The 72,089-nt window shown below is 44.9% G+C and overlaps 1 long non-coding RNA gene and 1 other non-coding gene across 2 annotated transcripts; one reads left to right on the forward strand and one right to left on the reverse strand.

Annotated features, from left to right (window-relative positions):
* Nucleotides 1-10,127: 10,127 nt before the first annotated feature.
* On the forward strand, nt 10,128-10,256 carry LOC127683933 (small nucleolar RNA SNORA17). Its single transcript, XR_007977707.1, has one exon. It is a non-coding gene; the product is annotated as a small nucleolar RNA SNORA17 (small nucleolar RNA).
* A 15,215-nt stretch (nt 10,257-25,471) lies between these two features.
* On the reverse strand, nt 25,472-55,489 carry LOC127683395 (uncharacterized). Its single transcript, XR_007977535.1, has 3 exons — nt 55,260-55,489; nt 28,635-28,799; nt 25,472-25,857 (listed from the first exon to the last, which is right to left on the reverse strand). It is a non-coding gene; the product is annotated as an uncharacterized LOC127683395 (long non-coding RNA).
* Nucleotides 55,490-72,089: the final 16,600 nt, after the last annotated feature.

Raw genomic sequence — 72,089 nt, forward strand, 5'->3', positions numbered from 1 at the left:
CCTAAAATTTACTACAGAGCTGTAGAGAGAAGGACCTTAGCACTGATATAAAACACTCAGGAAAACCAGTGGAGTAGAACAGAGGATCTGAGAAGAAAATGACAATATTATGCCCACTTAATTTTTGAATAAATGAAAACCATACATGGGGCAGAGAGGACAGTTTATCCAACAAATGGTTCTGGAAAAACTTGATTTCTACCTGAGAAGAATAAAATGATAGTCTATAAACTAAGGGGTAGAATACCTTAATTTGAAATCTGAAACACTAAAACCACTAGAAGAAGAAAACACAGTGGATACTTTCAAAGATATCTGGGAAAAGCAAGAACTTTTTGAATAGAATACCAACAGCACAGAAACCAGTCCCAAATGTCCACAAATAGAATTTCGTGAAAATAAAAATTTTCTGTATAAGCTAATATCCAGGATTTACAAAGAATTATGGAAATTAGATACTAAAGAAAGAAAACTGCCAATCAACAAATGGGCAAATGAACTGAATGGACAATTTTCAGAGAAACACAAATGGCCAATAACTATTTTTAAAATGCCCTTTATGTTTTTGAGAAGCCTGAACTACTTAGAAGTCTCTCTGTCTTTGTTTCTCTGTCTCTGTCTCTGTCTGTCTGTCTGTCTCTCTCTCTTTCACACACACACACACACACTCACACACAAAATCATGAGGAAGAAGAGAGGAAAAGTAGGGGAGGAATTGGGGAGGAGTTCTCTTACTAGATTCCATCTTTTGAATGTTTCCACTAACTTAGCTGAAGTGATACACCATCAGAGGCTTACAGCCATAAAGACCTGAGTTCATTCCCCAGAATCCACATTAAAAATGTTTTTAATCAAGAACAAATAAATAAACAAGCATAGTGGAGCACACGTATGATCCCAGCAGCAGAGACAGCAGATCTCTGGAGCCCAACTAGACTACTTGGTAAGTTCCAGGCCAACGTGAGACCTTGTCACAAAAAAAAAAAAAAAAAAAAAAAAACCCGGTAGCTGACCCCTGATGATGGCAGATGAGATTGACCCATGTCTCCTACATGCAAGTGACATAGGACAACATGAACACTGACACCAGTCTCCATCATGTCCCCAAAGAACAATACTACAGACTAAGTCTTACTATTATTATTAGTTGATGCTTAGGCCTATGGAGAAGACTCAAGGTCCAACCCAGAGTACTTTTTCAATTGTGGTGCTATCCCAATCATCGCTGTAGACTGTAACAGCACATACCCCAGACAGAATATAGTCAGTAACAAAATGCAATTATAGTCTATATTCTTTTGACGGTTGCCATGGAAGTAAAATCCAGTGTTTTCCTCTCACAGCGAGTATCCCAGGGGAAGAGGCTGTGTTCTGCTAGAAAAGCATCTGGCAGCCATGTTCCCTATGAGAACAGAAAAACTACAGTTACTATAATGGAAATACGAGTAAAAGAGGAGAGTCAAATAGTTAATAAAACTGTGAGAAACGTTGGAGCTCTTTAATAAAGATAAATTTGGTTCTAATGAAAACAAGAGGCCTCTGGGAGCTATTTTGGTTGGCAAAACCTTTTAAAATGCTTGGGCATGGATTGGTAGACTGCTATCTCTCCCCCCTCCCTATGTTCCTTTGGACCAAAATGCAAATTAGCACAACATTTTGGTTGTATTAGAAGAAAACGTACTGCTATTATTCTGCTAAACGACAATCTCCAGAAGACAACTGCTAATGGCATATTGCAACTCCTGTAGATGAGAGAATTATTCAATCCTCAGAGAAACTGCTTCCTGCAGTAGGTGGACATTAACACACAGACCCACAACTGGACAATGCACAGAGTGTACATTTGGAGCACTCAGCCCTAAATGGGATGTCGTCATCACACTCTTCCTCCCAAGGCTCAGAGGTCTATGAGGAAGAGGAGGCAGAAAGATTGTATGAGCCGGAGCTGGTGGACGACTCCAGAGAGACAGTCTGCTCCAGATACGGCAGGAATGATGCACACATGAACTCATGAGACCTTGGGAGCATGTCCCAGACCTTCACAAGTTCAAGCCAGACAAAAATCTCAGTACAGAGGAAGGGACATAGACAAAAATTCCCACTCATAGCCAAGAAGCTATTGTACTTGATAGCTGCTGGGAGAAGAGGAAAATCAGTTTTCATCACTAGAGTAACACTGAGTGTGGCAAGCACACCCTAGGGCCAATACAACGCAGACTCCATGTCTCATTGTGCTGTTCGTTTGCTTCTTCTTAAGAGGGAAAGAACGTGAGTTTGAGAGGTGAAAGAGCATCGGAGAAGAGTTGGAAGAGGTAAAATAGTATGACACAAATATATTTTATGAAATTCTGAAAAAATAAATAAAAGTCATGGCCAGGCCATGGAGACAATTAAAGTGTTTGTCTCTCAAGAACCTGAGTTCAAGCTCCAAAACCCATGTAAAAAATAAATAAATAAATAAATACATAAATACATAAATAAATAAATAAATAAAATAAAATAAAATAAAAAAGCCAAGCATGCATGGTGGCACACAGTTGTCATCCAGCAATGGGGACCTGTAGAGACAGAAGGACCCTGGGGCTTCCAGGGCACCCAGCCAAGCTACCAGAAAAGCACCAAGGAAAGAGTCCCTGTTTTTTTCTTTTTGTTTGTTTTTTTTTTTTTTAAATCCCTGCTAGGTTCCGGGATTGCAAGTACCCCTGTGTTCATCGCTTTTTGTTGCTGGGATAAACACAATGGGCAAAGACAATGTATGGAAGAGAGGGTTTATCTTGACTCACAGGTTCACAGGGGCCATCCATAATTCAGGGCAGGAACCCAGAGCAGGAAACAGAGAGATCACGTCTCAACCACACAAGGGAAACAGAGAAAATGAACTGGAAGGAGAGCACAGCTATAAACTCTCAAAGCCTACCAAGAGTAGCACTTCCTCCAGGAAGCCTTCGTGTTCTGAAACAGTGGTTCTCAACCCTTGAATACAGTTCCTTGTGTTGTGGTGACTCCCCAGACATAAAATTATTTTGTTGCTCCTCCACAAAGGTAACTGTGCAACTGTTATGAACTGTAATGTAAATATCTGATATGCAGCATACGTATATGTGACCCCTGTGACAGGGTAGTTTTACCCTCCCATGGGGTCGTGACCCCAAGACTGAGAACCACTGTTCTAAAAGTTCCATAATCTCTCAAAGCAGTGCTGCCAACCGGAGACCAAATGTTCAAACACACGTGTAAGCTTACAGTTTTCAAAACCTACTTTAGTAAGTGTATTGAAAGGCTTTCTTCTAGCCCACCACCCACCAGAGGTAGTAGGAAGGAAAGGTTATTAGGGCAAAGGAGGCTGTGGACCTGTTTAGAAATAGTTCTTTGAGGCAACCCCAGTCTGCATTGTCAGGATATCAGAAGTCCAGTTCACACAAATCAGCAACAGTAGCTCAATCCACTCACAAAGGGCATTCACAAATCTACCTGGAAGGAACCATGTGGTTCTGCCAGTTGGCCCAGGTTTGCAGAAACAGCAAGAAACCACCAGAACATTCTTTGATGCGTTTCTCTCTACAAAGTCATGACAAACGATGACCAGCAAAGAATGACAAGGTGAACCGATACCACACGGCCCTGCCCACTGTCTGTTGGGTTATTTTTATAATCTTTCTAAACATCTCATGTCCTCTCAAGGAACTGCTGTAGCAAGATATCACATATGTCCTTTTTTTCCAGGCAGCTTCCAGAAAAACACATGTCTGTCCTCAGCAAAACAACCTCCCACCTGTCTGCTTTATCGAAAACATACTCTCACAAGACAGTTTCCAAAAAAAAAACACATCACACGACACAACCGATTCTCCAAAGAAACCAGAGATTTCCACTTCATATGAAAACCTGTAGAGGCCTCATTCAGACCTCCACAGTGCCTGTAGTGGCTTGTTTATATGGTGTGAGGTCACAGTCAATCTCAGTTGTCTGTGTTAATTACTTGTTTTATTATGGTTATGGAAAACAAATCCTTTCACAATTCACAGACTATGCATTGCTATCATAAGTCAAATACCCACACGTGGCATGCATCTCTCTGTCTTGCTCTCTTTTCTTCTTGCTATGATAAATATTCTGATTAGAGCAACTTAGGAGAGAAAGGGTTTCTTTTGACTTACAGGTCCATCTTGGTCCATCCCTGGAGGAAGCAACAGAAGAAGCTCAAGACGACAGTGATCACACTGCATCCAGTCAGGAAGCAGGACAACAGGGAGTGATGCACGCAGGTCCCTGCTCAGCCAGCTTCTGCTCCTACAGAGTTTAGGATCCCTGCCTGCCCAGGCAATAGTTCCACCCACATGGGTGGACTCTCACAGGCCTGCCCACAGGTCAACCTGACTCAGGCCATCTTTCACTGAGACTGCAGACTCAGGTGATTCTCCATTGTGAAGTGAAGTAGTAAAACTAACCACTACAACTTGTAAACCATTCTTCCTCTTCATCCCATTCTTCCATTTGCTATATTTCTATGACGATACTAGACTCACTCAACAATAATAGCTTTATAATAAGCTCGGTGTGTGGCAGAGCAAGTCACCATTGGCACTTCTATATAAATGTTAAGAACCAACTTGCCAAATTATAAGTAATCTCCTGGAGCCCATACAATGGCCCAGCATGTAAAGAAAGGTCCTTGTCACTTGATGATGCAAACGTCACAACCTGAGTAGGACCCCTGGAAGCCATATAAAAGAAGAAAGAGAAAACTGACTTCACAAGGTTATCGTCACCTCTGCAGGTAGACTGTAGCACATCCACGTGAATGCACAGGCAAACTCACGAGTGTGCGCATGCACACACATACACATGATAATGAACATTTTTAAATAACAAAAAACGAAATATTGCTGTTCACTCCTTTATTCCTTAAGTATTAACATCTCATTTCTTTAAGATATATGACCTATTTTTACATAATTCTATTTTCCTTACGGATCTTAGTGAAGTTTGTTAAGAAGTTTCCATGTATCTGATATTGTCGATGTCACTAAAGGACACTTTGACTCCATTTGATAAGTACTCACCCTTGGTTGATTTATCACATATTTTTATTTTGTGTGTAAATGTGTGTACGTGCACATATGGAGGTCAGGAGCCCACATCCGGCTTCTTCCTCACTCTTCCTTAATTGGTTTTTTGTTTGTTTTTGTTTTTGTTTTTGTTTTTTGAGACAGAGTCTCTCATCACACCTAATAGTTCCTAATTTAGGGAGAGAAAGCCCCAGCTGTCTCCCCAGGGCTGCGATTACAGGAGCACACACCACACTCAGCTTTTAGGACTGTTAGAAACGTGAACCTGGGTTCTCATGCCTATACATCAAGTTCTTTATCAAGTGAGCCATCTTCCAGGTCACCACCACCTCCAAACAATTTATTTCTTAAATGATTTTCTATCCAGCTACCTTTTTACGTGATACTTTATCAATACTTTGGCATTTCGTACACTCGTGCACCCTGTTTGGATCACATTCACCAGCATTCCTCCTCATAGCTCCTCCCAGCGCCACCTCCTCCCACACCCCGCCACCTTCCACGCCCTACCACTTGCCACGCCCTGCCACCTGCCCCGCCCCGCCACCTCCCACCCGCACCACCTCTTCCCACACCCCACCACCTGCCACACCCCACCACCTGCCACGCCCTGCCACCTGCCATGCCCTTCCACCTCCCACGCCCCGCCACCTCCTACCCGCGCCACCTCCGAATTTTGTGTCCTCTTTTTCTTTTTCCCTGTAACCCACAGAGTCCAGTTTGTGCTGCCAATACATTGCCCATAGACATACGCATATAAGGGCATCACTGGAGATCCACCTATCAGGAGCCACATCAAAAAGCAAACCAACCTGTCTCTAGGTGGGGCAGCAAACGCCTTTCCATCCACTGCCCACACGGCGCTCAGCTCGGGGTTCCCGGCCACCACCCCCACGCAGTATCGAGCAGTCTTGAAACGATTATCTGCGGACTCCTAGATTTTCCTAACTGACGCAAACAAATCACTTTCCAACCACAGCAGATTTTTACCTCCTTCCAACCTCCACAAATTGCAGTTCTTGGGTTAGGAAGCACAAGGCCCTGGGTTGGATCCGTTGTATTAGGATCATAACGCAATGTTAAAGTAATCATTTTCTTATTCTAAGTAGTTTTGGGGTTGTCCTCATTATTTCCCAACTTAATGTTATAGTTAGTGTATTTCTTCCTTAAATACCCTTTATCAATAATATGTCTTTAATTTATGTCACTTTATGTTCCTGCCATGACTGGATTCTGAAGTTCATCAGAGGCATTTCTTTCTGAATTGATCGCTCTTGGTTATGACCTGTAATCAGAAAAAAAAAAAATCAACCTGGTCACAATGTTTTTTTTTTTTAACTTTATTGTTGAATTTGATTTTATGATTAATTCTAAAGATGTGGCATCTGAATTTATGAATTTCAAATTTGTCCGTTTAGAAGGTTTTTTGTTTTGCTGCTCTTGTTCACTTTGTATATTTTAATTCTTTCTTTTGTTTGTTTGTTGTTTAGTTTAGTTTTGTTTTGTTTAATCAACATTATTTCAGAAGCACAAAGTAAGTAACTGATTTTCCTCTTTGTATGGTTTGGAGCAAAATGAGCCCGATCTGTATAATAACTTCAGTGTCTGGAAGATTCTTCGGTTAAAATAATCTAGTCCTTAAGTTTGCCTTGTAGGAAAATGTCTTAGCTACTGGCTCCATGTCTCTGATGGTTATGCTACTACTAAATTTAGATTTTAAAAAAAAAGTGGAACTTAAGAAGATTTGGCCACCAGTCCATCTGGGTCCATAATATGAGACACATGACCACAGTAGGATTTAAATTCTTTTATTCTCTCCTCTTGTGACACACTTAATAGCCATCTACGGCAGTCCCATGCCAGGACACCTGTGTCGTAAGGGGCTCTGGTTACAGAGAAAGGGAAGCAGGTGAGAACGGAGTGTTTTTCTTGGCTGGAGCAGCTGCCTCCTGTCACTGCCATGTGGCATGTCATCTTCCTGCATCTCCACGCCTGATGCCACAGTGGTTATGAGCAATGGATGTGGGTTTCCTTTCACAGTGACACCAGGATCTCCCCGGTGTAAGACACCGCTCACTAACTCCCACGATACAACCTCCTAAGGAATGTCCACCTGCAAACCCTCTGCAAGAACTGTTACGGTGGTGGCGGCAGCAGCAGTGGCAGCAGCGGTGGCAGCGGCGGGGGCGGCGGCGGGGGCGGCGGCGGAGAAGGAGGAGGACACACACTGCAGTGATGCAGACTCTCTGCTTACAAGTCATACAAACTACCCCATGTGTTGCATATCTCAGGAGGGGGAGACCTGGTCAGTTCACCCAGGCCTCTAAACCTCAGCTGTGTTCCTCTGCCAGAGCCCATAATTACTATAAAACAGGTTGATTTCAGCCTGGGTTGTGCTGGAAAATGACATTTTGAATTCTTATTGGCAATTTGAAGAGAACATAGTCTTCACTCGTTATTGTGCTCCTAGCACTCAAATATTGAGAAATAGACTTTTCCATATGCAGTATAAGAAAAACAGCTAAAACCAAAGATGTATTCCCGCTGCCCATAATTTTTATTAGCTTTTTAAGAAAGCTCAGTACCCATCAGACCCAGCTCTTGTTATTTTTATTGATGCCTTATAGACAATCCATAATCAAAACCATTGGAAAACTGTTCAGCCCCTCTGCTGCTGCCTCAAAATTGGCAGAAAATTCTCATTTAGAATTTGTAAGAAAAACCCAGAGGAAGCTTGCAGAAATCCTTTATGCCATATTTCCCGGCAATGGAATATTTTCCTGCCTTTGAAAGAGCAATTAAATTTTACTTCAGGAGAAGTGTAAACCCAGGTGGTACTTGGCATACCATCCCCCTCTGGTTATTGGTACAGACACAACACCATGCTCATTTACAATAAGCAGGATTTTTTTTTTGTAAAGCATTGGTTTAGTTTTGTTAGTGTGTGTGTGTGTGTGTGTGTGTGTGTGTGTGTGTATATGTGTGTGTGTATGTAAGTGTGTATATATGTGTGTATATATGTGTATGTGTATGTGTGTGAATTAGTGTGTATGTGTGAGTCTGTATATGTGTGTGAGTGTGTATGTATGTGAGTGTGTATATGTGTGACTGTATGAGTGTATATGTTACGTGCTGTGTGATATGTGTAAATGCCAGTGTGCATGTGACACAGAACCACTTTGTGGAGAGAGTCAGTTCTTTCTTTCCACTTTTCCGCGGTTTCCTGGAACCAAACTCAGGTCATCATCAGCTTTGAGCAGCAAGCGCTTTACCCCCTTGCGCCAGCTAGTCAGTCAGCCTAGTGTCCCCTTCTGACCATGCTTCCAAATGTGAAGTCAGAGTCTGTGAATATAAAATACATTCCTGTGGAGCATGAAAGGAAGAAGGTTTGGATCAGAGCCAGCTTCGCAAGCCAGGACCCTTCCCTCCGTGCTGCACTGGGCTGTGGGCAAAAACCACAGGGCAGTTCAAGACACTGAACATGCCTCAGAATTACTTCCTGCAGGTGGGTGGGGGAGGGTCAATGGCCCCATTTGGTCTAACACTCCATCTCCAGTTATGTCAGCACTGCTGAGTTTGACAGAGTAAATAAATTGCAGCTTCCGACAGAGGTTGGATTCTCACCGGAAGGAACTAGACGTACAAGAGATGCTCCCATGCAGAAACAGGGTGCCTTTCCTTAGTAAAGACTGCACTTGAAATTTTTGCTCCCAATAACTTTTAAGCAAACACGAGAATATAGCATGGTTTGAAATTCAGCTGTGAATCCTTAAAAAGGCCCCTGGCCTCAGTGAGTCACGTGACCAACTTCCAGGCAGACAGCTTTACAGATGAGCTCAGGATGTTCTGCAATGGTTCACGTGAAGTCTCGACTGAACCCCATGTTGTCCTGATGATCACAAGGGACCTACTGATAAAAGCAAAAGCTTCTCGTGACCTCGGTACCTCTACCCACAAGCCATAGTTTACTACGGGGGAGATGACGTACTTTAGAGGTCCTGACAGGTTCATCCGCCATGAGTGACTGAAATCTGGTGTCTGAGCCCTGGTAGGAAGTGAGAAGACAGTCCATGATGAGAGGAGACAGACGACAGTGTAACCGGGGAGGAAAGAGGAAGGGCGGTCGTGAGGGAACCTCCAGAGACGGTGTTGGTGCAGTGGGAATGGGGCAAAGAAGGGCTTTGTGGACCAGAAAGGGAGGGGCTGAACACCTCGTTCTCCAAAACCTAGAGTCCACCTTCTCTCCTCCAAGATAGTTTTTACATGAAGAAAACCAGCAGAGAGTGGGTCAAGGAGAGCCCAGAACACTACAGGCAGCGTTGCAGAATGAGCATGAAAAGAAATTCGGCAAGGAGAGAGGTAGGAACCCAACAACCCCTCCCCCCACCCCCACACTACACCAACTAAATGGATCCTCGCCTGGGCCAGTGCCCGACCAGTCTGTCTTGGACACATATATGTACATTTTATATATTCATATTTACAATGTCTTGGGGCCTCCTGCTGGAAGACCATACAGAGCATAGGCACAGAGGTCCTTTGGTCACCTGAAGGTGACCTGTAGCTGATTATAATATTCAAGCACACAGCCCAGGGTGGAGGTTTAAGATGCTAAGAACATGTACCTAGAACTGCAAGTAACAGAGAAAGCAAGAGAGACAGAGCCTGGGTTTTGCAAATGAGTCAAAAGCTTCCCCTGTGTGGCATAAAAGCCCCAACTCATTGTACTATGGATGAACTCTAAGTTAAGCTATCTCTCTTTCTTCCAAATTACTTCCTCCCTAGGCACCTGTTTCTCCCTAATGCACCATCCCTGACTGGGATATAACTGAGCATCTCTGCACAATCCTTGCTTCGGGAACTAAGAACCTGGAACCCTGCCAAAGAGCCACTGAACCCCCAATATAAGCTGATGTCAGAGGAAGACTCTTCCTTTCCTTTCCTAAGACACCCACAAATGCCCCAAGCGTAGCACGCTGTGGGCAGTAAAGGATCCAATGTCCACTACAAATTAGTACGTATGATGCAGGGGATTAACTAGGGTTAAAAATCAAATTAGCTGCCTTAGAGGAGTTGCAGGTGTGGCTGCTGCTGTGTCACCTGTGCATCAGAAGGTGACAGAGAGGAAAGAGGCTGTGTCTCTCTGCTCAGTGTTGTGAACAGCTGGATGATTTGTGGTCTGACACTCCCTGAAAAAGGCAAGCCTGAGATAACCACCAGTCCAGCACCTCCAAGGCCTGACTGGCTCGGAGGGTGGGACTCAAGACAGAGACTAGAAGAACCTCAGCGGGGTTCATGGGCCCCAGGTAGGAGTGACCCCCAAGACAAATGACTCTTGCATGAGGCCACTCAGGTGGGCCCAGGTGAGAATCGAGTTCTAGATAACCACCAGACCAGCACCTGGGGCCTGGACAGGGCGCGAGCCTGAGATAAACACCGGGCTGGTGCCTCTTAGGCCTTCAGAGAAGAGAGGCATGCCCAAGACGACCCCTGCCCAGAGCCATGACATATGAGTGGGGCTGAGTACTCCTGAGACCACTCCTGGGACGACCCTGGACACTCAGAGATTCCAAGTGCCACTAAGAAAAACAAGTGGTGGAAAAATGGAAAAGAAAGAGAAACAGAAGGGTATGGGCACAATGAAGAGAGGCAGGAACCGCCTGATGTGCATAGCCACTGATGCCACCTGGGACCATGGTGGCGTCCTGACCAGTGATGTCACTGGGGACCACATCTGCGTCCACGGCCCTGCAGCATCGGGGGTGTGCTACCCCAAAGGCCAGCCTGGTCTATGCTGCCACCCTCAGACATGTTGACCTCTGAAGCCTGTACAGAACTGGCTCCACCCCTTGCCTGGGCATCATGGGAGAGCTGGCCCTGGGATTGAGAGGAGTTGCTCCGCCCCTAACTGCCCTAACTAACTGCAGAGCTTGGAAGAGCTGGCCCTGCACATTGGAGAAGTTGTGGTGAGAAGGCCCCAAGGATGTGAGTGTGGGATAGTTGGCTCTGACAGTCAGCTCCTGTGTGCTGGCAAGGACGAGAGAAAGAGATGGCCTCCTCCTCCCTCTACCCCGAGCCCCTGTGGCAGATGGGAACCCTGACCCTGAACTCATGAAAGCAGGAGAGCTGTCCCTGCCCCTCACCCACTGTAGCGCTCAGGAGAGCAGGTCCTGCACCTCACCTAGGCAGAAAGTAGATCTGGCCCTGGGGTGGGGGTTGTAGGTCAGTCTGCCCCAAAGGTTTGAGCATGGAAAAGCTGGTTCTGACTCTGGTCAGCTGTGCCAAGGCATTGGCAAGGGAGAACTCACCTCCTCTCCTGTTGGCCTCACCACCTGCAGTGGGTGGGAAAGCTGCCCCCCAGCCTCCCCCCCCAACAAGTCATAACAAGTCACAAGAGCAGGAGAGCAGTCCCTGCCCCTCACCCGCTGCAGCACTTGAGATAGCAGTCTCTGCACCTCACAGTAGGCACCACAGTAGAGCTGACCCCAGGGGGGATGGGGGAGGGATGGGGGAGATGAACTGTCCTGAGGGTGTGAGCATGGGAAAGCTGACCCAAAACTTACCTTCTGTGTGATAGTATGGGCTGAAGAGAGACGCCTTTTTCCGCCCTTGCCTCTTGCCACCTTACAGCTCTCTCAGGGAGCAGCCGCACAGCACAGCAGAGCTGGCCCGGATGCTGGGGTTGCAGGAGAGCCATCCCTGCCTCTTGGCTACTGTGCAGTGGTGAGGAAAGAGAGAGATGCCCTCCTCCTTCCCCTTGCCCCTTGCCACCTAGGGCATGCAGCAGCGCTGGCTCTGGGGCCATAAGAGTGGGAGAAGAAGCCCATCTGCAAAACTCAGGAGAGCAGGCCCCGCACCCCGCCTGGGCAGCAGGACAGAGCTAGTCCTGGTTGTGGGGGTTGCTGGTGAGCAGGCCCCAGGGGTCATGAGAGCAGAAGAACCAGAGAACTGACACCTCTCAGGCCCTGATCCAGCGTTTTGGATCGGCCCACGTCAACATCTACTCCATCAACGAACTGCTCGGTCCTACAGATCCAAAACTACAGGATCTCCACAACACAGAGCAACAACAGCCCATCTGAGAGGAGTCCCGGTGAGGTTCCAGCATTGCTGCAGTAGCAGAAGCCAGAGCCTTGTACCAGACCAACGAGTCGTTGCAATGAACATTTGCAAGCAAAGACGTGTGGACAAAAAGGTGTGCTGTGGGGCACACACTGTGACACACCACAGCTTCCATAATGAGTGTTTCCACCCCCTGTTAGAGGGGAGGTCACAAGGGTGGAGGATGGGTGTGAACAGAGGGGGGGATGAGTGGGATTGGGGTGCATGATGTGACATTCACAAAGAACCAATAAAAAGGTGTTTTGTTTTGTTTTGTTTTTAATGGAATTTGCTGACCAGTGAGTCAACGGATTGAAGTTAGGCTGTCCCTATGCAGCAATTAGTCCTCACTGTCAACCTAACTGGCTTTAGAATCACCCAGGTATTTCCAGAGAGGCTTAACTGGGGCTGGCAGACCCACCCTAACTGTGGGCAGCACACGGACCAGGGACCTGGAAGAAAAGAAACCAGCGGAGCACCCGCAACCATTTCTCTCTGCTTGCCGAGCGTGGGTGAGCATGCCTGCTGCTCAGTCAGCCATGGTGGGCTGGAGCCTTAACCTGGGCGAAACAGGACTTCAGCAACGGCGCCGATACGTGTCAGCATATTCAACTGCTAAAGTTTTAAAACTGAAACCATGCGAATCAAGGCAGGTGGGAGCAAGAGTGATGTGAGATGATGGGCACGGGACTCCAAACCTCCCTCAGTTTAACCAGAATGACATGCAGAGCTCCCCGCCCTCCCAGCTCCTCCCTCCCGCTCCCCTCCCCGGGGCTGTGTGCTGGTGACCCTGGGTTCTTATCTCCCTCCTACACGGAAGGAATCCCGACCCCTGATTTCACAATCACAGGTTGCACAGTGAGCTGTCCTTCACGGGTTGATCCAATTATCACTGATTAATTCAGCAAATTCCTCTGAAGAGGATTAATGTTTCTGGAACATTAGCAAGATCATCCTGGATCTACGCACAAACCACAAACCGATTGTTTGAAAGAAAGAGCAGAGCCAGGCAGTTAGGCACCTGCTTTATCTACCTGGTGCCATACAAATGGGTTTTAGTCACAGGAGAAGGGCTCATTTCTCTTTCCACCGTTTTCAGGTGTTTTATTTCATTGGATTAACTCAGAATTGGGATGTCATGGAGACACAGACTGACAGTAAAAAAAAAAAAAAAAAAAAAAAAAAAAAAAGCACTTGCCTTAAGCTTGGGCAAACAGGTATTCAAAGAGGTTATAGGAGGAGCTGAAGCCGTGGCTCAGTCAGAAAAGTGCTGTGTCAGCAATGAGGACTGGAGATTGGTCTTCAGAACTCACACCAAAACCACAAAAACTGGTACAGAAGTGCACACACAGACAGGTACACACACACACACACACACACACACACACACACATACTTATACAAGACACTTATAAGACCAGGCACCAGCATGTATGGCTGTGTATCAAGGTCTGGCCCACCATCTGTTATAGCATTGCCCACTGCCCTTCAAATAGGCCATTCTCCTAAGCAGAGAAATGGTAGACCTTGGAGGTAACCATCTGACACTAATTCTGCGGGAACACAGAACTTGTACGTGATGGGAGCCACAGTGGGCTCTGGCCTCACATCAGAATATTGCAGGTTCTGCTTAGGAGTTCAGGTAGAAAGTTGCTATAGTGCCAACTGCCACAGCAAGTCCTCTTTGGGGCAGCACAGGGGAAACTGGGTTCCCTCTTCTGTGTTCTTAGTCTTGTTAAAGATGGATTCAGAGGGAACAAGGAAGGCCAGTTGAAAATCTTGAAGCCATACCCTTCGGTAAGCACCAACATGGCAGACAAGGTGGAGAAAGAGCGAGGAAGCCCAAAGTGTTGAGGAAAGGCTGCTTAGGAAAGGAAGGAAAGGAAATGGGAAGTGATCCCTTTCTAAGTTGGGACTCAGGAACCCGGGCAAGCGCCACACTACAGGATGCAGGCTCTGTACCCACTTCACCATGCCGGGATAGGAAAGGGACATCTCATTAAGGAGGTCATTATTCCTCCCTCCTTGGAATGGCAGTCTTCCCGAGGGGTGGTCTCTAGCTGGGCGATTGCTTGGCCCAGGTAGATTAGCTCTTGAAGGAAGAGACAATGCTATATAATGTTCTAATCTTTGGAGAAGATCAGAAGGCCACGTCTCTACCCAGGGCCAGGGGCAGATTCCATTAGAGGTGAATTCATCCTCAGTGGTCTTTAAGGCTCCTATCACAATATGTAGTGGAACCATCACAGTAGGAGCGTGCCAAGATTCCAGAACGATAAAACCACCAGTCTGCAGTGCCTAGGCAAGTGGCAGGCATGAGGCCCCGGCCCAGAGCTGAAGCACAGACTGAGGTCAGGAAAGTTCTGGATGTGACGCTTCGGGAGGTCTGGGGCCCAATCCCTTCTCCCACTGTATCCACCTCACAGCTCGTGGGCTGGAAAACTCTTGCTGGAGTCCTAAGATTTAATGTCTGCTTTGTTGAGCTTTGGTCTTGCCTGGAGCCTCTCCTACACCTACTGTGTCTGTCCTGGGCCTGACCCAATGTTGTATTTTGGGAGCAGTTGACTTTGCTTTGATCTCCCAGGCTCTCAGCTGAAGAATAATCCTCATGGTGGGTGACTCATGCCTCTGTGTCCCCCATGTCTGACTTCTCCTAGAGTCTGGTCTCTGAGCACTTCGATTGACTCTGGAACAAGATCGGCTATTGGTCTAAAATGGATGTATTTTATATGAGAAAAGGATGTGACAGGACATACAAATAGAAGCTACAACTTGTGTCCCAGGGGTTCATGTCTTATAAGCTTAGTCCTCCGTCCACAGAGGTATGACATTCATCAGTTCCTTAGGTCATGGGACTCTGCCTTCATGAATGAAGCGCTATCATAAGGGTTGGTTCATTTAAAATGTGAGTTAGGGGCTGTGAGGTGGCCCAGAGGGCAAAAGGTTTTTCTGCCAAGATGTCCTGAATCTGATTTCTCCAAGACCCACATGGTAGAAGAGAAAACAAACTCCAAAAAGATGTCACTTATACTCCCACATGTTGGAGTACATGAGTGCACACACACACACACACACACACACACACACACACACATGAACACAAAACAAATGTGCATGTACACCTGTGTGCCGCTGCACACATGTAGAGGTCAGAGGACAACTTGCAGTCTCTTTCTCTCCTTCCATCATGCAGGGCCCAGGGATTGAACTCAAGTCAAGTAGCAGGCGTGGCGGCAAGTACCACAAGCCTCTCAGCCATCTTGCTGACCCAAGCTGCTTGTTTTGAAAAGAAGGTTTTAAGGAACTGGAGCCAATAGCGGGGCGGTGGTGCATGCCTTTAATCCCAGCACTTGGGAGGCAGAGAAGGGTGGATTTCTGAGTTCGAGGCCAGCCTGGTCTACAGAGCGAGTTCCAGGATAGCCAGAGTTACACAGAAAAACCCTGTCTCAAACAAACAAACAAACAAACAAACAAAAAAAAAAAAAACAAAAAATACCACATTAAAAAATCATTAAAAAAAAAGGAACAGGAGCCAAGTGAGTGAAGCAGGGGTGTTCAGTTGTTGTCAGTGGCCACAGGACACAAGGACAGACACAGCCTCGAGCTGCAGCAGCCAGCCTTCCTTTCAGAGACCTTAGCTCAGGGGAAGCCTGGATTCTTGACTTGATCAGAGAAAGAATTGTAGGCTGAGCCCATATGAAGGAGAGATGGGTCTTATCAAAAGGAAACATTTCAACCTAGATTTGTGTGCAGTTACTAGAAAGAGGTGTCCAGAGAGTAAAACGGAGGAGAAAGGGTGTGGGCTTCTCCAGAGAGAAGCTTGCTTCCTTACCTTCACAACAGTGGCCTATGAGATTCGGGCAGGTTCTGAAGTCACATCTTCAGTGGGTTGCTTAGGAATCTAAAGGAGATTATGGGAATGCTCCTGAGGTGCAGGGCAGGATTGCAGCCAGTAAGGTGAAAGCAGGGGTCAGAGAGTTAGGGAGTTTTCTCTGTGAGAAGGAACTCATCTTCCTCACCAAGTTCCCAGAACATATTGGGAGCAGAGGCAGGCCATGTTCAAGGGTGTGCTCTCTCAGGCCTCAAACATGCTCCGCCATTTTAGTCCTCCTTGGAAAATCCTCCTCTCTTGTAACTCTATACAAAAGGAGTGTTGTCTACCCTCGACCCTGCCACAATAAATCTTGTTCATTGTGCTAGGATTCCGACTCTCAGCTGGTCAGAGGCTCCCACCAGACCCCCTAATGGGGGCCCCTTTCCTGAGGCACAGCCCCTGGGTTCTCTTCTTTTTCCGCTCTGTCTTGTTTAAGCTTTTGGCATGATGCTCGCAGTGAAGTATCTTTGGCCATTTGGATGTTTCTCTAAGTTACTTCCTTAGGAGTCTGTGTCCAACCTCACTCATGCCTTTCTAATATCAGACTCACAAGAGTCTAAAAACTTAAAACACAAGGAATTCATGTAATGTATATATAATAGATTATTAAAATTAGCACTTAGCAAGCAGTTTTAATACTTAATAGGTATAAAATGTTGTCTGAAATATACAAGTCCAACTCGCAAGCTAATGTTACAAAGATTCAAAGTAAGAGAGTAGTCTCCGCAGGAAAGCTGATACTCCATGGTTAAAAACTGAATGTATTAATAAGGACTGACCAAGCCAGCAACAGCCTGTTCTTGAGTTCCTTGCCTTCAATGGTGGGACTTCACCAATCTGGTCTGTCTTCTCAAGGCCAGATCTGAGTGTGGAGAAATGCAAACTGAGACTTTCAGGTTATACCTACTGCTTTTGTGCTAAGAGTGTTGCCCCTCAGAAAAATCTAAGTATCTTCCATACACTTGAGTTGAACTTGATGTTTTCCTACAAGGCCAACTCTCTTGATTCTACATAGGTTTCCAAGTTTTCTTACTGAGCTCACTTCCCTGTCCTGCAGAGGCCTGTCTTACAGGCCACTCCCAGGAGTCAGGAGTGGGGAGAGATAGTGAACTTGTGATGTCCAAATGTGGGTTCTAACACACAGGCTGGGTGTCTGTGGCTTCTGCAATCTGAGGTTGAGAGCAGTAGGACATCTCCTTTGTTTCTTCTCCACCCAGCTAAAGTCCTTTAAATCCTTCTTTTCATGCCAGGTTTACTGTCAGAGCTGCCAACAGGCACATGGGCTTTAATGAAGCAGGTGACATCAACAATTTTTTTCTTATACGTTTTGGGGGGAAGCTCGTGCCGTGGCACCTGAGTGGAGGTCAAGGGACAACTTGGCCCCATCACATGTATGCCATCTGCCTTGTGTCCTGAACCTACGTTATCCAAACCCAAATGTCCACTGCTTCCATGCAGTGGCTAGCGTGCTGTGACCCGATGTTCCTCTCTCCCACAGGAAGAGATCTGGAGGACCTGTCATCTTAGTATTTCTGAGACCTGTCTATCACACAGTAGGCTTTGTGAGAAGGACTCGTGAGGATAACTGAACATTCTCAGTACTCTGGAAAATAAAGATAGCCTGTTCTACTCCAGTCTAAATTCACCAGCAGAGGAGTATGTCAACTTCAGGTCTTGCTAAAAGAGCTGTTGACTTCTCATCCCCCAACACCCACTTCACACTAGAAATTCAAAAGCAAGAGGCAAAAGGTACAGAGCAGAGGCATGTTAAGCGGGAGCCATGGGCTAAATTCAACCCACTTCTTGAGTCACAGGTATGGGTTTGTTCACCTAGTAGGGGGAAGAACTGTTTTTTATAGTTGCTTTTGTCTTGTGACTCAGAGTTGAAAAGAGATGGTTTAACCTCCCACAGCCAGTATATTTACTAATTTTTCATAGGGAAACTTTAGCCATCCTTGGTCTAAAGTATTGTCATTCTTCCTAGCATAAGACTAGCTCTCTCTCTCTCTCTCTCTCTCTCTCTCTCTCTCACACACACACACACACACACACACACACATATTTCTTAGGATAATAAGTGAAGCCCTTCCTCTAGGATATCACCCAGGTCTGGATTCTACCCCTTGCAGGCAGCTGTGGCCCAATATTGCTAAAGACTTCTTGTGTGGCACACCCAATCTCCACAGCAGGAAAGCAGCATCCTCTCATGACAGAAAGCCTACAGCCCCGTCTTCTGTAAGTGAGATGAGAGAGAGATGGCAGCCCTGGAGGCCTAAAGGAAAGGAGCCTATTATGCTCTGCTAGGAGCTAACTGTATCCATTCAGCCTTTCTGTGTCTGCCCCCACTCTGCATAATGACACAGAGACTTACTATATTTATTATAGGCTTTGGGCTCTGTAGCCGGGCAGAATCTCAGCTAGTCTAACCTGACAATGCGGCCTGGCCTACGTCCTGCCATGTGGGCCATTACCTGGCCATCTTAGTCTTGACCTGGCTCCGGCTTCTCCATCCATGTTCAGCTGGCCATGCCTCCAGCTCCCACCATGAGACCCTCTCTCTCTCTCTTTCAGCCTTGGCGTCTGCTACTGGCCATTCAGCTCTTTATTTGATCAGTCAGAAGGGAATGGAGATCAATGCTTACAAAATACCAAGGCAGGATGGGTATGCCTCATGATAATTACACACCAAAGGCTTGCCTGTAATCAGATCTCTGGTGGCACAGAGATCAGCATTTGAATAATAAAAGGATCATCTTTACACGGTACATAAAAACATCACTCCAACAGTTAATACCACATTGAAACTCTGAGATGCAAACTTCTGAATAGAAGAAGAAGCATCCTCAAAACCTTCTGCTGGAAAGCTCAGTCTGGAGAGCCCCGGTAACTTGCCAGGAGCAGGTGATCACCTAAATGTCAAAGATGGTGGTACACCAGCATTTCCAGCATGCAGGGGGCGTGGTTTGTGTGCATTCTGACTTTCTCATATGAACTGAACCTCATAGTCAAATAAATAAATAAATAAATAAATAAATAAATAAAACAGTTCACAACAGGAAGTGTCTGATGATTTGGAAAGAAAAATAGCAGCTATGATTTCATGGCCTCTCCTGGATCCATGGCCTGGAGACCACTGCCAAACTGAACCCTATACTGTTCCTTAAATTTAAAGTAATTAAAACATTTTACATTAAGAAAGTCTCTGGAGCTGGAGAGGTGGCTCAGGAGTTAAGAGTACTTGCTCTTGCAGAAGACCTGGATCCAGTTCCCAGCATCCACCTGGGTGGTGGTTTACCACCATCCATATATCCAGTAACAGCATGCACATGACCCTGACACGCATTTCAAGCAAAACATTCATATACATAAAATAACTCTTTTCTTTTTTTTTTAAAGAAAGAAATTGGTCTCTTGATGATCCCAGTCCCTTCCAAGTTCTTAGCAGCTCGGCAGGCTAGCAGTGGCCATGTTGGAGCAGCCGTGTCACTGTGCAGATCTCTACAGGACAGTCTACCCCCACAGAAAGGTCAGCTCCCACCGAAGGTTGGATGGAAAAGTATAGACCTCTTTGCCAAGAAAAGAAATGGGACTTGAATAAAACAAAGCCTCCGGCCCTAATTCCAGCTTATAGGAAACATGGAGGAGAGGGGAGGGTGTTTCACAACACCACGGAGACCTGTCAAGCCGATGGCAAGTTGTGGAAAAACTTAACAAAATGGAAATGATGAGTATCTTATAAACAATACAATTGAAAGGGAAAATTTGATAGTTCCAAAGATTTCGTGTATCAAACAATTACAACTCATAGCCCTTACTGAAAGCCAGTTCAAATAAACTGTAAAATAAAGCTACAAATCCTAAAACAACTCTGCAAGTTTGCATGCTCAGTAGATAACTGCTATTGACAAACACTGGCAGGGACTGAAGCTTGCATCACAGCCGAGAGCACTGGTTGCTCTTGCAGTGTACCAGAATTCGATTCCCACGCCCACATGTGGCTTACAACCTCCTGTAGTTCCAGTTCCAGGGGTTCCCTTTGACCTCTGCAGGCACCAAGCATGCATGCGGTGCACATACATACTCACATGAAGGCAAAACATTTATACATAAAATACAATGAATATAACTAATAAATTTTTAAAAAGAAACACCTGGGGGTAAATGAAGGAAGTGGATACTGGATAGCCTCTGGGACTATTTTTCAAGAAACCACCCATGTTTAATTTGACAGTCTGCAAGATCTGGTGGGAAGATGGCCTTCTGTCACGTTTAAAAAGGTCCAAACCCAGAGTTCTATTTCTTAGATAGGGAAGGGAAAGGGAGGCAAACAAGAAGGAGGTTTTCTTTTGAATAAAAAAAAAATGTGTTACTTAAAGTTGGGCGGTGGTGGCACACACCTTTAATCCCAGCACTTGGGAGGCAGAGGCAGGTGGATTTCTGAGTTCAAGGCCAACCTGGTCTACAGAGTGAGTTCCAGGACAGCCAGGGCTATACAGAGAAACCTTGTCTCAAAAAACAAACAAACAAAAAAAAAATGTGCTACTTAAATCAAATTTTGAACAGAAAGCAAGAAGGAAACACTGGGTGATTTTTCAGACCCACCCTGTGCACTGTGACTGGCAGAATGTCCTCTTCCTACACAGCTAAGAAAGAAGAAGTGTCTAAAAGCAGAATTGAAGTATTTTAAATACTGTCCATCTATTCAACTCCAAGGTCAATAACCCCACAGAAACAGAGAATGTCACCTCCGCTCTGCCTCTGTGTGTTCTGAGCTTCGGAGCTGCTGCAGGCACCATTCGCTAAAGCTGACGTCTCCCTGACTCCCAAACATCTGTGCTTGACATGGTACTTAACCAGAATAAAAATGAAATGTATAAACAGATTGTGCCATGTGTTCCCAGCTTTTCAACCTTGTGACAATAATTGATATAATCAACTTCTGAAAGTGAAAACGTTTATTTTGGCCCCTAGCTCTGGAGGGCTCTGTCTGTGATAGACTGGCCCAATTATTCAGGGCCTGCAGTCAGACTGAACACCGAGGTGGGAGCGAGGGAGGGCAAAAATCTGGTCCCTTTGGGGACAGGAAACAAACAAACAAAAAAAAAAATGGAGAAAGGACCAAGGTTCCACTGTGTCCTTCCTTCAAGGCCATTCTCCCAGAGGCCTAAAGGCCTCTCGATCCAGCTCTGAAAAGCCCACCCACCATCAAGGAATCAAGCTTTTAAGACATGGGACCGAGGGAGGTGTGCACAGGGAGCTGAGAACCGTGAAGTGGGACCCAGCCTACAGGTCGGGCCCCGACAACCTTTATACCAGAGCATGTCCGTCCCAGCCTTCCAGATGTTTTGATTTTAACCCGTCTTAATTGCCAACGTTTAAAAGTCATATAAATAGCAAGATTGGGAACGTTATTGACAAGTCAGGGTCTCTGGCACAGTGGGCGCTGCACTCCCACGTGGTATCAATAAGCTAAACTGAGCCCAGATGCTGATGTGGGCAGGTTCATCCCACAAGCAGCCGCCGCCAGCCTCCCCCGGCTGAGCTTCTGTTTCAGAGTTACACAGCTTCAGGGTGTGCACCCCTCCTGGCCCCCAAGACATCCAACCTAGAGACACCAACGTGAAAAGCTTTCAACTTCGTAAACACACGGCGTGTCAAAAACTATACGAAAACGCTGCGCCTTCGTCCTTTCCTCAAAAGTTTCTTCTTGGGGGTGACCCGGGCATTGTGAGGGCTTGGAGAGCAGTCGAGTTCTGTCTTTGGTTACTACCGGAATAAACCTGTGAACAGACAGCTGCTCTGTGCCAGCCAGAATCTAAGTGGCGGGTGGGATGGCAGATGCAGCTTAGTTCGCAGAGGAGAGGCACGCTGGAGAGATTACACCCCGATGCCCGCCACGTTTCTTTCTTTATTGCCATGGCTGCAAGAAGAGAAATGTTAGGAAGGGGAAGCTTCGAGCAGACATTCTGCCTTTTTGAACACATTTACAGGAAAATCACTACAGAAAATCCCTGGAATGAAGACGGCCGGAAAAGAAGAAAGACCATGCACTGTCTTTATATTTCAAGCGGTGCTCCTGGGATCTGGGGTTCTCTAACACTGGGGACATTATTAATAAACAAACATCTGGATTGACTTGAACTTAAATTTGAGTGTCCTCCTGGCCCAAACAATCATAGCTAGGGTACATTTTCCTACAACCACACTGTGCCTGGGTCTTTGGCACGCCTTCATGTCTTCTGTCGCTTTTAACCCATCCTGTTCTCTACAGAAACAGGTCTTACTACACAGATGTTTAAGAAGCAGCGGGATATGAGCCGGTCTTGACTTCCGCCTTTCTGCTTACACATAAAGGCTCTCAGCATATTCCCAGCTTCTCCTCCTAACTGGGCTCATGTCCTTACCCCATTTGTTTCTAGCTTTGGGGTGGGGGGTGCTGTTGTTATTTTGATTTGTTTTGTTTTGCTTGGGGTGGGGTTTGGGGGAGGAAGTTGTTGGGACAGGGTCTCACTTTGTAGCTCTAGCTGGCCTGAAACTCGCTATGGAGACCAGGCTAGCCTCAAACTTAACAAAAATCTGTGTTGCCATCAGGCCTAGTAGGGTTCCTGTCTTTTATCTTATGCTTAAAGTGTATCGCCCCAAGATCGCTGAGATTTACCTACACACTTTGAGTTTAATTATGACTAAAACTTGGCCCATTATGGAACTTTCTATTGACTCCAATTTTTCAATACGGAGTTTGCCAAGGTTTGCCCGGTTTCTCGTGGTAGTAGGGAGAAACACATAAAATCTGGCGACATGAGCCAGATTCAGCCATGACTCTGGCCAAGACTAACTTGGATTCTCAAATGTACTCAAAAAAGCAAGGATTAATATAAAAGCAAAAGGCAGCCAAACACATCTGCACAGAGAGAAACGCAGTCAGCCGCACAGAGAACACCAGGAGCGGACAGCAGAGACAGCAGCCTGTAAGTACCATGCCAATACCATGTGTACCTCCACAACCCTCACCCCACCTCTGAGGGAAGAGCTGGTGCAGGGCCCTGGGCTGCTGTTGCTGAGCCCAAGGGGCGTGGGCCAAGGGGCTGCTACGCAGAGTCCCCACCCACGTGCAGGAGTTAATCATTCCCAGGCCCCTGTGCCCGAAGTGAGACGCTTGTCATTTCCCATGGCTTATGTGAATAATAAAAAAAGAAAACAAACACGACAGATAACTACACTAAGGTAAAAGCTAATCCTGGGGCATAACTGTTCTCTAGGAAGCTGTACGCCACAGTCCGGCAACAACCCGCTCTGATTTCGGGGACTCTGCTGACATTTACGTCTAAGAGATTAGGCTGTGACGGGGCTTCAAGTAGAACCGTTCCCATTCCCCAGGGCTCCCACTATATTTATACACAGGATCCCATATTATTTTCCCTGGTGTTATGGCAACACGAACTTGAGTGTTTACAGAACTATCAAGTTCTGACAAGCTAAGCTGGGGACTTTGCGCCCCTGGCTTGCATTAAAATGGAGTGAGGGACAAGGGAGCTCAGCGGTCTGAACAGCCAGTGCGTGCGAGTCAGGAGGGGTGGGAAGCCAAACGCGACAAGTTTGTACTCCATGTGGATTTATTGTGTGTGTGCGTGTGTGTGTGTGTGTGTGTGTGTGTGTGTGTACACGCATGTGGAAGTCAGAGGTCAACTTCATGTGTCCTTTATCAAGCACAACCCACCATGCTTACTGAGGCAGGGTGTTCCCCCCCCCCCCCGGGGCCTGGGCTCTCACTGGCTACGCTAGCTGGCCACGGTGCCCCGGGAGATCCCTCTGTGCCAAACTCTCTGGTGCTGAGGCTATAGGGAGGACGGTCCACCACGTGTGGCTTTTGAAAAGTGAGTTCAGGGATCACCGGTCTTCAGTCTTAACACTGATAACACTTCAACAACTGAGCTATTCCCAAACCTCCATGTGTGTTTTAAAACTGTGCTGGATAGGGTATATCCAGTGTACTGTAATGCCTCTCGGGTGGTAGACAAGGAAATTAAAGGCTGGGAGGAAAAGGCCAGAGAAGCCCTCTCTGCGCCAACCTCACGGCATGCACCACAGCTCCAGAACGCGACTCCGCTGTTCGCAGCATCCTCAACCTCTGCAATTAATGTGAAGCCGGGAGTGGAAATGTCCCAGAAACACCTCACAGTCATGATTACTCTGAGAGCTTGCCACTTAGTCTGTGAAAATAGCTACATGCAAGCAGACCCTGCAGTGCAAGGCTCTTCTACCGGGAGGCTGTGCTCCAGATCCCAAACACCGCTTTCGGGAAATCTGGGTTCCAGCTGGAGCAGGAAATAAAAAACCACAGACTCAGCCCCTGGTGCCCTGAACAACCACATTGCAATCCCACATCGGGACTAAGAAAACACCAAGCAGGAACGGAACGCAGCAGGAGTTCGCGTTGCCCTTCCTTCCTGCTTCCTGTTTCTTGCTCTTTCCTTCTTCCTTCTTTCCAAACTTCCCAAAGTCCTTCTATTTTCTTCCCTCCTCTCCCGTTTCCTTCCTCCCGCCTCCCTTCCTCTCTCCCTCTTCCTTCCTCACTCCTCCTGCCCTTCCTCCTTCCTCCTTCCTTTTCTAACTTCCTTCCACCATCTTGGCTTCTTCCCTCATCTCTTCCTACAAGTGCACACAAACACAAGCCACATATTCCTTAATGACAGGTCGCACTGAATATAAAAGAACTTTACAACAGCATCCTTTCTTTTTCTAATTTGAGCACTTTTAAGTGCAAGGGTGTGTGCGCTCCTCTGTGCCCAATGTGAACATTCCAGCAATAGACTCATGAAACAGGATCTGTGCAGGACAAGGAACAGGATCTTCTTACAATTCTTCAGGTGACAGGATCATGGCTTAGGATGACAGGAGAGAGTCTCAGGGCAACAGGGGCAGGTGTCAGGGTGACAGGGGCAGGTGTCAGAGTGACAGGAGCAGATCTCGGAGTGACAGGAATAGATCTCAGAGTAACAGGGGCAGTGTCAGGGTGACAGGGGCAGTGTCAGGGTGACAGGGGCACATCTCAAGATGATAAGATCAGTTCTCAGGGTGACAGGGCAGTCTGTGGGTGAAGGGGCAAATCTCAGGGTAGCAGGGGCAGTCTCAGGGTGATAGGGGCAGATCTCAGGGTGACAGGGACAGATCTTAGGGAGACAGGGGCCAGTCTCAGGGTGACAGAAGCAGGTCTCAGGGTAACAAGATCAGATCTCTGGGTGAAAGAATCAGGTCTCAGGGTGACAGGATCAGGTCTCAGCTCTATTACCCATGTCCCCTGAGAAACCATACCACTGTTTGCAGCTCCTACTAACAGTGACTTTGTTTTCCTCACTTTAATAGCTACTTTTCTGTTGTTGGGACAAAACACTGTGACCAAAAGCAACTTAAGAAAGGAAGAGTTTATTCTGACGCACGGCTCCAGGGGCACCGGAGTCCAGCAGGCAAGCAGGCTGACTAGCAGCAACAGGAATCAAGGGACTGGAACACTCTCGCTCTCGGGGCTGAGAGCACACAAACCTCTTCCCCAGTGACACAGTTCCTCCAGCACTGCCCCAAACAGCCACCAAACAAGAACAGATAGCCCTGAGCCTCTAGGGCACATCTCTCATCCAAACCACCCCGCTCCTCAGGAGCTGACTTGGTTCTTCAGCTAAATGTCCCAGGCGCCGTGACACACGCGGATCACTTCTCTGTGGCCGGGCTCTTCAGTCTCTTCAGAAATCAGGAATCAAAGGCTTCGGCTTGAAGCTGAGCTTCCATGTGCAATTTCCTTCTGTTTGTGAGCATTGCCTTGGTTAGAGAAAAATAAAGGACATAGAGTTGGGAGTGGGTAGGAGGTGGATCTGGGAAAAGTTAGAAAGTACGGGTGGCAAATATGATCAAAAGACATAGGATACCTATATGAAATCTCTTAAAATAATAAAAAGTATATATATTTATATTTATTTAAATGAAGTCAGGTAAAATTTCTCTGGCATGGTTTAAGCTAGATATCCCACTATAAACTAATTCTACCTGTTTACCTCTTGCTATTTTCGCTCCCAACAGAACCAGGACCTTCTTCCACTGGAGGGGAAAAAAAAATATATATATATATATATAAACCTAGGAGGATCCTTTAGTAAACTATTCTGAACTACATGAAAGTTATTGTCTCCAGCAAACAACGGCTGCTCAGCCACGTAGCTCCCCCAACAGATCTAGTCACTTAGTCGACACTAACGTGGGCCACTGATCTCTGGAATCCTTCAAAAGTTCGATTAGGGTCTGGAGGCACTTTTCGTTTGTTTCATCTGAGGTTTTGTTTTTGTTTTTGAGACAGGTTCTCACATAACTTGGGCTACCCTCAAACTGTGAAGCCCAGGGTGACTTTGAACTCCTGATCCTCCTACCTCCACCTCCTAAGCACTGGGACTACAGACATGCGCCTGGGTTTATGTGATGCTGGGGATGAAACACAGGGTCCTGTGCAGTGGGCAAGCAACTGCTTCATCTCTGACCCCAGGCCAATGTAGATTTTTGAGGCAGGTCCTCACTGTGTAGCCCTGGCTGCCTTGGGACTTTCTCTGTAGACCAGGCTAACCTGAAATCAGAGATCCACCTGCCTCATCTCCCAATGGCTCAAAACTGTGAGCCAAAACACTAGGCCAAGACAGTAATTCTTCTGCCTGCAATTTACTAAGAAATCATGTATGAACAATTTAACACAGGATTAATGAAGCTGGGGAGAAGAAGAAGCCAAACAGAAGTACAACTTCATACACAGGCCTTCCCTTGTTCCTATTACAAAAACAAAAAACAAAAAAGCAAACAAATGAACACCCCCAAAACTCCAGAATGTGATAATATCTCATAGTTTATTTCAGAAGACAGAAAAGAAGCTGAACTTCCCAGCCCAGTCCACACCAGGAGATGCAAACTCTCTGGCATCTTTGGCCACCTATGTTTAAGGACAGAACAACCCTCCCAGTGTTAGCAGGTATCTTACGGTGTCTTCAGTACAGGTTGTTAGGAGCAGAAGACCTCAGAGCCTTGGCTAGGGATGCAAAAAGCTGGGGGAAAAAACAGAGTCAGCTAAGCTAAGTACACACAGTACACTAGAGCTCACAGCGGCTCCATTGTTCTCAATCCATCCATGTCACAGTCAGGTCAATCCACTCTGCTATGTCTTCTTCAAGATGGTGGCTGGCCACAAGTTTCAAGGGTTAAAATACAAAATAGAAAAGATAATTCCACCAACTGCAACAGTTGCATCTGAGACACAAAACGCTCACCTATGCACCTTCCAACACTCACTGCAAACTATACACACACACACACACACACACACACAGCCAGCACTTCCACTGGTCCAGCAGGTTTACCTGGAGAGGAAAACCAAACATTTACCCTTGAGGACACAAATTATCATGTCCTTCCCAAATCACAACTACTGTTTTTCCCCATTCATAAGTCAAGCCTCCTGTAAGAACATCGTGATGGTCTTGATTGACAATTGGAATGGTTTGAGACATGCCTATGATATTAGTGAAGTGCACCTGTGAATGTTCATTCTCATGTGTGTGCACTCCCATGCATGTGCACACATATGTATGTGAGTGTATGAGTTCATGTGTGTATGTATGTACATGTATGTGTGCATATGCATGTGTGTCCATGCATGTGTGTATGTATGTACACATGCATATGCATGTATGTGTGTGCATGTGTGTATATGCATGTATGTGTGTGCACGCATGTGTGTATGTGTATGAATGTGTATGTGTGTGCCTGTGCATGTGTGTGCATGCATGTGTAATCTATAACTATGAGTTGACTAAATTCTCCCTCCCATAAGCCATTTCTGTCAAGTTTCTCACCCAGTGACAATGGCACTAGTGCCATGGTCAATAATAGCACAGTGGGTAATGATGGGCAACATGGTTAATAGATCCAGGACTCCAAAGGCTACTTGTGTTCTCTATCCTCAAATCACTCTGTACAGGTAGAGAGAGAGGCAGACTAAAGGACAGAGAGCCTTAGATATTGAAAAGGTATCAGCATAATTGATCGTTGTTAAAATAATTATTTAAGCCAGAACATTGTTCAGTTTTGCACATTGCTGTGCACTCCACTGCCTGATAGAGGCACTACTATTTTTGTGTCTTGGTCATTTTCTGTCTGTGTATTACCACCCAGTGCCCCCGTTCTTCACCAGCCTGGCCCCATAAGAGGGCAAGTTGCTTCGCAACCATGATCCAGGTTAGTGTAGAGTTCAGGGTTCACCCCTCAGCCTGCAGAGCCAACCCTTCTTCACGGCATTTCCAGTGTGGCTTAATGGAAATCCATGTCCAAATCAAAGAAGGCGTATGTATAGCCTGTCCTTTCTTCAAAGAAATATTTGTTTCCAGGTATACTAACAGACACTAGTCCGAGGTAATCTAATGATGAACTATTCTTTGTTCAAATATAAGAGAAAAATGTATAAATGATATAAAAGATAACTAGTAGATATTTCCAATCTTCCAAATAATGGGCGTTATATAATATGGTTGAGCCTATGTTTTTATTTTCTTAGCCTTTCTCACCTAATGCATCCACATGCAAATGCTCTCTACCTCATGCTGCTGGTTATCACACTTCTAGGGAGAATAGCAGGAAGAGAAGAGAACGGTGTATTGTAGTCTGTTGGGAGGTTTTGATCGGATAGGATGCAGCTGGAGTGGGAATAGTGATGCACCTCCTCTTCAGACCTATAAGGCACAAAGAATAAAACAGTCGGTGAAGTTATATAAAGGAGAAGCCCAAGGTGAGGAGACCTACTGAGCACATCACAAAAGCGTGGCTCGGGATGCCCTTCCAGGTCACATCCTGCGCAATGTCCTTGGCACACCCAGGGGAGGCTGCCATGTGTAGGCCCCAAGGCTAGGTTTGCTCTACAACTTGAGCAACTGCATGGAAATTTATATTTTCATTGAAGATGCTCATGTGCAAGCAATCCTCATAGCACTCACGGGTGTCACGGCTTGTGTATGCTCGGCCCAGGGAGTGGCACTATTTGGCGGTGTGGCCTTGTTGGAGTAGGTGTGGCCTTGTTGGAGTAGGTGTGTCTCTGTGGGCATGGGCTTTAAGACCCTCATTCTAGCTGCCTGGAAGCCAGTATCCTGCTAGCAGTCTTCAGATGAAGATGCAGAACTCTCAGCACCTCCTGCACCAGACCTAGCCTGGATATTGCCATGTTCCTGCCTTGATGATAATGGACTGATCCTCTGAACCTGTAAGCCAGCCACAATTAAATGTTGTCCTTATAAGAGTTGCCTTAGTCATGGTGTCTGGTTACAGCAATAAAACCCTAAGACACTGAGTCAATGTGCAGCAGAGAAGCAAGCAAAGAAGATAAAGGCAGGCGTGGTGGTGCATGCCTTTAATCCCAGCACTTGGGAGGCAGAGGCAGGCAGATTTCTGAATTCGAGACCAGCCTGGTCTACAGAGAGTTCCAGGACAGCCAGGGCTTTACAGAGAAACCCTGTCTCTAAAAACCAATGAATGAATAAATAAATAAATAAATAAATAAATAAATAAATAAATAAATAAATATGGGAACTAGTTGGACAGAGGAAGGGATCTAGCAAGAACAAGCAGGGGCACAAGAGAGGGTAAATGGGGGTGGATATGATCAAAGTGTGTGTGTGTGCACACACACACACATATATATATGACATTTTAAAATGAAGGGCTGACTGACTAAAGCTCATATACTTCTTCATAAAAACATTTTCAAAAAATATTTAAAAGAAGTCCAGAAATATGGGACATCAAGAAGGAGTCTCCAGATCAAAAGTGATGGCATTCTGTTAGGCAGAGTAATAATTATATGTATTTATATTTTTCAATCATTTAAGCATCTTGAAAGGGTAAAGTCTTCCTTGACTCCTGTAGACAACAGTGTGCTCTCATGCTAGAGGAAGGCAACCGCATCCAGGCACTGACGTCTGACTCAAGACTACGAAGTGACTGGCAAACTGTCTCGATGGGCATTTACTGCGCAGGTGTGAGAATCTGCATTCCAGCTCCCAACATGCACATGAAAGCCAGGATGAGCACTGCACATATACAGCCCTGGGCCTGGAGGGCAGAGACAGGCAGCCCGGGAGCTCGGTGCACAGCTGGTTTGCAGAAATAGCAGGATCCAAAGTCAGGAAGAGAAGTAATCAAGGAAGACACCCCAGTGTCAACTTCTGGCTTCCACAAGCATGTGTATACATGTGTGCATATATAGTACACACACACACACACACACACACCTAAAATCCTGACTTGACAGCAGCACTTGGAAAATAAAGAAGGGTCAGAAATTCAGGGTCATCTTCAACTACATATCAAATATGATGCTTGAGTTCAGATTGGGATGCATGAAATCCCATCTCAAAAGAAAAGAAAAAGAGGGAGGGAGGGAGGGAGGGAGGGAGAAAGGGAGAGACAGAAAGAGAGAGAATATAAAATATACCCAAATTAAAATACTTAAACTTTTTTTGTCCCATTAAGTTGACAAAGAATTTGCAAGATCATGCCTCATGCTGAGTGTCCAGAAAGATTGGTGTCCCCATCATTTCTGGGGACATGTTATCTAGTGTAAACTATTTGGGAAAAAATGTCATTGTAAATGTTTCTTTTTTAGTATATCGTTTAATCCAGAAATGTAAGAAATAACTACTATGGACCATTGCAGCCAGGTGTTTGTAATAACGAGTGCTTAAAGGAAACAAGTGATAAATTTAGCAACAGGAGATATTTTTACACAAAGATTTTTGTGCCTGAAATCTCAACCATGGCAAGATGTAGTCAGAGACTGGCAGGCCTCTGAAAGCTTGTTGCCCAGCTGGCCTGGTCTAGGTAGTAAAGTCACAGGTGCTCTCTCTCTCTCTCTCTCTCTCTCTCTCTCTCTCTCTCTCTCTCTCTCTCTCTCTCTCCTCTCCCTCTCTCTCTCTCTCTCTCTCTCTCTCTCTCTCACACACACACACACACACACACACACACACACACACGTGCGCAATTAATGAGGAATACTTTCCTAGCAAGAGCAAAGCCCTGGGTTCTTGAGGGAAGGGGTATTCTAGAACGCTCTATAAGAGCTCTCTATCTTCCCATTCCCTAGTCAACTTTATCCACCATGACTGATCTGATATGGCCTACGGGAGCTATAGGATCATCTTATAATCATAAAACTCTTTTGCTAATCTGTTTTGGATGCTTGGTCTCTTTACATTTAACCAGGGTGGAGTGAAGATATGTTCTTGAAGAGAAAATATAGTCCAGAGTTCTGTATACAGAGAACCTATTTAACTGCACATTTTTAAAAATGTAGAACTTTCCACATGCCTATTTCTGAGTTCTGAGGAAATATAAACAAGCCTTGAACATGAGATACAAAGAAGATGGATTCAGATTCCACTTCCTGCTATAAAACCCACTGCTTGCCACAAACATCACCAGAAGACCGCTTTCTGTGACTTGTGCTGTCCTATGGCCCGACTCTACCATAAACTGGGAAAGTTGCTATGGACTTTTGTGTTTGCTGGTTGTGTAATTCCTTTTAACATCAGCTCTAATTTTTTTCTTCCTACACAAATAAGAACATTACATCTAATCACTGAGAGTCAGATGGGTGGGAAATTCCAAAACTGATTATCTCTCTGCAATCCCAATGTTTCTGCGAGAGGTTTTCCCTGAGCTCCTTGGTGTATCTTGCTTATTGGTTTCATATACAATGAGCCAGAGTTTTACCTCGCTCCTGTGGAGAATGTGAAGGAGACAAAAGAAGAATCAGAGTAGCGCTAGAGGTCAGAAGGCTAGACAACCAGAACTGAAGAAGGTTATAGGAGGCAGAGACAAGGACATCAAGAAAGGAAATGCCAGGCACAAATGGGACTGTGCTGGACAGCACACAGCTGTCAGGTCGGCATCCAGACAGTGTGTGTCAAGTGACTGTTTAACAATAATTTGAACAGTATTACTATTGCTATTACTATTACTATTGCTATTACTATTATTAATTACAGAATTTGAGCATTTGGTTTTCTCCAATTTCATCTCTTGCTCATAAATCGTCCAAGCAGTCACTAGCTGCTCATAGAGACCCAACACCTCATACATTGTCACTTAATTGTGCTGTGTGGCAGTGGGCTCCCTAGGAGGCAAAGATTCTACAAAAGAACACTTATAAAGAAAGCCAAGGCCAACAGCCTGACTAAGCCAGTAAGAATAAAAATGGTTGCTAACAAGGAAGCAGAGTTGACAACTAAAGCTCTTGGAACCAACAGGGAAACCAACGGAGAAAATGAATAGCCGGGACGTTTGAATTGTTGAGGGAAAGGATGTCTCAGATCCAGGCGAGGGGGAGGAACGGACATAAAACCAGAACTAGAAGATTAACCACTAAGCTCCGAATGAATCATAGAGGGAAAAGATGGATTACTGAGCTCGAAGGAGTGAGTCAGGAGGCCTTGCACAAAGCTGCCTCAGAGAATTCTCCCTGCAAGTCCGAAACAATAGAAACTTACCCTGTTTGCAGAAAGGCCTTGCTGGCACAGCAAACTCTACACATAAAGAAGAAAGAACAAATGAAAGAAAAGATTATTCAAATTGCAGGGAAGTAGTAAATAGAAGAACAGGGCATTTCTGTGATACCTGATGCCGGGGAAGACTGGTCCCTACTTACACTGGCATTCGTGAGGGCCCTTCAGGAGACCCTGTTCACAGAAGCAATCGTGACTATGTGGAATGTACAGTGAAGATGGAAGCAAGGGGACTGGAGAGATGTCTCTGCGGTTAAGGGCACTGACTGCTCTTCCAGGGTCCTGAGTTCCCAGCAACCATGTAGAGGCTGACAACCATCTGTAATGGGATCTGAGGCCCTCTTCTGGTGTGTGTATGAAGACAGCTACAGTCTACTCATATAAATTTAAAAAAAAAATCTTTTTAAAAAAAGAAGAAGAAATGGAAGCAAAGCAAACATCCAACAACAGAGAAAACTGAATCAATTTACTCAACGAAATACAAAGTTAGAACAAGTGAGTATTCTTGTCATTTTAGAACAGGACAACACCAACAAAATCCCTGCCCCTCGGGATATAGGTTGAATTTTAGGAACTGGAGAGATGGCTCAGCATTTAAGAGCTCCTGCTGCTCTCTGAGTGGAAATGGACTAAGTACCCAGCACCTGTTTATAGACTGGCTTCCAACCTCCTGTACTCCAGCTCCAGGGAATCTGGAGTACTTCTTCTGCCCTCCACAGGTACCCAAACACTTGTATAACACACACACACACACACACACACACACACACGTCAAAACAAAATTTTTCTTGGATGTTGGAAATATCCAACAGTGTTATAGCACTATCTCTGGGTTCAGTCCTCAGTTGGGGCTGGAACAGCAAAATTACAAAATAATTCTTTTTTAAAGTTGAAAGTTAGCCATGTTTAAAAAAAAATCCCAAGATAAACCAGCAAGGTTAAACCTGTGCATGAATAAGGAATGCCCCGGAACTGAGCCACTTTCGCAGTGACCAAGGAGAAGCGGGCGTGGTTGGGCACTTTTTTATAAATGAGTGGCAAAAATACCCGAGGAAGGCAGCATAACCTGGGCTCGCTGCTCAGCTCAGCTCGTGCCATGAGCCTTCCTTCCTGCACCCTGTGGAGAGAAAGAACATTGGCAGGAAGACAAGAAACAGACAGGTTAAGCCCCAGGTGCCCACTTCCTCCCATGAAGCTCCAGCTCCGACGTTTCCACCATCCCAGCGCGGCCAACTTCGGAGTCTATCTTGGACTATCCATTGGTGAGGTCAGTGACTCTTCATGCTTCGCTCATTCTCCGGATATTGTGTTAAACGTACCATTATGTAAAATTTAATCTGTATAATTTCTGAGTAGCCTTATTCTGGTATTTCCACACATCCTAAAATACATAAGTGGAAGGGTTTAGGAGAAACAGATTTGTGTCTTACTGTTGAGGTTTGATCTGTCGCTGTGTATTATGGTGCTGAATTCTGGGCTGGGCCTGCAAGTGAGTTCTCAAGTTTACCAGCCTCAGTTGGGCAAACCTTGCTCCTTAATTTAAAACTGTTGAGATTGAGTCCATTGCTATGTACTGTAATTCTAAATATTGGCCCTGGTTGGAGAAGGAGATCCTTAGTACAGCAAGAGGTGCTATGTGTAACCTTGCTCCTCAGGAGATCCCTGTTTGGTGGATAAAGATGCCTACAGTCTGTAGCTGGACAGAAGAGAGATAAGCGGAGTTTTGGTTCCTGGGCTTGGGGTCTGAGACGGGAGATCACAGGAGAGGAGAACTCATCCTGGCCCTTTGCCTTTAGACTGTGTGCCATGCTAGCTCAGGTAAGGGTTTCCATTGTTTTCTAGGTCATTCACAAGCAAGAGTCAAAGAAATCACCTCACCCTGACCAGCATTCTCCTCATGAAGGCCAGGTCCAGTGGAAAGAAAAAGAACATTAGTTTCCCATCACATAAATGACATTGTCACTTATTGTGAAGCAAATTTTCACTCAGTCTACTACCGACAACCCTCTGTCCATGGGGGACACATCCTACTCGTGCCCTTGAGGTCCTGCAGTAGACCTTGACGCCAGCTGAGCTCAAGTATGCCTACAGTGCTGACTAACATCGTGACCACACCTGTCACAGCAGCTCTTCAGAAGCAAAATGGCAGTTCCAGACCCAAGGGTGCCACGGCTTCCACCCATTGCTTTTATAAGGACATCAACCCAGCCTTGCTGAGAAGTAGGGGATTTTATTGCCAGCCTGGAGTTCTGGTACCTAGAGTTGAATTTGAGGGGGGTTTAACTGAAAACAAGCAGAACACACCCTGTTGGACAAGCCTGTGGAGTATTGTGGACCCATCACATTGTTGACGGAATCCAGAACACCGCAGACTTGAGGTCAGTTGTCAAACCTTTGCTTACAGAGATGAGAAAGGTTCCTGGGACCTGTTTGATATGGCTTTGGGCAGCTGTGCTTTGTGCTTCTGTGATCGCCCCCCAAGGTCCTCAATGAAGCCACCTCATTGTGGTGTCAGCTGACATTTTCATTGTCCCTTCTTTAGTGAACACCATGCTCCTAATTTGTGACTTCTCCTTTGCCATGGTTTTAGAAAACATACACTCATTCACGCCATGTGCAAGCATGAGTTGGGGTGCATTCATGTGTGAACTTATACATGTGTGTATCCCTAGCCTACCATGCACTCATCCATGCCTCACACGTCCATGAACTGGGGGATGTTTGTATGAGTTTATGAACAAGCATACCTCTAGCCCAACATACAACCATTCATTTCATGAGCAAGCATGAACCGAGGTGTTTATATGAGTTTATGGACATGTGTATCTTTAGCCCATTCCACAAAGAGTTAAAAGCAGCTTTAAAAACATTATGCAACTAAAAAGATGCTGATTTCCAGGGAGAGTATAAAAATAGACAAATAACCATGCCACAGGGAAATAATGTACTCAGACTGTATACATTCCAATAACCCTCTTTAATTACTAACATTAGAAAATAGCACTCTCAGGCCCTTAAAAAAAAATCAGAAGGATGGAGAGGTTGCTGTTTAGTCACAGGATCATAACGAAAAAATAAAAACAAGCCAGCTATTCAGAAAAAGAGAAAAACCTACCACTCTTGACATGAAGACCTAAAAGACTATTCTTCATGGCAGTCATTTTAAAAAGGGATTGTGCCCTTGGTGCCATTTTTGACTGCTGCTGGTGTGACAGATTCCAAATAGATGCCTTAGGAAGCCTTCTGTGCACACTGCAAGCAAATACAGGAAACTAGCATCAAACAAGCGAAAGCCTCGGACCGACTGTCACGAGGCCATCGAAGCAGAACACACGCAGATTTTAGCACATGAGTTTTCGGTCAACATTTAGCCCGTGGAATGCTACCATTACAGGCTTCCTAATAGTCGTGTTCCAAGTGTGTAGGTCAGTGCACATTTTATAGGGTAAATCTTCTGTTTTATATAGTATCATGTAGTATGAATGAATGAATGAATGAATGAGTAGTCCTAACCATTATTGAGTTCATTTTCAGGTCTAGAACTGTAGCTGCCTCCCTTTCAAGGGAGGCAGCAAATAAATCTCACTAGTTGATCTAGTCCATTGTGAACTTTCATCCCACCAGTAGGAAGGTGACAGCCAGGTTTTTAACGAAATTGTCAAAATATGTAAACCAGGGGTGTAGTTTGAAGACAGACGTAGCATCACACACTAACTAGGAGATACGCTTTCAGCCTGCTAGGAATGAATTCAATCAAGTTTATGCGGAGAATTTCAAAGCAAACTCGCCAGCCTACTTTACCTGGCACTGAGGCCCCCTCACAAATGGATTTGCGGTCTAATGATGCTTCAATTCTTTAATCACACAGCACTACTGCATGCAGAAAATGTTTGCCTGTTTGGGCTTTTGTGACAGCACAGTGAATTCCTCTACAACTCCACAACACAGTCGCTCAGCTATCCCGCAGACTTTTTTTTTTTTAAATCCTGCTGAGTTCAAAGTTCAAAATTTATTCCTTAGCTTAATGCAATGCTATCGCAAGTGTGTTTAATGTATTCATTCTAAACGCCATCAGAGGACGGTGGTGTCAACATTTTGGCTTTGTTTGGACAGCTTTTGTGCCAGTACAAACACTGACTGTATGAAATCTAATGAGATTAGGGCTCACTGCAAAATTAAAGGCAGGCAACCAAACTTCAAAGGCACTGCCGCAGTGCAAATCCCCCACAATATTTCTTGGGCTATTTTGGCAAACTAACATCTAAGAATCAACTTTACCAAAAGATTTTCTTCATAGAACCTTTTATTATGATACTGAATATTAAGTACCTCCTGAATAATGGGTGGTTTTTCTTTCTTTCTTTCCTTTTTTTTTCCTTTAGAGAATTTTTTTTAAGTCATCATTAAAGAGCATTATAGTTAAAGAGAATAAAATAGAGAAAAGTAAGAATTAATCAGAAGATTTCACAGACCCAGAATTAAGCATGAACTTCTTAGAGGCTGTGGATTTTGGCTCGAATTAAAGATGGGTAACATCCCAGTATCATCTTGATCGGCTAACATATAAGAGCACCAATAATCATACTGTGTAAAACTTTAAGGGGTTTATAGCATGAGGTCTTGGGAAGTTAATTGCTGGTCTTGGAAATGTCAATCACAGATTTTAGTGGATAATAAAGCCAAAAAAATCTGTAGAAGTATTTGTCTTAAACAATCTACAAAGAGGCAGTCAGAGAGAAAGTATATAATGGTAGGGCTAAAGAGATGGCCTAGTCAGTAAAGTACTTACCATGGGAACAAGAGGACCTGAATTTGATCCCAAGCTCCCCTGTACTTGTGATCCACCCACAGGGGAAGCAGTGTCGCCAGCAGCCAGATCAGAGGTCCTCCATCCCAGGTTCTTGCCTCAAAAGACTAGGTGAATGACTCCTAAGAAATGACCCAAGGTTGACCTCTAGTATCCATACATATGGATATATATGCATCTGGATACACACACACACACATACACACACACAATGCCATTCTCACCAAAGCCTCAGGACTTTATTGTCCAAAGGTACGCATGAACACCCTGGCTCTAGGCATATGAACTCGGCGCACAGTCCGAGCTTTTTCTTGTATGAAAAGCACCCATTTTTAATACACGATGAACCCAAATGGCAGCTGTTTCAAAACCTGACGCCATACATCTGTGAAACTATATCTGTCCAAACGGCAGAAGCAATACCTGTCACCGGAATGTAAAATCCCCCTCATATTTCTGTCAGGAAATAGAAAGAGAAAAAGAAATTGCTCTTCAGCCCTGGCACACAGAACACCTACTCTGCGACACCTCGCAGGTCTACTGCAATGGCTCTCCTGACACTCTGAGCCCTCACAGAACTGAGGCAGCTGCGAGGAAACCTCACTCTGAGAAGCAGAGAGCCTCCAGCCTGGAGACTGCGAAAGACAAGCCCAAGCCCCCCGGGGCAGTCACCTGCCCCTCAGTGTCAGAAGCCAAGAGCGATGGATGAAGGGTGGATGTGTGGGCTCTGCTCCGCTGGCCCCGAGGGAGAAAGCCTTCCCCTCACATAGAGAATTGGCCCCCAGGAAGAAGCTCTTTCTTCTTCCAATAAAACCAAGCAGTTGTATTTGGGGGAGGAGAGCTGGTTCACTTAATGTGGGCCAGGGTAGGTAAGTCATATTACTCCTCTCGCTTCTTGTTTTAGTCCTACTAAATACCTCATTTGGGCCAACCTGCCAAATGCCTCCTTTAGGATCCCAAAGCCTTTAAAAATAGTATGTTGTTTTGTTTATTTAAAAAAAAAAAAGTCAGTGACTTCACACCCTAGGAAGCCCCTCAGCACTTAGCTCAAGATTCGAAGCTTAGAGACTAGAGACGGAAGAAGGACCAGAGACGTCTTTTCTCAGGCTGACCAAGGGAGAAGTACCTCTAGGTCCTACCACTGGCAAAGGAAGTCTCACTTCCATGGGGGGCAGGGGAGGGAGCAGGGGAGGAGGTGTGTGTGTGTGTGTGTGTGTGTGTGTGTGTGTGTGTGTGTGTGAAATCCTCGGCTCCGGGATGCTGATGACAGGCTATCGCCTTACCCTCGGCTCTGAAAAAGGAAAGAGGGAAAGAGCGGTGCTCTAAAAATAAATAAAGGAGGGCAGAGCTCTCGCCAAGGCTAGTGCGTAGGAAGAAGCCGCTGCTCGCTGCATACCCTGATATTCCCTTCCGGTTCCACACACAGGAAGCTGGCCTGAGAATGTGGCAGAGAGAAGAAAAACAGAGAAGCTGGCAGAAACATGAGGTCCCATCCCAGTGGATTTCTTTTAAGACGATTTTAAAAAAAAAAAAACCGCATGAAGGGACTAGAGAGGGGCTCAGTAATTAAGAACATTTTCTGATACTCTGAATCATATAATCATGAATTTCAGATCATATAAATCTGACTTCTTTTACTAAGAGCATTTCCTGGTCGGACAGTGGTGGCACACACCTTTAATCCCAGCACTTGGGAGGCAGAGGCAGAGGCAGGCGGATTTCTGAGTTTGAGGCCAGCCTGGTCTGCAGAGTGAGTTCCAGGACGGTCAGGGCTATACAGAGAAACCCTGTCTCAAAAAAAAAAAAAAAAAAAAAAAAAAAAAGCATTTCCTGTTCTTCCAGAGGACCCAAGTTCGGTTCCCAGCATGCATGTCAGGCAGATCACTCACAACTACCTGTAACTCGACCTCAGGGGCTCCAGGGTTTCAAAGGCCGCATATACTCAGACATATACATAAGGAAATAAGTACTTCTTTAATTGTATACACCTTGTGAAGATGTGACCTGCGTATGTGTGTAAGCACTTGTTCTGTAGCTGATGAAACTGTATGGGGAGGACGGAGTGACCCACCAGAGCAGGCCCTGAGGATCACGGCCAGTATGTCTCCACCCAGGCATCTGCTGCCCATCTACACCACCAGGAGCCGGCTGCTACTAGCTTCTGTCACCAGGAAATAAGTCACCCCAGCCACCTGTTTTCCCCACCATTATGGGCTGTACCCTCCCGTTGTGAGTCTAGGAGGCTAAGGAACATCTACCCCACTCTCATCTCCACACCCCACTGTTCTTGTGAGCCCTTTCCTGTTTCACAGCCTTTCATGATGGGACGCAATTCATCTTTTGTGCAACTGCATTTTTTAATAGCTATGTAATATTTATATGGCACCTCCTTCCGACACTTAATAAATTCTAAGACAGCAAGAGTCTCCTCTGTTGTTTGCCTCCTGGGCATGATGGAAATATGCAATGTGATGCTCAGCCTGCAAATCTTCATGGAATGTCCACACTATCCCATCAGCTCCTTATCACTTCGGTCTTTCTGGAGGTTCTTATAGGATGAGGGCTAGAACTGTTTCCTGTTTGAGGAAAAAAAAAAAAAAAGAGGACGGTGGTACCTAGTAATTAACGTTCTTGACAATGGAGTATTAAGTTGAGTGCTGAGTACTCCAGAACCTACATTTTAAAAAGGAATGTAGATGTCCCCATTCTTCCCTTCCTGGAAGCCCCTCCCACCCCTGCATGCCCCTCCCACTCCTGCACGCCCCTCCCACTCCTGCATGCCCCTCCCACTCCTGCATGCCCCTCCCACCCCTGCATGCCCCTCCCACTCCTTCCTGCACTCCACCAATGCTCCCCCTTCAGGAATCTGAAGGCACCCATGGAAATCCTCGCAGTTCTCCAGATGGCTGGATGACTGTCCTCCTTCTTTGCTATTTTCTAGAAAAGCTGATGAAGCCTGTAACTAAGAGCCCAGGACCCCAATGTGTTCCGTGTGGTCCTTGCCCAGTGGAGGATCAAGCCACCCTATGGAGACCAGGATCCATTGTTAAACTCAGTATTTCTTATGTCCACTCCGGACCACAAATATCGACGTTATTCCTTCCTGACTCTACAGTGTGATTTTTTGATCAGAGTAAGACTGTGGCCACACTGTGCCTTTATTTTTATGATTTCTTTGAAATAAAAAAAAAAGGGGGGGCCTTTGCTTTATAGATAAAAGTGGTTTGCAAATAGCCATGCAACCATGTTTGGATAAGACGTCCACAATGGGGCCATTGTCCATGGTAACAGGCAATGAAGTGTGAGCCTCCGTTCAGATACCAAAGTATTCATTCCTGGTACAACAGTCCCTCTCCATCATTCTTGTTCTGTAAGCAACATCTGTATCAAAAAACAAAAACAAAACAAAACAAAAGAGGGATTGGCCAGGGTAACTAGATAAAATCCCTGGGACCCAAATGGTGGAAAGAGAAAATTGAACTAAAGGTTGTTTTCTGACCTCTACAGTGGTATGGAGACATGGACACACACACACACAGGCACTCATATACACATGCACACACAATGACCAAATGTGTAAACAAAAACTCTGGGCATGGTAGCTTGCTCTTGTAATCCCAGTGCAGAAAAGGTGGAGACAAGTGGACCCCTGTGGCTTGTTGGCCAGCCAGTCTACCCTGCTTGATGTGTTCCAAGCCACAAAAGAGAGACCTGTGTCAAAAACAGGGTAGACAGACAACCCCTGAAGAATGACGGCCGGCTGGCCTCTCCCAGCACACACCTGCTCACATACAAACAGGTACACACAAAAACAGACAGATAGATGATAGGTGATTGATTGATAGATAGATGGATAGATAGATGATATGATAGATAGATAGATAGATAGATAGATAGATAGATAGATAGATAGATAGATAGAAAGGTTGATAAGGGATGTGGCTATGGAGTGTGAAATTCAAGCTTTAAAATAGTACAGCAGTAAAAGCTGTCAGGTTAACACTGTAAATTTACTCCAAAAGCAAAATACAATATTGCTTCTAGAAGTAAATGCTGAGGGAAACAATCATCTGGGAAACCAGGATAACCTACATTCAGGATAAATAAGAGCCTCAGTTACTGTGGGGATGAGAGAGAAGGCTGGATTACAACAGGCTGTGAGAAAAAGACTGGTGAGACAGTAATGCAACAGGGCCCCAGACTTTAACATACCTGACTCCATGATGGAAGTGCCCTTCAGGCTGTAAGTCTCAGCAATAGACAGCAAACACTGGCCAAAATTAAAAGCGAAGACCGAATCCATTGAAGTCCATAGTACTGGGAAAGTCCCTAAATGTACTAACCTTGCTTTTTGGCTTCTGTACATTGTTTCTGGCTACCTGTCCTTGTTAACTGAAGTATGGGTTTTGTGTTTAAAAGCTCACCTTGGCCAGGCAGTGGTGGTGCACACCTTTAATCCCAGCATTTGGGAGGCAGAGGCAGGCAAATTTCTGAGTTTGAGACTAGCCTGGTCTACATAATGAGTTCCAGGACAGCCAGGGCTACACAGAGAACCCTTGTCTCAAAAAACCAAAACAAAAACAAAAACAAAAAACAAAAACAAAAAAAAACAACAACAACAATAAAACCCTCACCCTGAAAAAGGCTTGTGTAGTTGCTAGCTCACCAATTGGCTTGAACCCAAGTCCAAGACGACTTCCCTGGTAAATACAAGTGGTTTGAATATCCTCGGCCCAGAGAGCAGCACTATTAGGAGGTAAGGCCCTGTTAGAACAGGGATGCCTTGGTGAAGGAAGTGTGTCAGTGTGGGGGTGGGATTTGAGAGAGCTTCCTCCTAACTGCCTGGAGGCCAACCTTCTCTTGTTTGCCTTTGGAACGAGATTCAGAACTCTCAGCTCCTCCTGCACCATGCCTGCCTGGACACCGCCATGCTTCCTGCCGTAATAATGAACTGAACCTCAGAACCAGTAAGCCAGTGAATGTTGTCCTTCTAAGAGTTGCCTTGGTCATGGTGTCTCTTCACATCCCTGGAAAACCTAAGACAATACCCCAAACAACGCGGTGAAACCAGCCCGTTAGGTGGAGTGGGGTGAGGAGAAGAGAAGAGAGTGTGAACTACCACATCAAGAACTTCCCTCAGTTCCCAATCTGTAAGCTCCTCCTAGCAAGCTCCTTTTAACCACAGAAAGCCTGCTTAGAGGATGGGAAACACCAGGCTCACCCAGGTCTTCTAGCGGGGCAGCTGATGATCAGGTTGACCTGATGGCCGACTCCAAAGAGTCAATCATGTGCATATACACAGTACCACTTCCAGGAAGTCTTTGGGTCTCCAAAGGGGCAGTTGATATCAAGGTTGACCTGATGGCCAGCTCCAGGGATTACACCGTGTGTACATGCACAATACCGCTTCACAGGAAGGGGTTCAGAGCGCTTCCACTTTGTAGATGCTATAGTCCTCAAGTGCTACAAGGACTGAAACCACTGGCCTTGGGGCTCTCTAGACGTCTATCAACCTCTTCACTAGCTGCTCCTATACCATCTTTACTCTGCATAAGACACTCCCTTCAGCCATCCCAAAGCTTATGTGAATGAGGAAGTTTTAGAAATGGACAGTGCTTGGGATAGATGCTCATCTTGGTAAGTATTTGGCATTCTTCCAGCCATCCTGCAAACTGCCAGACCTCAGCAAGGAGCTAGGAAACTTGATTTATAGCAAGATCAGACAGAGGATGTGGTTAAACCAAGACAAACCACTTAGAACCAGGCCTTAGCATGGAAGATTGAGACCTTCACCAAAGGTATCCTCCAACTCCTAATGTCAGACCCAATCTATGCTCTAAGATACCTGCCACCCACCTGTCTGCTGAGAAATGGTTGATGTGAAAGAAGAAGAAAACAACTTCAAAACGTTGGTGTGAACATTGTTGAGGAAAAACGCAAGAAAAAGTAGTTTTGTAGTCTGTTGATTGAGAAGCGGGAAGTCATTCATAAACAAAGGACCTCTACCAAGCAGCAAAGAGCAGAAAAGTCCTGGCAGCCCCAGTGCATGCTGGGAGGGCTCAAGATGACAGAGGTTATGGAAATGAGAATGCTCCAGACCCTTGTAGATGTATGTCTCCCTGCGGACAAACAGACTTGTGTCTACGCTGGACAGAACTTCTGATCTGCCGTACTCATAAAATGTACCTTCATTATTTCAACTTGGCAACCAACTGTAGGCAGTGTAATGAGGAGAAAGGAGCTGAGACCTTGTTTTTCCTATTGAATCAAACCTTAGATCTTGTGGCAAAGACCTGTGAGTCTGCTAGAGGCTACTTGTTTCGTCTGTTCCCCCTCCCAAGTCCTACCTCCGTGGGACCACTTCAGAGCTGCCCAGGGGCAAACCTGCCCCCGCCCCTTCCACTCCCCACTCCCCCAACACCCCCCATCCCTCACCCCCACCCCCGCATCCAGACCATATACACCTCAGCAGCAGTCAGGGAGACAGCCTAGCTTTGTCTTTAAACTTTTCTGTTTGCCAGTAACCACCCAGCCTCAGAAAACTGAATGAGCTGCATCTTTAAAAACCTCCCTCGGCCTCAGCTGGGAAGAGAGCCTAGCCGTCTGTGGCTACACACTACCGCAGAGAGAGCCCTGCTTCCTCTAGCCGGCTCTTTGCCAAGGGCTCGATTGAATGTCAGTTCTCCTAGAACTGCTTATGGGAACATTGTTGCTATATGGCCGAAGCCAAACAATCCCGGAGTCACCTGACATCCTCCATCCAACATTTAGGAGGCATCAAACTTAATTTCCCCTTTGTGCAATAAAACGCCAAGAGGAAGCTCTAATAGACTGTATTATGTAACAGTTCTATAAAAATAGCAGGCCAGTGCTGGGGCACTTCCTTCCTGGGGCCCAGTAACCTATGCTGAAAGGATACACACTGGTTGCCCAGGCAACCATGAGAGATGACACTAGGGAGGAAAAGAAAGAAAGAAAAAAATTCAGCAACAAAAGGACCCTTTTTTGGCTCAGTGAAATGAAGCCTGGTGTCAGGTTTGAGGCGCACAGAGAGGAGCCCTTAGCAATTCCACTCAGGCTGCAGGAGCCCGCAGAGCCCTCTCTAATCCCCCCCACCACCACCTTTTTTTTTTTTAAGAGGAAAAAGGCCTTCCTGGAGAAATCCTCATCTCAATTTTAAAATGCAGCATCTTTCCTGGCAACTAGTAACCCCTGTTTAACTATCTTCTCTCTTGTTCCCAGAGCTCAAATAAATAATAATGATAATAATAATAATAATTTCAGTTTCATGCACTTGTCCTTTTTATTTTCCCCTAGTTTTGTTTGGGGTTTGTTATGCAGGAAGTACGTGATTTAAAGGCAATAACCTAATGAACAACCTCTAACTTGAGAAAGAGAAGCAGGGACACACAAACATTCCTATGCTTTAAACGTGGCTAATACCTATTTCTGGGATCCTTCCAGACATCAGAGGACTTCGTTTTCCTTCAACACTGAATTCAACCCCTCAGTGTTACTGGCAACACTCCGGTATCCATCGCTGCGTAAAATGGACTACTAGTTTAATGTCTGAAGTTTGGTTTCCCTTCTCTAGGGGCTTAGAGGCAGAAGGTACTTAATACATTCTTCCTCTCGTGAGAAGGAAATGCACCCTAGGGAACTTACAGATACAGAGTTGGAAAAATGCAGGAAGAGTCTAAAGAAATTAACCTTGGATCACTAATACAAAGCAAGAACAATCACTCATTCAACAGGATTCCTGCGGTCCAGGCTCACAAACAGGCAATGCACTTTAGTCCACAGATCTGTCTGCATCCTCATTTAATAGCAAGTCACTATAAGATGAGGCGCTTGGCACAAAACACATCCCCCTGATCAAGGGAGGAGAAGGTCTGTGGAGGTGAGGGACCAAGCTGTGTGCAAACCCAGATCAGTATAAACATGCCTCGCCCGTGAGCTGGCGTGCATAGAGGAAGACACTATAGAAAATGAATGCTGCTCGGCAGGAGAGGTACCCTAGTGTCCTGCCTTTCACCTTCCCAGGGCAATCTTCACCTCACTCATGGATAGCAGCTGTTAGAGGGCACTTAGCCAATAGCAAGCGCGTCTCCCCTGACTCAGGGCAAGTGGGGGTGCAGGAAATCATTCCCTTGACTTTATTAATCTGTGTTCTGAGCTAGAGATTCCAGCCTCCAAAGGGAACCATTTAAAGCTGAATTCCAGGCTTTCCCTAGAGAGTTGCTCTGACCATCTGTATATCCCATACCTGGGCTCTCCTCAAGGCAGACCTGGAGAGATTAATATTTAAGCAGCAGATGCCGTGTGGAGCACACATGTTCGGTTGCAAACCGGGGCTGGTGCCGCTGTGCTGGAGGAGAATGTGCTCAGGGAAGGCGTGTTCTCGAAGCTGCCAGACTTTGTTTTCCTTTTCTGCTAAGGATTTAAAATCCAACACGATTGAGATGTAGCTAGTCTGATTTTATCCACATCTTAACTTTGACTCTGGAAAGTACTGAAGGGGAGGGGGAGAAAACCTTGATGAAATGAACACACAGCATTTGCTAGATGCTCTTAGCCCAGAGCAGATGAGATGTCCCAGGAGGTGGCTGGTACCTCACCTGCCCATAGCTGGCTACTTCCGCACTAGGGTGGAATGCAGCTCAGTGGTGTAGTGCATGCCAAGCATTTGTGAGCCTCTAGGGTCAGCGCTTAGTATCGCAAAGATACCAAAAACAGGAAATGCAGAAAGGTGATGGGGTGGCTCCCTGGAACGTGGGGTGGCTCCCTGGAACGTGGGGAGCTTGAGCAACAGCAGAACTGGCGTCCATCAGGGTCCCCTCGGCCCAGTTCTCCCGTGGCTTTCAGGAATATCTCTCTCCCTTCCTGCCTCAGGGGAAGACTTTACTTACGTGGCCCACTTCATGGTGTTTACTTAAAGATTTGTTTTCCTGATGCTTAAAAAGCCAGGCGTGCATATGGGGTTTATAATTCTAAGTCAGAGAGAGACAGTTGTTGTGTATCGTTTAAAATTTGTTTAAAAGGGAGGAATTTCTTTGAAAACATCAGGCCAAGCTTGTGATGTAAATTTACTATCTGTAAATTTACAAAGTAGCGACAGAAAGTATAACACAGTGCGCTAATTGATCTATGTTGGGAGGGACATCCTCTCAGCCCTGAAAGTGTCTGGCATTCTTAAATGCCATTAACCCGAGAGGGGAAACACAATGCTTCTTTTCTCCTGGGTAATTCTTCCTTTAATGGTGCTTTTCTTTTTCCTTTCTATCCATCTATGTTTGCTAATTTCACTATTAAAACCATGTAAGGATCTAACACAAAAAGAAAAAGCAGGTAAGATGGTGGAATCAGGACCGACACTAGGTGATTCTCAGCTGAAAACATTACAAAAGCTCCTTCCAGCACTAGCTGTAAAGCCAGGGAGACTGATTCCAAGCCTGTCCCTCGGGCTGGGCAGGGCCGAGCTCCAAACTGTCCCACTCCAGTCTCCCCGCCACACACTGTTCGTTACATCCACTGAGAAATAAATCCCAGCCTTTCACTATATCCCTACAAAAGTATAGTTGAAACTTTTAAAGAGTGGGCTCCTGGCTCAGCCCAGTAGTACCTGCCTGTTATCCTAACATTCAGAAGGCCAAGGCAGGAGGATTGAGTGAAGGATTCATGAGGTTAGGTGGTGCACTTTCGGCAGAGGTTAGGTGAGGCTTAAAGGCGGGAGTATAGGGGTTAGGTGAGTGTGGCTAGGCGGTGTGGGGGAAGGTGTCCAGGCGGGCCCTTGCCTGGGCACCTCTGCCCCTGAGGGACCACACACACACAGACATGGTATAGAATAGAGGATGGGAGTTAGTTAGTGGTAGAGAGGGAGAGAGAGAGAGAGAGAGAGAGAGAGAGAGAGAGAGAGAGAGAGAGAGAGTGGAGGCCGGCCATGACCACGTGGAAGGGGGAAAGAGCCTCAGGGGCAGAGAGGTGAGAGTATGTGGGAGAGCGGAGAGCAAAAAGAGAGAGGAGGGGCAAGTAACCCCTCTTATAGTGGGCCAGATCTCTGGGGCGGGGCATACCTGGCTATTGCCAGGTAGGTGTGGGGTGGAGCTTAGACAAAACCCCAACATTGAGAAAGGTTATTCTGTATTATTCGGGGAGAATTTGTCTCAAAGAAGATGCATACTAAATAAATAACCACGGGCTTTTCTAGTGTCCCTAAGTTCGTAGTGTCCATTTCCAGGGATACGAAGGGGGGAATCCTCTCATATACCTCATCCTGGTTTTCTGATCCGTTCGGTGCATTCCACCTACAATCTTCCTGAGCAAAACACAAGTCCTAGGGCTGGAGACCAGAGCCATCCTCAGCACCGAGAGGAAAGGACCAGGTGTGTGGTGGCTAGTTATAAATGTCAGTTTGCCACAGGACAGAATAATCTGAGGAGGGTGTCTGGACTGAGGAATTTATCTAGAGCAGATTGGTTTGGGAGCATCTTTATTGTTAATTGAGGTGGAAAGACCCACCCTGACTGAAGGCAGCAACAGTTCAGGGCTGGAGTCTGAACTGTGAAGAGGGTTAGCTGAGCAACAACAGCAAGGATGCACGTTCCTCTCTCTCTCTCTCTCTCTTTCTCTCTCTCTCTCTCTCTCTCTCTCTCTCTCTCTCTCTCTCTTGACAGTAGATGCAATGCAGCTCCCCAGCTGGTCCAGTTCCTGCTTTGGCATCCTTCCCTTCCGTGATGGGCTGTAAGCTGTAACCTGAAACTGTGAACCTTTTCTAAGTTGCTTCCTGGCTGAGTATCTGTCACAGCAACAGTAATGGAACTGGAATACGGTGATGAATCAACCACCTACTCAGGAAAGCATTTCCTGGAGACCTGTGTGTATTCTATGGGGCGAGGAGGAAAGTGAAACCGGGGCTGACAGGGGGCAGAGCCAGGCCCCGTGACACAGCAGGGAACACAGGATGTGGTGCAGTTTCCATTGGTGCTGACCCATACTCTGAGGACTCTGTGGGCTGGTTCACTTTGGTCCACTGTGATGGCTAAAGTTATGTTTTAAGTTTAAATTACTATGCTTAAGAGATCTATAACCCCAAAATACCTCTAACCCTTGTAAGCCCCACTTGCTCAAAGACAGACACTTCCTGGAATGCAGGTGACTGCTCATATAAGATAACAAGCACAGTGTTTTCACTGCTGTAAACAAGCATGGTTGCCCAAATTGCACAGGATGTGCTTGACCTCACGGAGGTGGGAGATATGTGGTCAGGAAGAAGCTCAAGATGTATGCTTGCCCCTGATCGGACGGAGTTGGGTATAGCCTTATAGGATTTGCCTTTATAAGCCCCTATCTATTGTAATTGGGTACCAAACTTTGGGGATCCTGGGCATGAACCTGGACAGTGCCCATGATACTGAGCAGTATTTAATAAAGCTTGCTTCAATTTTGGCTCAAAAATCGTAGTAGTGGCCTTGTTCTCACCTAGTGGGATTAACACCACCTCTACCTTCCCGCACCAGGGAGCTGCTTGGTCAGATGATAAAAACAAAGCCCTTCGGAGTAAACAGTATGGAGCTGTGTTCCAACCAGACTAAGGGGACATGCTGGGTAAGCAAGAAACACATTTTTCTAGCTTCAAGATGGGACAATATGGGGTTTGTTGTCATTGTATCAATAACCCAATCCAATCCTACTGCAAAGTGAGTTCTCACAACCATTCTGTAACATGAGTCACTTTGATCGAAGCTCAAGGAACTGAGCCAAGATGAAGGAAAGAAAGAAGCCGATCTTGGTGGCTTGAGGGGGGCGGGGAGAGCTATGTCTCACTCTAAATTCCGGGGAACTGAGACTTATATAATGGGGGACTTGCCCAAAGTCACACAGACCACAAGTTAAAGGTCAGACCTGTTTTTGTGATGTCTTGCCATAACTGGTTATAACCAGATTTTTTTAGACTAGGGTTTCTTATCTGTTGTCACCTTGAATCCTCTTTTGGACCAAAAAGTCTGTATGTGATTGAGGATATGTAGACATATAAAATAGATATATAGATTAAACATTTATCTAATTTCATAAACCATAAAGAAATTTATTTTAAAATGATTCTTTGGTCCACATACAACTTTACCATTTATTGGAGACAAAAGTGAGTTTTTACAACAATGAGATGGGTGTACTTTTTTTTCCATAAAGAATAAAGTCTGGCTGGATTTTGATACTACAGGACACAGAAACCCATGTTTTTCAGAGCTGATCAATAATTTGATTTTATATTTACCAATGTTGACAACTGTTTCACATAAATAAATAGCATAAAATTACAAGAGTTTTTAGGGCCACTTAAGAAATTGTTGGAAATACTGTCTAATCCCAAACCAAATTCACTTAACAACCCATCATTGAGAGACGTCAGGGCTGGAACTCAAGACAAAAACCACGGAGAAGCACGGCTTTTTAGCTCATTGCTCATTCATAGGCTTGTGCTCCGCTAGTTTTGTTTCTTTCAATTTCATTTTTAATTATGTGTACATGTATGTGCATGTAGGTTTGCATATGTGTGCATGCAGGTCCTCAGCACAGAGTCCAGAAGAAAGATGTTACATTCCCTAGAGCTGGAGCTATAAACATCCAATCTGGGTGCTGAGAATTGAACCCTAGTACTCTGCTAAAGCAGAATATACTATTAACCACTTCTATTAATTGCTAAACTGTGCCCTTCCCCCAGCCTGGAGCAGGCTAAACAAACCCACAGTGGTTTTACAACCTAGATGGAGTTGTCTGGCCTTGCTGCACTTAGAATTTCCTAGGGAGCTTTGAGGAGTTGACCGCCTGCTGAGCTTGCTTTGCAACTCAATCCAGATGAAACAAAGAATGGGTCTGTGGGCTCTCCTTATATAAATACAGAGCTGAAAATCAAACTTTGAGCCTTGATCATAAACTTTTGTCTTGGGCTGGAGAGATGGCTCAGTGGTTAAGAGCACTGGCTGCTCTCCCGAAGGTCCTGAGTTCAATTCCCAGCAACCACATGGTGGCTCACAACCATCTGTAATTAGATCTAATGCCCTCTTCTGGGGTGTCTGAAGACAGCGACAGTGTACTCATATACGTCAAATAAATCAATAAATCTTAAAAAAAAAAAAGAAAGAAACTTTTGTCTTGGCTTCATCCTTCTCTTGCTTGCTGAGCCTTTTCATTTCCAGCCCTCCTTCCAGGTCCCCCATCCATCCAGGGCTGCTGGACGGCTACACTAAACCATTTCTCCAGGCCCCTTAGCTAGCTTTCTTATAGAGCCTAGGACCACCTTCCCAGGAAATGATATGATTCCACCTACAGTAGGCTGGGCCCTTCTATATCAGTTAAGACAATCAAGACAACGTCTTATTGACACAGCCACAGACCAACATGACAAAGGCAATTACTCAACTGAGACTTTGTCTCCTGGATTCTAAGCTGTGTCAAGTCATCAGTTAATGTTAACCAGGACAACATCTAAGCAGGAAGGAGCAGCTTTTGCCTGAGAGGAGGGCTTGGATGCTAGCGGTCAACTTGCACAGGGGTTGCGACATGAGCAGACTGTTTGGCAATGGATCCAGACCTAGATAGAGGAGTACCAGGAGGGGATTCCACAACAGTCCATGGGAATTGTGTTAGTGCCTGTAGTGCTGCAGTCAGTACCTGCAAGAAGCAACTCAGAGAAAGGATTATTTTAGGGTAGACTGCATGGTGGGAAGGAACAAAGCCTGGTGTGTTGCTTGTTACACTTCCACAGATTATAAAGCAGAAGCAGGACAGGAAACAAGTGGGTGCGACTAGAAGTCTCAAAACCTACTCATAATAATCTACTTCTTCTAGCCAGGTCTACTCTCAAAGTTTCCAAACAGCCACTGCCAGGAAGAGTCCTTGCATGGGGAAACACCCATGCTGGCAGGCACTGGCGCTCATTCATCAGAGACCTAGTGAAGATTGCCTGCTGGTAAATCCTCAGGAACATACACAGAAAATATTCTATGTTGACGTGCGTTTTATCATTACACAGAACGTAAGTTGATGCAACACATACTTTAGTAGCAATAGGTAGTCAATACAAAATAAACTTATTTTTACATCCTTTGGCAATGTAGACCTTCAGGAAATGTGACGTGTCAGATACAATGGTCTTGGTGGCTTCTCCCATTTCTGTGACAAAAGCAACTCAAGAGAGAAGGGATTTGCTCTGGCTCGCAGCCCGGTCATTATAGAGGGGAGTCCTAACAGCTGGAGCATGGGGGAGCTGGTTTCACTGATCCTCAGTCAAGGAGTGGAGAGAGACAAGTAAGAACATGCTGGCCAGCTCACCTTATCCAATCTGTGTAGTCTAGAGTCTCCTGCCCCGGGGAATGGTCTTGCCTGGTCAAGCTGCTCTGTCCCATCAGTTAACATAACCAAGATAATGCCCAACAACTTCGGTCAAGGGCTAGCCTTATCTAGATAACTCCCCACAAACTGCCCAGAGGCCAGGTTCTTAGGTGATTATGGGTTCTGTCAAATGTACAGAGTACTGACCACCACCACCCACCACCACCGCCACATCCTCACCGCCCTCACCACCCCCCCCAACATGTATGCAAGCATATACCTTTCTTAAAGGGCTAAGAATGGCCTAATTTCCAGGCAACAGCATAGAATAGCCTCAAAAAAAAATCAGCAGCTTGATGCCTACTTAAGTCATCAGTTGATATCAAGATATGGACAATTAAGGAAGTGAGTCATTGACTTAGTGCTTTCTGACATGAATCCCCAGCCAGGAGTGAGAAGTGCCCCACAGGAATGCACATGAGCACCAAGAGGCTCACACACACCTTACCGCACCCCCTGCCTCCCCTACTGGTCATCGACACCCTGAGGAATTGAGAGCCAAGTCACCATGCTTTGTGAATACAAAATTTTATCCCCCAGCCAATCCAGTCCACTGTGTGGGCAAATTCCCACGCTTCATTCAGACCTCTGTCTCTTCCATACTTAAAAGAATTAAACCATCCCAACCTGGAATTTAAGTGACAAGAAAAGAAAATTGTTCTGAGTAGCCAGGCCAGCAATCCAATATCCTCATTACAAAAATAAATAAGAGGGAACCTCACTAACAAGGAGAAGGGTGTGTCCTTTAAATTGCAGAATTCTTCTTGACTAAACGAATGTCCTTTAATGAGGTTTCTCTGTAATTCATTTTCACTGAATTTGTTATACAAGAACGTAAGAACATCTGGAAAGTCCTCAAAAGTCCAACCATTCTTATCTCTGACATGTCAGTTGTTTGTTATTATACGCTAACCACGGTTTTTATTAAAGGTAACTACAATAAAATTGGCTCTTGAGAGACAGACTGTGAAGAGATTTAAGTCACAAAGGAAGATATTCCATTTGATTAGGAATGTTGTTATTAACAAAGCATGCAGGATGGAGATAAGAAACTGTCCTTGTTCATAGGTCTGAGCAAGACCTAGCCAAAGGGTTTCATGGGCCCTGCCTCAGCTGGTTCATAAATTACACATGTTGACATGCCCTATAGTATTTTTGAAAGTTTACCAATAACTTCAAAAACTCTAGGTACCACTCCTCCCCCCCCAAAAGACCCTGTGGTAAAAAAGGAAAATCTAAACTTTCAAGTACCTATAAAGAGGAGGAAGTGGTGGGGGGGGGGGTCAGGAGGAGAAGAGAAAGGAAAAGCAAAGCAAAGCAAAGCAAAGAAAAGAAAAGAAAACAAAAGAAAAGAAAACAAAAGAAAACAAAAGAAAAGAAAAGAAAAGATCAGTTGGAGGGCCACAGAAGGCCAAACCAAAACTAGGTACTTTTGTCCCAGTTCCTGAATGTCACAGAACTTAGATTAAAAAACATCTCTAAGTATCCAATCAGGTGCCGCGTCTCACCTCAGCTGAGTGTCTGGTCTGCAAACCCTACACAAATGCCAGGGTTCATCCCAATAGATGAATGACCTACAAAGACCTACAAATTTCTTCCCAGCTTCTTTGATGAGAGAGACAAGCCCAGGTCTGAACCACACCCTCGCCACTTACTTCCTGTCTTCAAACACCTGCTAGTAAACCTTTGGGAACCAGGCCAAGCGACTGTGGAAACCTGGGCTTCACCTTCCTTCTCCTCTGATGCAGTCATTGAACAGAGATGCTGTCAAGGTGCAACCCACCCCGGTTGAGTTCTGCACTTTATATTGTGCCTTTGCTGTGAGGTGGTGGCTCCAAGCTACTGACACGCTGCTCTCTTCAGACAATCAAGAGACAGCAGAGAATAGGAGCATGGCTTCCCAGGAGAGCAACAGGGGTACAATGGTAGTGGGGCTTGAAGCACTGTGGAGAGAGAGTAGGGTGGGGGATGGGCAGAGCACTGAATATCAGAAGGTGATAAAACGCTCAGCTCTTCATTCTCAGAGACCTTTGAAATAGAATACCGTAAAGAGCCCACCAGGATCCTGGATTAAAGCAGAATATAAACCTCCAAGGAGGGTAGTATAGGATGGGGCCCAGAGAGCTGTCATTGAGCTGTATTTTGAGTGAGTCTCATTTGAATGTTGGTTTCTAACTGGTGGCTGTTTGGGAAGTATTAGGAGATGTGGCCTTGTAACTGGAGGTGTTACTGGAACAGGCTTAAGGTTTCAAAAGCTTCCCATTATTCCCATTATTACTCTTTCTACTTCCTGTTTGTGAACCCACTATAAGCGCTCCACTGCTGCTCCTACACCATGCCTGCCTGCCCACCTGCCTGCTGCTTTCCCACTCATCCGCCGTGTTCCCTGCGGTGATGATGATGGATTCTAATCTTCTGGAACTGTAAGCCCCAAATGAACTCTTCTGTCTCTAAGTTTTCTTGGTCATAGTGTTTTGTCACATTATAGCAATAGAAAAGTAACTAAGTCTGCTAGCAGTTTCTGGAGTAGATGGAGAAAATCACCACTTGATTCATATCATCAGACAGATAATGTATATGAAGTCCTGCTGTAGACCCCCAACTTCCACAACCAATCAATACATGGCACACATGCAGGATTTGATTTTCTGACAGAGAGGCTGCTGTCTGTCAAATAATGTCAGCCTTTTCTGGATACTCTGATGGATTTCCTTCCCTTTTATTTATTACAACACTGTCACCAAATGTGAAGGGTTCTCCCACTGAAGGAGAGAGACCCTGGAGAGCCTTCTCAAAGCAAGACCTAGGTAAGAAAGTAAGGGGCTTTCATACAATGTGTTCCCACATCTCACATCCAATTGGAAATAGTCTTCAATATTCTCAGAGCAGCTCACAAGTCATATGCCCCCATAATGCCAAAAGTACTGAGTGAAGAATTTAGTCTGTGATAACCAAAATCTCTTCCCCCTTACATTCTCTCACTCCCACTCTTTAGCATCTAAGTCCCAGAGTGCTCCATCTCTGCCCCATCACTGATCCTTGGCAGCCACAGGCCGTGGGATTTTCCAGAGGTCATCAGTGACCCTTTAGAACATGAACTGGGTACCCTTCTCAAATTGTCCTTGTGCCCTCCACAGCAGCTTCAGTGGCAGCAGGTCCTGACTGATCCAGTGGCACCCCACCCTGCACCCGCACAATGGGACTCAGGTGAGGGCAAGGACTCTTCCCTGGGTCACTGTACATGCAGACAGGAAGAAATGGCACCTCTGTTCCCTGGGAGGAAATGCGGGTTTGTGAAAATTATTGCCTGAACAAGATAAAATAATCTGTGAGTCACAGAAAACCTTTTTTTCAGCGGTGACAGGCACCGGTAACCCTTTTTGATTACATTTCGATTTGAATGTCTTTTGAACAGAACAGGAAATTGAGGGATTTCTTACCTTAACTGCCATAAACGCATGACATCTCAGAGTAGGGAGAAGAGATTACCAAGATCCTTATTACGACTTATTCTTCTTTTAAGTGCATTGTGTTTTCCCTGCATCTATGCACAGCTGATGCCTGCCGGGTTCCCTCAGAGGTCAGAAACTGGAGTTACAGATGGTTGTAAGCCACCATGTTGGTAGGGGGAACTGAACCCTGGTCCTCTGCACAAGGTTCTCTGCATGACTGAGCCACTCCCCCATCCCACTTTGTTCGGATGATTCTAAAGCCACAGCATGTCTTACTGTCCGAAGCTAATTGTTTAAACTTCCTTTCCTCTTATCTGTGTGTGTAGGACTGGGAGAGAGGGGGACGGGGAACATGCAGAAAACAGATGTGAAAATAAATATTTATCAACAAAAGCTTGGCAAACCTTGATTAGTAGTTCTCCCCTGCACTGTGTTTTCCTGATTTCCCCGAACCCCGAGATATTTATAGCTAGAGAAGACAAACCTTTTTGTTTGTCTCTTCTTCACCAGGCCAGGGCAGTGTGTGTGGGGAATTCCAATGCTTCCCCCGGAACACAACATTAAGAAACATTCTTGGCACAAGAAATTTCTGCCAGAGAAGGGAAGAGGTTGGTTGTGTGACCACCTGCCTGTGTCCCTGCCACTGGACCCAGAGAAATGGCCCCAGTGCCCCAGGGGTCTCCTCCTGGGGGGACAGGGAAGCTAAGGACAGCCAAGGGAAGCTTGTCGGTCTGAGAAAGAGGAGAGACTTGGGGCACAGACAATGACACCACACCTTGGTCAGACTGCTTAGTTCTGTGGGCCTCTTGCTTTCTATTTAAACCATATCCTCCTGTATGGACGGACTCCAAAGATGGATTTGAGGAAGCTGTATCTGGATCCTTCTGCCCTTCTTCCCTGAGTAGCTAGGTTGAATATATCTCCTTTTTCCGGTTTTCATTATTAATTTGGCTTTTCCAGCTGGTGTATTGAGGACAGGTTGCCAAACCTGGTTCACTGGGGCACAAGCTGTGACACTAGCTCCTGTAACAGTTTGTCCTGTCCTTGGACTTCCAGGCAGAATAAACAGCACCTGTATCAAAGGCGGCCACGCACTGGCCCAGGCCCAGCAGACACTGGAGACACAGTCTGTTTATCAGACAGTACATTGTCTTAACCAGGATGTGGTTGCCTCTGTAACAAGAGTTATGCAAATGAGTTTCCCAGAGACCCAACACCCTGCCCCCCACTCAGACCTTCCGGAGACACATGCTAATGGGGGCTGTCCAGAGAACTGAAGACTGAAAGATTGGAAGAGGAAATATCCAGAATTAGCCAGATTAGTCCTGCAGACTCGTTGGAGAAATTCCTCACAAATATTACAACTCCAAACCGCTCTGCTCCCCAACCCCACAAAGAAAACCATTTTAAAATTACAGAGCATACTTATTTTTAATATTCGGATAAAAATAAAATTTGATTCCAGTTTGTATATTCCCAGCACAGGGGATGAAAGAGAGACTTTAAAATGAGCCTTTTTCTGTCCAGAAAATTGCAACAACAAGGGCTTCCTCAAGGCACTGTCAAGAGTGCCTGTCTCAAACTGTCTGTCTGCTCCATGAAAAGATGATGTGATAGTATCGGTGGCACTGGATACTGGAATGAATTCAGTGAGATAAGCGATAACTTTGGTATAGTGTCCAGAACACATCTTAGCCTCTATAAATGCCAGATGATTTTACATTATGAACATAGTATCATAATAGAAGCACAAAAGATAGGAATAGCAGGTAGAAACTAGACTGCAGGCGGGGCAGGGACCCCAAAGCAGCAGTTCATACCATGTCTTTGTTTCTCTGGCCAGAATGGCAGAAGGTGGTCTGGTTTCCTACCTACCTCCTCCTTCCCACCTCACTCCTCTCCTCCTCCTCTTCCTCCTCCTCCTCCCTACCCAACCCCCCTCCTCCTCCAGTCAGTACCTGGGATGAAGAGCAGAACTTCTGCCAGACACTGAGAACTTTCTGGTGGACAGACTTAGAACTCTAAACTTTCATGGCAAAAACGGATTCTATCTATTCCCTAATTTTGCCCCATCTCCTGAATGATTGAAGGATCACCTCCTCAGGGGGTAACAACACAGCAGCAGTGACTGACAGATGTTACGGGGGAGACCAGTTTCTACTCCTCAAGAGGATGAAATATCTATTGTGGGTGAAGAATTAGCATCCTGGGTGGGTTGACCAATGACCTGGCTAAGGGACTCTTGGAAGGAGGGCTCACCTTAAGCCATTGCCTTAGTCAGTTTCTATTCCTGCACAAATATCATGACCAAGAAGCAAGTTGGGGAGGAAAGGGTTTATTGAGCTTACACTTCCATGTTGCAGTTCTTCACTAAAGGAAGTCAGGACTGGAACTCAAGCAGGTCAGGAAGCAGGAGCTGATGCAGAGGCCATGGAGGGATGTTTCTTACTGGCTTGCTTCCCCTGGCTTGCTCAGCCTGCTCTCTTATAGAACCCAAGAGCACCAGCCCAAAGGTGGTACCACCCTCAAGGGGCCCTCCCCACTTGATCACTATTTGAGAAAATGCTCCACAGCTGGATCTCATGGAGGCACTTCTCCAACTGAAACTCTTTTCTCTGTAATAACTCCAGCCTGTGTCAAATTGACGCACGAAAACTAGCCAGTACAATTGACCCCTTGTCAACTTGACACACAAACACATCACTATTATGCCTCAACCCTTACTTTCTTATTCATCCCCAAGATCTAAATTACTTTAAAAGTCCCACAGTCTTTACATATTAAAAGTTCAATCACCTTAAAATGTCCAATATCTTTAAAATTCAAAGTCTTTTAAAAATTCAAAGTCTCTCAACTGTGGGCTCCACTAAAATACTTTCTTCCTTCAAGAGGGAAACATATCAGGGCACAGTCACAACCAAAAGCAAAACTCAAACTCCAAATGTCCAATGTCTGGGATCCAACTCATGATCTTCTGGGCTCCTCCAAGGGCTTGGGTCACTTCTTCAGCTCTGCCCTTTGTAGCACACAGTTTGTCTTCTAGGCTCCAGCTGCCTGAACTCCACTGCTGCTGCTGTTCTTGGTGGTCATCGCATGGTACTGGCATCTCCAAAACGCTGCTATCTTCCACTGTAATTAGGCTTCACCAATAGCCTCTAATAGGCTCTCTTTATGGTGACAAGCCTCTGCTCCTACGCATGACCTCTTCAAGTCCTGGGCCATCAATTGCAACTGAGGCTGCACCTTCACCAATGGCCTTCCATGGCCTCTCACTGTGCCAAGAGCCTCAGCTGCTCTTCATGACCCCTTCATGCCTTCAAAACCAGTACCATCTGGGTGACTCTTACACAGTACCAAGTCCAGCCACAGCACAAAACACAACTGTGACTATTTCTGGAACACACTCTCTGTGCTCTCAGAAAACACTTCCAAGAAGATTTCATCTCAGTGATGTTGGTCTCTTCTTAATTTCTTAGCTCCAGCTAACCAGCATCAATAGTCCCAGTAACACAAATGTTTGCTTTAGTGGTTCTGATATCTTGTTACTCACAGCTGATTCTTCAGCCCCAGCTAACCAAAACCACGGAATCTTCACAATCAAAACATGGCCACTGTAAGAGTCTTTAATCTTCCCTCTGAAATTTCACAAGCCAGGCCTCCATCTTTTGCACTGTTCTTAACATTGTCTTCCAAGCTCCTACAGAACTTTCCACTGAGCTCTTAATATTCTAATGGCTTTTCTAGCTCAAAGTTCCAAAGTCCTTCCACAGTCCTCCCCAAAGCACGGTCAGGTTGTCACAGGAACACACCACTACGCTTATGCTGGTACCAATTTGCCTTAGTCAGAGTTTCTATTCCCGCACAAGCATCATGACCAAGAAGCAAGTTGGGGAGGAAAGGGTTTATTGAGCTTACACTTCCATGTTACAGTTCATCACTAAAGGAAGTCAGGACTGGAACTCAAGAAGATCAGGAAGCAGGAGCTGATGCAGAGGCCATGGAAGGATGTTTCTTACTGGCTTGCTTCCCCTGGCTTGCTCAGCCTGCTCTCTTATAGAACCCAAGAGCACCACCCACAAGGGGCCCTCCCCACTTGATCACTAATTGAGAAAATGCCCCACAGCTGGATCTCATGGAAGTACTTCCCCAACTGAAACTCCTTTCTCTGTGATAACTCTAGCCTGTGTCAAGTTGACACACGAAAACCAGCCAGTACACCCATGCTTGATGAGGGGAATAATCGGCCCTTTAATGAGATAATATGATTTTCCTTCCCAGAATTCCCTAGTGCAGTCCTTACAAACTGCCATGGGTCTGCCCACCTTTCTGACTCTGAAAGGTTATCTTTTCCTTTTTCTTTTTTCTATCATTCTTTTTTATTATTAAATATATTCTTTATTTACATTTCAAATGGTATCCCCTTTCCTGGTCTCTCCGCCCCTGAAAATCTGCTAACCCTTCCCGCCTCCCCATGCTCACAAATCCACCCACTCTCCTTTCCCTGTCCTGGCATTCCTCTATACTGGGACATTGAGCCTTCTCAGGACCAAGTGCCTCTCCTCCCTTTGATGACCAATAAGGCCATCCTCTGCTGCATATGCATCTGGAGCCATGGGTAACACCATGTGTACTCTTTGATTGGTGGTTTAGTCCCTGGGAGCTCTGGGGGTACTGGGTGGTTCATGTTGTTTCTCATATGGAGTTGCAAACCCCTTCAGCTCCTTGGGTCCTTTCTCTAGCTCCTCCATTGGGGACCCTGTGCTCAGTTCAATGGCTGGCTGAAAGTGTCCCCCTCTGTATTTCTCATGCACTGGCAGAGCCTCCCAGGTGACAGCTTTATCAGGCTCCTATGAGCAAGCACTTGTTGGCATCCACAATAGTGTCTGGGTTTTGTAACTGTATATGGGATGGATCCCTAGGTGGGGCAGTCTCTGGATGGTCCTTCCCTTAGCCTCTGCTCAGCACTTTGTCTCTGTATCTCCTCCTGTGGGTATTTTGTTCGCCCTTCTAAGAAGGACCAGAGTATCCATACTCTGTTCTTCCTTCTTCTTGGGCATCATTTAATATGTGAATTGTGCCTTGGGTGTTCCCTTAGGTATTCTGGACTAATATCCACTTATCAGTAAATGCATACCACGTGCGCTCTTTGTTGACTGGGTTACCTCACTCAGGATGATATTTTCTAGTTCCATCCATTTGTCTAAGAATTTTATGAATTCATTGTTTCTAATAGCTGAGTAGTACTCCATTGTGTAAAAGTACCATGATTTCTGTATCCATTCCTCTGTTGAGGGACATCTGGGTTCTTTCCAGCTTCTGGCTATTATAAATAAGGGGAATCCTCTGGGTATGCCCAGGAGTGGTATAGCAGGGTCCTCTGGTAGTATTATGCCCAATTTTCTGAGGAACCACCAAAATGATTTCCAGAGTGGTTGCACCAGCTTGCACTTCCACCAACAATGGAGGAGTGTTTCTCTTTCTCCACAACCTCAGCAGCACCTGCTGTCTCCTGAGTTTTTGATATTAGCCATTCTGACTGGTGAAATCTCAAGTTTGATTTGCATTTCCCTGATGACTAAGGATGTTGAAAATTTCTTTAGGTGCTTCTCAGCCATTCGATATTCCTCAGTTGAAGATTCCTTCTTTAGCTCTGTACCCCATTTTTAATAGGGTTACTTGGTTAACTGGAGTCTAACTTCTGGAGTTCTTTGTATATATTGGATATTACTACTTTGTTGGAGGTAGGATTGGTAAAGGTCTTTTCCCAATCTGTTAGTTGCCATTTTGTTCTATTGACAGTGTTCTTTGCCTTACAGAAAGTTTGTAATTTTATGTGGTCCCATTAGTCAATTCTTGATCTTAGATTATAAACTATTGGAGTTCTGTTCAGGAAAATTTCCCCTGTGCCCATGTACTCGAGGCTCTTCCCCACTTGCTTTTCTATTTAGTTTGAATATATCTGGTTTTATGTGGAGGTCCTTGACCCACATAGACTTGAGCTTTGTACAAGAAGATAAGAATGGATCTATTTGTATTCTTCTGCATGCTAACCACCAGTTAAACCAGCACCATTTGTTGAAAAGGGTATCTTTTTTCCACTGGATGGTTTTAGCTCCTTTGTCGAAGATCAAGTGACCATAGGTGTGTGGGTTCATTTCTGGGTCTTCAATTCTATTCCATTGATCTACTTGCCTGTTACTGTACCAAAAACACGCCGCTTTTATCACTATTGCTCTGTAGTACTGCTTGAGGTCCAGGATACTGATTCCCCCAGAAGTTCTTTTATTGTTCAGAATAGTTTTAGCTATCCTGGGTTGTTATTCCAGATGAATTTGAGAACTGCTCTTTCTAACGCTATGAAGAATTAAGTTAGGATTTCGATAGAAATTGCATTAAATCTGTAGAATGCTTTTGGCAAAATGACCATTTTTAGTATATTAATCCTGCCAATCCATGAAGATGGGAGATCTTTCCATCTTCTGAGGTCTTTCAAATTTCTTTCTTCAGAGACTTGAAGTTCTTGTCATACAAATCTTTCACTTGTTTGGTTAGAGTCACTATCATATCATCTGCAAATTGTGATAATTTGACTTCTTCCTTTCCAATTTGTATCCCTTTGACCTTTTGTTGTCTAACTGTTCTAGCTAGAACTTCAAGTACTATATTGAATAGATATGGAGAGAGAGGGCAGCCTTGTCTAGTCCCTGATTTTAGTGGGATTGCTTCAAGTTTCTCTCTATTTAGTTTGATATTGGCTACTGGTTTGCTATATATTATTTTTACTATGTTTAGGTATGGGCCTTCAATTCCTGATCTTTCCAAGACTTTTAACATGAAAAGATGCTGAATTTTGTCAAATGCTTTTTCAGCATCTAATGAAATGACCATGTGGTTTTTTTCTTTGAGTTAGATTATGTAGTGGATTACATTGATGGATTCCTGTATATTGAACCATCCCTGCAACCCCTGGGATGAAGCGTACTTGATCGTGGTGAATAATCGTTTTGATGTGTTCTTGGATTTGGTTGGCAAGAATTTTATTAAGTATTTTTGCATCAATATTCATAAGGGAAATTGGCCTGCATCCCTGAGATGAAGCCTACTTGATCATGGTGGATAATCGTTTTGATGTGTTCTTGGATTCAGTTGGCAAGAATTTTACTGAGTATTTTTGCATCAATATTCATAAGGGAAATTGGTCTGAAGTTCCCTTTCTTTGTTAGATCTTTGTGTGGGTTTGGTATCAGTGTAATTGTGGCTTCATAGAATGAGTTGGGTAGTGTTCCTTCTGTTTCTATTTTGTGGAATAGTTTAAAGAGTATTGGTGTTAGGTCTCCCTTGAAGGTCTGATAGAATTCTGCACTAAAACCATCTGGTCCTGTGCTTTTTATGGTTGGGAGACTTTCAGTGACTGCTTCTATTTCTTTAAATCTGATCCTGATTTAACTTTGGTATTTGGTATCTGTCTGAAAAGTGTCCATTTCATCCAGATTTTCCAGTCGTGTTGAGTATAGGCTTTTATAGTAGGATCTGATGATTTTTTAAATTTCTTCAGTTTCTGTTATTATATCTTCCTTTTCATTTTATTAATTTGGATACTGTCTCTGTTCCCTCTGGTTAGTCTGGCTAAGGGTTTATCTATCTTGTTGATTTTCTCAAAGAACCAGCTCCTGATTTTGTTGGTTCTTTTTTTTTATGTATTTATTTATTATATGTAAGCACACCAGAAAAGGGCATCAGATACATTTATAGATAGTTGTGAGCCACCATGTGGTTGCTGGGAATTGAACTCAGGACCTCTGGAAGAGCGGTCAGTGCTCTTAACTCCAGTCCCCTTGTTGATTCTTTGTATAGTTCTTTTTATTTCTACTTGGTTGACTTCAGGCCTGAGCTTGATGATTTCCTGCCTTCTACTCCTCTTGGGTATATTAGCTTCTTTCTGTTCTAGAGCTTTCACGTATGCTGTTAAGCTGCTAGTGTATGCTCTCTCCAGTTTCTTTTTTGGAGGCACTCAGGGCTATGAGTTTTCCTCTTACCATTGCTTTTATTGTGTCCTATAAGTTTGGGGTATGTTGTGCCTTCATTTTCTTTAAATTCTAAAAAGTCTTTGATTTCTTTCCTTATTTCTTACTTGAACAAGAGCATTGTTCAGCTTCCATATATATAAGGGCTTTCTGTTGTTTTTGTTGCTATTGAAGACCAGCCTTAATCTGTAGTGATCTCATAGGATGCATGGGATTATGTCAATCTTCTTATATATGCTGAGATCTGTTTTGTGACGAATTATATGGTCAATTTTGAAGAAGTTACAATGAGGTGCTTAGAAGAAGGTATATTCTTTTGATTTAGGATGAAATGTTCTATAGAAATCTGTTAAGTCCATTTGGTCCATAACTTCTGTTAGTTTCACTGTGTCTTTGTTTAGTTTGTGTTTCCCTGATCTGGTCATTGATGAGAGTGGGGTATTGAAGTCACCCACAATTATCATGTGAGGTGCAGTGTATGCCTTTGAGCTTTAGTAAAGTTTCTTTTATGAATGTGGATGCTCTTGAATTTGGAGCACAGATGTTTAGAATTGAGAGTTCTTCTTGGTAGATTTTTCCATTGATGAGTATGATGTGCCTTTCCGTGTCTTTTTTGATGACATTTCATTGAAAGTCGATTTTATCCAATATTAGAATGGCTACTACATCTTGCTTCCTAGGACCATTTGCTTGGAAAATAATTTTCCAGCCTTTTACTCTGAGGTAGTGTTTGTCTTTAACACTGAGGTGTGTTTCCTGTATGCAGCAAAATTCTGGGTCCTGTTTATGTATCCAGTCTTTTAGTCTATGTCTTTCTATTGGGGAATTGAGTCCATTGGTGTTAAGAGATATTAAGGAATGGTGATTGTTGCTTCCTGATATTTTTTTATGTTATTATTATGTTTGTGTGTTGATCTTCTTTTGGGTTTGTTGAATGAAGATTACATTTATGCGTTTTCTAGGATGTAGTTTCTCTCCTTGTGTTAGTGTTTCCCATCTATTATCCTTTGTAGGGCTGGATTTGTGAAACGATATTGTGTAAATTTGGTTTTATCATGGAATATCTTGGTTTCTCCATCTATGGTGATTGAGAGTTTTGCTGGGTATAGTGGTCTGAGCTGGCATTTGTGTTCTCTTAGGTTCTGTATGAGATCTGCCCAGGATTTCTAGCTTTCATAGTCTCCGGTGAGAAGTCTGGTATAATTCTGATTGGTCTGACTTTATAAGTTACTTGACCTTTTTCCCTTACTGCTTTTAATATTCTTTCTTTGTTTAGTGCATTAGGTGTTTTGATTATTATGTAATGGCAGGGGAATGGGGGGGATTTCTAGTCTGGTCCAATCTGTTTATGTTCACTGGCATCTCTTTCTTTAGGTTAGGGAAGTTTTCTTCTATAATTGTGTTAAAGATATTTACTGGCCCTTTAAGTTGGAAATCTTTGCTCTCTTCTATTACTATAATCCTTAGGTTTGGTTTTCTCATTGTGTCCTGGATTTCCTAGATGTTTTAGGTTACAAGCTTTTTGCATTTTGCATTTTCTTTGACTGTTGAGTCAATGTTTTCTATGGTATCTTCAGCACCTGAGAGTCTTTCTTCTATTTCTTGTATTCTGTTGTTGCTTGCATCTACGATTCCTGATTTCTTTCCAACACTTTCTATTTCCAGAGTTGTCTCCCTTTGTGATTTCTTTATTGTTTCTAATTCCATTTTTAGATCCTGGATGATTTTGTTCAGTTCCTTCACTTGTTTGTGTTTTCCTGTAATTCTTTAAGGGATTTTGGTATTTCCTCTTTAAGGGCTTCTACCTGTTGACCCATGTTCTCCTGTATTTCTTTAAGGACATTATTTATGTCCTTCTTGAAGTCCTCTATCAGCATCATGAGATGTGATTTTAAATCTAGATCTTGCTTTTCGGGTGTATTGGGGTATCTAGGACTTGCTGTTGTGGGAAAACTGGGTTTGGATGGTGCCATGTTGCCTTGGTGTCTGTTGGTAATGTTCTTGTGTTTGCCTTTTGCCATCTGGCTATCTCTAGTATTAGCTGGTCTTACTGTCTTTGATTGTGGCTTATCTGTCCTACAAGCCTGTGTATCAGTACTCCTGGGAGACCTGTTCTCTCTGGGAGGAATTTAGGTATGGAGAGCTGTGATACAGGGTCAGCTCAGGTGTGTGGACAGAAACCAGAAAGATTCTGTCTCCAGTTGATCCTTGGTTCCTGTGTCCTGATGGCTCTGGGCACATCCCTCTTGCCCCAGGAATTTGAAGCAAGGTGGTGGTCTTACCTATGCACACAGGTTTGCAGGCACTCCTTGGGAGACCAGCTGTCTTGTGGTGTTATTTGTGTATGTAGCTCTGTGGCCCAGGATCAGCTCTGGGTGAAAACAGAAATCGGAAAACTTCTGTCACAGGCTGCTCCTGGGCTCTTGTATCCTCAGGGTTTTGGACTGGTTCCTCTGAGCAGCAGGGGTGATCCTACCTGCACTCTCAGGCCTCTCCGCACTCCTGGAAGGTTAGCTATCTCCCTGTGCAACTTGAATATGGTGCTCTGTGGCAGAGGATGGTCCCCAGACAGAGACAGAAACCAGAAGTCTCCTACCTGAGGGTTCTGGACGGGTTCCTCTGAGCAGCAGGAGTGGTCCTATCTGTGCTCTCAGGCTCTCTGTATTCCTGGGTGGTCAGTTATCTCCCTGTGCCACATGGATATGGTGCTCTGTGGCCTCTGTCATTCTTTTAAAATGCTTGCCATAACCTAAATGTGCTTTTCCTGGTTCTCTGGACCTCCTTACTTTTTCTTTTAAGTTCTTCCCCACTACCTGACCTCCAGGCTGTCCTAACATAAATGATGTTATTTCTCTGCTGATAAATTGAATGAGCCAATTCAAGATGGATTAGATTATACTGAATAGTCATGAGTTCAGTGGCCCCAGGGAAGCTGCCATAGAAAGGGAGAAAGAGGAGATGGTCCTAGCGTCTGAAACCAAACAGCAAACAGCAAGCATTTTTTCCTTCTCTTCTCCATTCTTTTCCTATGAGATGCAAGATTTACAGCTTGCCTGCCTGTCCTGAGGTTTTAAAAACTCTGTTATAAATTAAATTATCCTTCAAGCTTTCATTTGAGCCCACTCTTGAATTATTTTACTAATGAGAAGAAACAACCCAAGAACACCTACCAGAGATCAGAAGTCTTTATTTCAGCTAGCTAGGACTACACTCAGGTATTCAAGACCCACATGTAGCACTAGTGTTTAAGATAAGAAGTTTTTAAAGACAAAATCTGCACGCTAGTATCTCACTAGGCAGCTGTTGGGGTATGGGGAGAGAGTTATGAAAGCAAGCAGTTTAACAGAAGCTAAGATAAGCAGTTAGCTTGAGGGGAGTTTGGCATAAGCAGACTATTTAACAAAGCTAAGTTAGCCAAGGTATCTTGACCCTGGGATACTAAAATAAAATAAAGTTGGGTGATTTTCCATGGTATTCACTATGGAATATAGTAATCCCTAGAAGTTTTAAACTAACTTCCAGTGAAACAGAAGTGCTCCCAGGAAGAGAAGGCAGGTCTTTTGTTAGATCATGAGCTAGTGATATAGAAGGTGACTCAATAGCCTATGAAATGAGCAAAACATGTTGGGAGAAAGTGGATCAAGGTAACTACAGTGCATGAGCATGCCCCTGATTGGATGAGACACAGATGATTGCTTCTTTGACTCAGTGGAGGGATCGGGCAAGGGGGATATAGGTTATTTACTGACTCAGCCTACAGTACACTAAAAAATAACCAGTTCTGGGAGTGGAGCGATAACTCAGTCTTTAACAGGCTTAGCTGTTCTTCCAGAAGACTTGTGTTCAGTTCCCTGAACCCACTGTATCTCCAGATCCAGACAATCCAATGCCCTCTCCTGGCCCCTGGGGGCACCTTCACACATATAGCATACACTCGTCCCCCACCACACACACACAAATAAAAATAAATCTTAAAATAACAATCCCAATTTCTGTCAAGCACCACCAAAGGACCCATAAAGACCACTGCGCAGGTAGCACACTGGAATTCCTCCTTAGGAATCCCTCCTGCTTCCTATTTTCTTTAATAGACCTATAGTCACTCTGCTTACTTCTTGTTCATGAATTATTTTTCTCCTTCTGTGTGAGATAAAGGACTCAGTGATCACTTTGGTGATCAGCTTTGGTGATCACCAATTATCCAATCCTCAAGTTTTCTAAGTTAAATTCACCAGGATCAAAGAGACTAGGTGGCTCCCAAGAAAACCACATCACCAGCCTGGAGGGAAGAGTAGGATGGAATGGCAGCCAATACTTGATCTATGCAGTTAGTCTTGATTACTGATCTATTTTCACATGGTGTGCCACAGTGGCTTGATGGACCTAGGATCAGATTGGTAATTGTGGCTACAGGGATTGCACACTTTCACATGATCCCAAGTTCTGACATGACATGCCCAAATATTTCAAAGTGAGCTTTCAAAGTCAACAGAACATTGGGTTTACTTTTCAGTCTCCCACAAACCACCTTTAAATATTCTTTCTCATAATTTCTGAAAACGTAAGTGAGCCCAGCAGCAAAATCATTTCAGGAAAAAAAATATGCATCTCTGCAGACTTTCTTCATTGTTTGATTTGGTTTGGTTTTGAGTTAGGCTCTGATGTAGCTCAGGCTTGCCTTGATTTAGCTGCATAACCAAGGATGACTTTGAACATCTGATTCTCCTGTCTCCTCTTTCCAGGTGCCAGGATTGCAGGCACATGCTACCATACCTGGTTACACAGTGTTAGAGACTGAACCCAGGTGTGGTAGTTTAATTAAGAATGGCCTCCACAGGCTCATACATTTGAATGTTTAGCCATCAGAGAATGTTGCTAGTTGAGAAGGAGTAGGAGGTGTGACCTTCCTGGAGTACGTGTGGCATTTTTGAAGAAAGTGTGTCACTGATAGTGAGTGTGGGCTTTCAAATACCCAAGCCAAGTCCAGTGTCACCCTTTGTCTGCTGCCTGTGGATTTCTCCAATACCTTGTCTGCCTGCGTGCTACCACGTTCCTCACCATGATAATAGGTTAACCCTCTAAAACTATAAGCAAGCTCCAATTAAATGTTTTATTTTATAAGAATTTCCATGGTCATGGTGTCTCTTCACAGCAATAGAGGAGTGACTAAGATACCAGGGCTTTGTTCTAGGTAAGAGACTTTTTTAATAATGTAAGTTAAGTTTCCCTGTTTCTTTGTTCTGTTAACCCTTTGTTCTATTTAATTGTGACTTTTCTTTCACTTGCCTCCCTCCCCAACAGCTAAACATTTGAGTTAAATGTGGAGAGTCTTGCCCCACTCTGTGAGTGGGGCCCTTGTATGTGGGACATTAGTTTGCCTGAACACAAATCCTTTACCATCTAATAGCTGGTTTGGGCCTTGGAAAAGTCATTGCAATTCTTTGTGCCTTGATTCTGTCAACAATAAAATATGGATAATAACAGTCCTGACCTCATAAGACTGCCGTGAAGATTAAAGACCTAACCCCTGAGAAGGCTGCAGGCCAGGGAATGAGGAATGGGGTTATATTATGTTACCATGGTGACCACGACTATAATTAAAAGGTATAGTAAATTTAAACATATTTACATACTTACACATGCTTAGCAGCATATGTAAACATTCATGCACCCTATTCATCACTCTCAAGCAGAGATAAACAAATATAGTAACATGATTAATCAGGAAATAATGTGTGCTATGTTGAAACAGAAAAAGGTATTGTGGCTGCTGGGGATGTGACTCAGTTGGTAGAGTGCTTGCTTAGCTTGCACAAAGCCCTAGGTTTGATCCTCGGTTCTACAAAACACCAATTGTAGTGGAAGTGACTGTCATTCTAGTACTTAGAAGATGGCAGTAGGAGGATTAGGGCTATCTTTGTCTACGCAGCAAACTGGAAGCTAGCCTTGGGTACATGATAACCTACTTCAAAAATGTGCATTGTCCCTGGGCAAAGAGGATGTCAGTATGGTCTGGCTGCACACAACGCAGAAGGAAGGGACCTTGAGAAGGACAGTGCTGGCTGAGAAGCAGAGGCCAGGAGGCAGCGCCAACCTTACCTCACACATGAAGAGGCATCTTTGTTGGGTCTTGCAAACATACATGATCTCATTTACATTTTAAAATAATCACTCAGCCGCCATGAAGATAGACATCTGGGAGATAAATCTGGAAAGTTCTGTAGAAATCCAAACAAAACAAACTGAGCAAGCAGGCAGCTCCTGTTAGGAAGGGAAGGGTGGAGATGAAAAGTAGACAGGGCCAGGATGTATTCCTAGAGATAAAATCAACAGGATGTGCTAGCAATCAGCAGCCCAGGTAACTGCAGGAAGCACTTAGTGAAGGAAGGTGTTAGGATGACATCATGCTTTAACACCAGGCTTAGACTCATTTCTGATTTAAGGTACAAAGTAACTACCAAAGTCCCAGGTTTTAAGTGAACACAGAAAGGGCCAGAACCAGAGGATGTCCTAGGCAGTGGGGAGAACATCATGGTCTGGGATGGGCCTCAGCCTGCAGAGGCTCACATTCTCATGGATGCTTCTCACCTGCTTAGTCCTAGGTCACATGCCAGGGGACCAGGATGGGCCAGGGAATGGGCAATATAAGTTGACCAAGGGAAAGGCCTAGGCCCATGAGCTTAGGGTCCCAGGAGAACTTTGGACCCTTTGGAGAACCCAAAAGACCTAGGAAGGCTAATGAAACACAGAGGCTTGGCATCAGAAAATACAGAGACCTCGAAATACACACAGCTCTCAACAAAAAGCCAGGGCATAAAAGACCACAGACTTGTGGACACAGAGGCTATGGAGGAGAGGGGACATAGGTCCCCAGGTACCAGGTCAACCAACTCATAGAGCACAGTCAGTTTAAGTCATGCCAGGAAGGGAAGCGATCTAAATACCAAAGTTCCTGACCAAATGGAAGCCAATCCAGAAGCTATTGGGATGCCAGGACTGAGCCCAGGTCCTGCCTTCCTATCCCAGGAATAGTTTTTGTTGAAAATTTGTCTCAGAGGTAGGGAGAGAGAGAGAGAGAGAGAGAGAGAAGGAAAGAAAATCAAAGGATCATGAAGATGATGTTTCATGGATGGTGCCATTTCTCTTTGTCCATCTAATTTATAATTATTGTCCCTAACATCACCAAAAATGCTGGTCACCATGTTATTGTTGGACATGCAAATGACTAAACAAAACAAATAGGAAACTTTGTGAGAATGAATGCAATCCCTGAGCTGGGGATGTAGCTGAGTGACAGAGTGATTGGAGAACATGTGTGATTCTGAGTTTGAGCCTAGCACTGGTGTGAAGAAGGGTTGGGGGAGGGGAGATGAGAAGGAATGAAGGGAGACACGAAGGGAAAGAGGTAAAGAGAGAGGGAAAAGAATGGAGGAAAAGAAAACCACAGTGAGGTTATATCTACCTTTGATGAACAAAATAGATTAAAATCTACAAGGCTCAGACAATATGGACATACAGACTATAAGACCAGAAGGTTTATAGTCATAACTTTAGCATGTAAAAAACTCAGTTGGGGCTAAAGAGATAGTGCAGCAGGTAAAGGTGCCTAGGTAAAGGTAAAGGTGCAGGTAAAGGGTCTAGTTTTCAGCACCCATGTGGTAAAGGGAAAGAATAAACTCTCTGAAGTTGTCCTGTGACCTCCACATGCACAACAGAGCACATATGCTCCCTCCCACGTAGACATACCTCCCCCCAATAACGTGCAATCAACAAACAAACAAGTGAGCGAATGAGCAAATATTTTTAAAGGTAAAAATCAACTGGACACACATTAGCTAAAATTCTGGTGAGCAAGTGATGAGTGAAATTTGGGCTTTGGTTAACTGATGAACTTGAATGTCAGAGACCTGCAGAGCTTGCCACACCTGCTCTACAGGAATTTGTGGTGTGTTTATAAAATGTTGACCATAAATCAAGACAAAAAAACTAGAAATAACATAAGACACATTACTGGCTTTGAGCCTGATGTTATTAAACTATAATTAGGGCTGGGAGATGGCTCATTTGGTGAGGACCTATGCTTGATTCCGGGAACCTAGGGCTTGCTAGTCAGCTGGTACAGGACAGTAAGAGACACTGTCTCAAAAACAAGGTGGATGGCACCTGGAGAAGGACACCTGTGGTGACCTCTGGCTTGCTTACACACACACACACACACACACAGAGAGAGAGAGAGAGAGAGAGAGAGAGAGAGAGAGAGAGAGAGAGAGGTCCCCTAGCTCTTCCTTGCTCTCCTCTCCATTTTAGCCACTCTTTCTAGCCCATTTCCATTCCTTTGTGACTCCCCATCAACCCACATATCAGATCTCTACTAGGGATTCACAGTCACCACACACAGGTGGGACTCAGGAACAGTACAGCTACCACACTTGGCTAGAGCCCAGAGTGGACAATAGCAGTCAAGGAATGGAATAAAGGCAAGACCAGATCTCTACACCAAGAAAGACTTCAAACATCTTAACTCCAGATGCCTAGATCACAACCACAAAACACAAACGTAAACAACCCACACATTATGCCTCCTAATACCTTCTAACTGGTCACCACGAATTAAAGCTAAAAATTATACAAATACATAGAAACTGAACAACTCACTACTGAATGAAATGGGGTTAAGATGGAAATTTTAAACTTTCTGGAACTGAATGAAAATGAGAACACAACCCATGAGGCCCAATGAAAGTAGTTCTAAGAGACAAGTTCACAACACTAAGTGCCACATCAAAAGACTGGA

The sequence above is a fragment of the Apodemus sylvaticus genome, chromosome 4 (genome assembly GCF_947179515.1).
Source record: "Apodemus sylvaticus chromosome 4, mApoSyl1.1, whole genome shotgun sequence".
NCBI classification, from domain to species: domain Eukaryota; kingdom Metazoa; phylum Chordata; class Mammalia; order Rodentia; family Muridae; genus Apodemus; species Apodemus sylvaticus.